Source organism: Narcine bancroftii, chromosome 12 (genome assembly GCF_036971445.1).
Source record: "Narcine bancroftii isolate sNarBan1 chromosome 12, sNarBan1.hap1, whole genome shotgun sequence".
Taxonomy (NCBI): Eukaryota; Metazoa; Chordata; class Chondrichthyes; order Torpediniformes; family Narcinidae; genus Narcine; species Narcine bancroftii.
Genome location: NC_091480.1, coordinates 48760587 through 48832675, shown reverse-complemented (window position 1 = coordinate 48832675; position 72089 = coordinate 48760587).

The following is a 72089-nucleotide window of genomic DNA, read 5'->3' as shown; positions in this document are numbered from 1 at the left end:
GATGCACTCTCAGACACTGCTGTAGATTACTCCCACTGACCCACTCACTGTCACTGCTGAAGGTCATTCCCACTGACACACTCACACTCACTGCGTAGGTCACTCCCACTGACCCAATCACTGTCACTGCTGTAGGTCATTCGTACCGACACAATCTCGGTCACTGCAGTATGTCACTCCCACTGACCCAATCACGGTCACTGCTGTAGGTCATTCCCACAGACCCAATCATCGTCAATGCTGTAGGTCATTCCCACTGACCCTATCTTGGTCACTGCTGTAGGTCACTCCCAGTGAACCACTCACTGTCACTGCTGTAGGTCATTCCCACTGAACCTCTCAATGTCACTGCTGTCAGCCACTCCCACTGACCCACTCACTCTCACTGCTCTAGGTGACTCTCACTGACCAAATCATAGTCACTGCTGTAGGTCACTCCCACTCACCCAATCATGGTCACTGCTGTAGGTCACTCCCACTCACCATATCACTGTCTCTGGTGTAGGTCACTCCCACCTACGCTCTCACTATCATTGCTGTAGGTCATTCCCACTGACACAATCACGGTCACTGCTGTATGTCAATCCCACTGACACACTCTCAGTCACTGCTGAAGATTACTCCCACTGACACAATCACAGTCACTGCTGTAGGTCATTCCCACAGACACAATCACGGTCACTGCTGTAGGTCACTCCAACTGACCCAATCAAAGTCACTGCTGTAGGTCATTCCCACTGACCCAGTCATCGTGAATGCTGTTGGTCATTCCCACTGTCCCAATCATGGTCACTGTTGCAGATGATTCCCACAGACCCACTCACTGTCACTGCGTAGGTCACTCCCACTGACCCTATCATAGTCACTGCTGTAGGTCATTCCCACTGACACAATCAGAGCCACTGCTGTAGGTCACTCCCGCTGACCCAATCACAGTCACTGCTGTAGGTCATTCCCACTGATCCACTCACTCTCACAGCTGTAGGGTACTGCAACTGACCCAATCACGGTCACTGCTGTAGGTCCTCCCACTGCCCCAATCACAGTCACTGCTGTATGTCATTCCCACTGACCCAATTAATGTCGCTGCTGTAGGTCATTCCCACTTACCCAATCACAGTCACTGCTGTAGGTCTTTCCCACTGACCATATCCTTGTCACTGCTGTAGGTCACTCCCACTGTCCCACTCACTGTCGAAGCTGTAGGTAATTCCCACTGAAAAACTCACTGTCACTGCTGTCAACCACTCCCACTGACCCACTCACTGTCACTGCTGATTGCCACTCCCACTCACCCAATCATTGTTACTGCTGTAGGTCACTCCCACTGACCCAATCATGGTCACTGCTGTAGGTCGCTCCCACTGACCGTCTCACTATCATTGCTCTCGGTCATTCCCACTTACCCAATCACGGTCACTCTTGTAGGTCAATCCCACTGACGCACTCTCAGTCACTGCTGTCGGTCACTCCCACTGACCCACTCACTGACACTGCTGTAGGTTACTCCCACTGACCCAATCACAATCACTGCTGAAGGTCATTCTCACTGTCCCAATCATGGTCACTGTTGCAGTTCATTCCAACAGAACCCATCACAGCCACCGCTGTAGGTCACTCCCGCTGACTCAATCTCATTCACTGCTGAAGGTCATTCCCACTGACCCACTCACTCTCACTGCGTAGGTCACTCCCACTGACCCAATCACAGTCACTGCGGTAGGTCATTCCCACTGACACAAACACGGTCACTGCTCTAGGTCACTCCCACTGACCCAATCGCTCTCACTGCTGTAGGTCATTGCCACTGACCCAATCATCGTCAATGCTGTTGGTCATTCCCACTGACCCAATCATGGTCACTGCTGTAGGTCACCCCCACTGAACCGCTCACTGTCACAGGTGTAGGTCATTCCTACTGAACCAATCAATGTAACTGCTGTCAGCCACTCCCACTGACCCACTCACTGTCACTGCTGTAGGTGACTCTCACTGACCAACTCATAGTCACTGCTTTAGGTCACTCCCACTCACCCAATCATTGTCACTGCTGTAGGTCACTCCCACTTACCATATCACTGTCTCTGCTGTAGGTCACCCCCACTGACGCTCTCACTATCATTGCTGTAGGTTATTCCCACTGACCCAATCACGGTCACTGGTGTAGGACAATCCCACTGACCCACTCACTGTCAACGCTGTAGGTTACTCCCACTGACCCAATCCCAATCACTGCTGTAGTTCACTCTCACTGCCCCAATCATGGTCACTGTTGCAGTTCATTCCCACAGACCCACTCACTGTCACTGCTGTAGATCACTTCCACTCACTCAATCACGGTCACTGCTTTAGGTCACTCCCACTGACCCACTCACTATCATTGCTGTAGGTCATTCCCACTGACCCAATCACGGTCACTGCTGTAGGTCAATCCCACTGATCCACTCTCAGTCACTGCTGTAGATTACTCCCACTGACCCACTCGCTTTCACTGCTGTCGGCCACTCCCACTGACCCACTCACTGACACAGCTGTAGGTTACTCCCACTGACCCAATGACAATCACTGCTGTAGGTCACTCTCACTGTCCCAATCATGGTCACTGTTGCAGTTCATTCCCGCAGACCCACTCTCTGTCACTGCTGTAGATCCCTTCCCCTCCCTCAATCACGGTCACTGCTTTAGGTCACTCCCACTGACCCAATCACAGCCAATGCTGTAGGTTACTGCAGCTGACCCAATCTCATTCACTGCTGAAGGTAATTCCCACTGACACACTCACTCTCACTGCGTAGGTCACTCCCACTGACCCAATCACAGTCACTGCTGTAGGTCATTTCCACTGACACAATCACGGTCACTGCTGTAGGTCACTCCAACTGACCTAATCACGGTCACTGCTGTAGGTCATTCCCACTGACCCAATCATCGTCAATGCTGTTGGACATTCCCACTGACCCAATCATGGTCACTGCTGTAGGTCACTCCCACTGACCCACTCACTGTCACTGCTGTAGGTGACTCTCACTGACCAACTCATAGTCACTGCTTTAGGTCACTCCCACTCACCCAATCATTGTCACTGCTGTAGGTCACTCCCACTTACCATATCACTGTCTCTGCTGTAGGTCACCCCCACTGACGCTCTCACTATCATTGCTGTAGGTTATTCCCACTGACCCAATCACGGTCACTGGTGTAGGACAATCCCACTGACCCACTCACTGTCAACGCTGTAGGTTACTCCCACTGACCCAATCCCAATCACTGCTGTAGTTCACTCTCACTGCCCCAATCATGGTCACTGTTGCAGTTCATTCCCACAGACCCACTCACTGTCACTGCTGTAGATCACTTCCACTCACTCAATCACGGTCACTGCTTTAGGTCACTCCCACTGACCCACTCACTATCATTGCTGTAGGTCATTCCCACTGACCCAATCACGGTCACTGCTGTAGGTCAATCCCACTGATCCACTCTCAGTCACTGCTGTAGATTACTCCCACTGACCCACTCGCTTTCACTGCTGTCGGCCACTCCCACTGACCCACTCACTGACACAGCTGTAGGTTACTCCCACTGACCCAATGACAATCACTGCTGTAGGTCACTCTCACTGTCCCAATCATGGTCACTGTTGCAGTTCATTCCCGCAGACCCACTCTCTGTCACTGCTGTAGATCCCTTCCCCTCCCTCAATCACGGTCACTGCTTTAGGTCACTCCCACTGACCCAATCACAGCCAATGCTGTAGGTTACTGCAGCTGACCCAATCTCATTCACTGCTGAAGGTAATTCCCACTGACACACTCACTCTCACTGCGTAGGTCACTCCCACTGACCCAATCACAGTCACTGCTGTAGGTCATTTCCACTGACACAATCACGGTCACTGCTGTAGGTCACTCCAACTGACCTAATCACGGTCACTGCTGTAGGTCATTCCCACTGACCCAATCATCGTCAATGCTGTTGGACATTCCCACTGACCCAATCATGGTCACTGCTGTAGGTCACTCCCACTGAACCACTCATTGTCAATGCTGTAGGTCATTCCCACTGAACCACTCAATGTCACTGCTGTCAGCCACTCCCACTGACCCACTTACTGTCACTGCTGTAGATCACTCCCCTGACTCAATCACGGTCACTGCTTTAGGTCACTCCCACTGACCCAATCACAGCCACTGCTGTAGGTCACTCCCGCTGACCCAATCACAGTCACTGATGTAGGTCACTCCCACTCACCCAATCATGGTCACTGCTGTAGGTCACTCCCACTTACCATATCACTGTCTCTGCTGTAGGTCACCCCCACTGACGCTCTCACTATCATTGCTGTAGGTTATTCCCACTGACCCAATCACGGTCACTGGTGTAGGACAATCCCACTGACCCACTCACTGTCAACGCTGTAGGTTACTCCCACTGACCCAATCCCAATCACTGCTGTAGTTCACTCTCACTGCCCCAATCATGGTCACTGTTGCAGTTCAAATCCCACTGACGCACTTTCAGACACTGCTGTAGTTTACTCCCACTGACCCACTCAAACTCACTGCGTAGGTCACTCCCACTGACCCAATCACTATCATTGCTGTAGGTCAATCCCACTGATCCACTCTCAGTCACTGCTGTAGATTACTCCCACTGACCCACTCGCTTTCACTGCTGTCGGCCACTCCCACTGACCCACTCACTGACACAGCTGTAGGTTACTCCCACTGATCCAATGACAATCACTGCTGTAGGTCACTCTCACTGTCCCAATAATGATCACTGTTGCAGTTCATTCCCGCAGACCCACTCTCTGTCACTGCTGTAGATCCCTTCCCCTCCCTCATTCACGGTCACTGCTTTAGGTCACTCCCACTGACCCAATCACAGCCAATGCTGTAGGTTACTGCAGCTGACCCAATCTCATTCACTGCTGAAGGTCATTCCCACTGACACACTCACTCTCACTGCGTAGGTCACTCCCACTGACCCAATCACAGTCACTGCTGTAGGTCATTTCCACTGACACAATCACGGTCACTGCTGTAGGTCAATCCAACTGACCTAATCACGGTCACTGCTGTAGGTCATTCCCACTGACCCAATCATCGTCAATGCTGTTGGACATTCCCACTGACCCAATCATGGTCACTGCTGTAGGTCACTCCCACTGAACCACTCATTGTCAATGCTGTAGGTCATTCCCACTGAACCACTCAATGTCACTGCTGTCATCCACTCCCACTGACCCACTTACTGTCACTGCTGTAGATCACTCCCCTGACTCAATCACGGTCACTGCTTTAGGTCACTCCCACTGACCTAATCACAGCCACTGCTGTAGGTCACTCCCGCTGACCCAATCACAGTCACTGATGTAGGTCACTCCCACTCACCCAATCATGGTCACTGCTGTAGGTCACTCCCACTTACCATATCACTGTCTCTGCTGTAGGTCACCCCCACTGACGCTCTCACTATCATTGCTGTAGGTTATTCCCACTGACCCAATCACGGTCACTGGTGTAGGACAATCCCACTGACGCACTCACTGTCACTGCTGTAGGTTACTCCCACTGACCTAATCCCAATCACTGCTGTAGTTCACTCTCACTGACCCAATCATGGTCACTGTTGCACTTCATTCCCACGGACCCACTCACTGTCACTGCTGTAGATCACTTCCACTCACTCAATCACTGTCACTGCTTTAGGTCACTCCAACTGACCCACTCACTACCATTGCTGTAGGTCATTCCCACTGACCCAATCACGGTCACTGCTGTAGGTCAATCCCACTGATCCACTCTCAGTCACTGCTGTAGATTACTCCCACTGACCCACTCGCTTTCACTGCTGTCGGCCACTCCCACTGACCCACTCACTGACACAGCTGTAGGTTACTCCCACTGACCCAATGACAATCACTGCTGTAGTTCACTCTCACTGCCCCAATCATGGTCACTGTTGCAGTTCATTCCCGCAGACCCACTCTCTGTCACTGCTGTAGATCCCTTCCCCTCCCTCAATCACGGTCACTGCTTTAGGTCACTCCCACTGACCCAATCACAGCCAATGCTGTAGGTTACTGCAGCTGACCCAATCTCATTCACTGCTGAAGGTCATTCCCACTGACACACTCACTCTCACTGCGTAGGTCACTCCCACTGACCCAATCACAGTCACTGCTGTAGGTCATTTCCACTGACACAATCACTGTCACTGCTGTAGGTCACTCCAACTGACCTAATCACGGTCACTGCTGTAGGTCATTCCCACTGACCCAATCATCGTCAATGCTGTTGGAAATTCCCACTGACCCAATCATGGTCACTGCTGTAGGTCACTCCCACTGAACCACTCATTATCAATGCTGTAGGTCATTCCCACTGAACCACTCAATGTCACTGCTGTCAGCCACTCCCACTGACCCACTTACTGTCACTGCTGTAGATCACTCCCCTGACTCAATCACGGTCACTGCTTTAGGTCACTCCCACTGACCCAATCACAGCCACTGCTGTAGGTCACTCCCGCTGACCCAATCACAGTCACTGATGTAGGTCACTCCCACCCACCCAATCATGGTTACTGATGTAGGTCACTTCCACTGACCCAATCACGGTCACTGCTGTAGGTCAATCCCACTGACACACTCTCAGACACTGATGTAGATTACTCCCACTGACCCAATCACAGCCACTGCTGTAGGTCACTCCCGCTGACCCAATCACAGTCACTGATGTAGGTCACTCCCACTCACCCAATCATGGTTCCTGATGTAGGTCACTTCCACTGACCCAATCATGGTCACTGCTGTAGGTCACTCCCACTTACCCACTCACTATCATTGCTGTAGGTCATTCCCACTGACCCAATCACGGTCACTGCTGTAGGTCAATTCCACTGACGCACTCTCAGTCACTGCTGTAGATTACTCCCACTGACCCACTCACTGTCACTGCTGAAGGTTATTCCCACTGACCCACTCACACTCACTGCGTAGGTCACTCCCACTGACCCAATCACTGTCACTGCTGTAGGTCATTCCTACTGACACAATCGCGGTCACTGCAGTATGTCACTCCCACTGACCCAATCACTGTCACTGCTGAAGGTCATTCCCACTGACCCACTCACACTCACTGCGTAGGTCACTCCCACTGACTCAATCACGGTCACTGCTTTAGGTCACTCCCACTGACCCAATCACAGCCACTGCTGTAGGTCACTCGCGCTGACCCAATCACAGTCACTGATGTAGGTCACTCCCACTCACCCAATCATGGTTACTGATGTAGGTCACTTCCACTGACCCAATCATGGTCACTGCTGTAGGTCACTCCCACTGACCCACTCACTATCATTGCTGTAGGTCATTCCCACTGACCCAATCACGGTCACTACTGTAGGTCAATCCCACTGACGCACTTTCAGACACTGCTGTAGTTTACTCCCACTGACCCACTCAAACTCACTGCGTAGGTCACTCCCACTGACCCAATCACTGTCACTGCTGTAGGTCATTCGTACCGACACAATCTCGTTCACTGCAGTATGTCAGTCACATTGACCCATTCACGGTCACTGCTGTAGGTCATTCCCACAGACCCAATCATCGTCAATGCTGTAGGTCATTCCCACTGACCCTATCTTGGTCACTGCTGTAGGTCACTCCCACTGAACCACTCACTGTCACTGCTGTAGGTCATTCCCTCTGAACCTCCCAATGTCACTGCTGTCAGCCACTCCCACTGACCCACTCACTGTCACTGCTCTAGGTGACTCTCACTGACCAAATCATAGTCACTGCGGTAGGTCATTCCCACTGACACAATCACGGTCACTGCTGTAGGTCACTCCCACTGACCCAATCGCTCTCACTGCTGTAGGTCATTCCCACTGACCCAATCATCGTCAATGCTGTTGGTCATTCCCACTGACCCAAACACAATCACTGCTGTAGTTCACTCTCACTGTCCCAATCATGGTCACTGTTGCAGTTCATTCCCACAGACCCACTCACTGTCACTGCTGTAGATCACTTCCACTCACTCAATCACGGTGACTGCGTTAGGTCACTCCCACTGACCCAATCACAGCCACTGCTGTAGGTCACTCCCGCTGACTCAATCTCATTCACTGCTGAAGGTCATTCCCACTGACCCACTCACTCTCACTGCGCAGGTCATTCCCACTGACACAAGCACGGTCACTGCTGTAGGTCAATCCCACTGACCCAATCGCGCTCACTGCTGTAGGTCATTCCCACTGACCCAATCATCGTCAATGCTGTAGGTCATTCCTACTGAACAACTCAATGTCACTGCTGTCAGCCACTCCCACTGACCCACTGCTGTATGTGACTCTCACTGACCAACTCATAGTCACTGCTGTAGGTCACTCCAACTCACCCAACCATGGTCACTGCTGTAGGTCATTCCCACTTACCATATCTCTGTCTCTGCTGCAGGTCACCCCCACTGACGCTCTCACTATCATTGCTGTAGGTCATTCCCACTGACCCAATCACGGTCACTGCTGTAGGTCATTCCCACAGACCCAATCACGGTCACTGCTGTAGGTCACTCCCACTTACCATATCTCTGTCTCTGCTGCAGGTCACCCCCACTGACGCTCTCACTATCATTGCTGTAGGTCATTCCCACTGACCCAATCACGGTCACTGCTGTAGGTCATTCCCACAGACCCAATCATCGTCAATGCTGCAGGTCACCCCCACTGACGCTCTCACTATCATTGCTGTAGGTCATTCCCACTGACCCAATCACGGTCACTGCTGTAGGTCATTCCCACTGACCCAATCACGGTCACTGCTGTAGGTCACTCCCACTTACCATATCTCTGTCTCTGCTGCAGGTCACCCCCACTGACGCTCTCACTATCATTGCTGTAGGTCATTCCCACTGACCCAATCACGGTCACTGCTGTAGGTCATTCCCACAGACCCAATCATCGTCAATGCTGCAGGTCACCCCCACTGACGCTCTCACTATCATTGCTGTAGGTCATTCCCACTGACCCAATCACGGTCACTGCTGTAGGTCATTCCCACTGACCCAATCACGGTCACTGCTGTTGGTCACTCCCACTTACCATATCTCTGTCTCTGCTGCAGGTCACCCCCACTGACGCTCTCACTATCATTGCTGTAGGTCATTCCCACTGACCCAATCACGGTCACTGCTGTAGGTCATTCCCACAGACCCAATCATCGTCAATGCTGTAGGTCATTCCCACTGACCCTATCTTGGTCACTGCTGTAGGTCACTCCCACTGACCCAATCACAATCACTGCTGTAGTTTACTCTCACTGTCCCAATAATGGTCACTGTTGCAGTTCATTCCGACAGACCCACTCTCTGTCACTGCTGTAGATCACTTCACCTCCCTCAATCACGGTCACTGCTTTAGGTCACTCCCACTGACCGAATCACAGCCACTGCTGTAGGTCATTCCCACAGACCCACTCACTGTCACTGCTGTAGATCACTTCACTCACTCAATCACGGTCACTGCTTTAGGTCACTCCCACTGACCCACTCACTATCATTGCTGTAGGTCAATCCCACTGATCCACTCTCAGTCACTGCTGAAGATTACTCCCACTGACCCACTCGCTTTCACTGCTGTCGGCCACTCCCACTGACCCACTCACTGACACAGCTGTAGGTTACTCCCACTGACCCAATGACAATCACTGCTGTAGGTCACTCTCACTGTCCCAATCATGGTCACTGTTGCAGTTCATTCCCGCAGACCCACTCTCTGTCACTGCTGTAGATCCCTTCCCCTCCCTCAATCACGGTCACTGCTTTAGGTCACTCCCACTTACCCAATCACAGCCAATGCTGTAGGTTACTGCAGCTGACCCAATCTCATTCACTGCTGAAGGTCATTCCCACTGACACACTCACTCTCACTGCGTAGGTCACTCCCACTGACCCAATCACAGTCACTGCTGTAGGTCATTTCCACTGACACAATCACGGTCACTGCTGTAGGTCAATCCAACTGACCTAATCACGGTCACTGCTGTAGGTCATTCCCACTGACCCAATCATCGTCAATGCTGTTGGACATTCCCACTGACCCAATCATGGTCACTGCTGTAGGTCACTCCCACTGAACCACTCATTGTCAATGCTGTAGGTCATTCCCACTGAACCACTCAATGTCACTGCTGTCAGCCACTCCCACTGACCCACTTACTGTCACTGCTGTAGATCACTCCCCTGACTCAATCACGGTCACTGCTTTAGGTCACTCCCACTGACCCAATCACAGCCACTGCTGTAGGTCACTCCCGCTGACCCAATCACAGTCACTGATGTAGGTCACTCCCACTCACCCAATCATGGTCACTGCTGTAGGTCACTCCCACTTACCATATCACTGTCTCTGCTGTAGGTCACCCCCACTGACGCTCTCACTATCATTGCTGTAGGTTATTCCCACTGACCCAATCTCGGTCACTGGTGTAGGACAATCCCACTGACGCACTCACTGTCACTGATGTAGGTTACTCCCACTGACCTAATCCCAATCACTGCTGTAGTTCACTCTCACTGCCCCAATCATGGTCACTGTTGCAGTTCATTCCCACAGACCCACTCACTGTCACTGCTGTAGATCACTTCCACTCACTCAATCACTGTCACTGCTTTAGGTCACTCCAACTGACACACTCACTATCATTGCTGTAGGTCATTCCCACTGACCCAATCACGGTCACTGCTGTAGGTCAATCCCACTGATCCACTCTCAGTCACTGCTGTAGATTACTCCCACTGACCCACTCGCTTTCACTGCTGTCGGCCACTCCCACTGACCCACTCACTGACACAGCTGTAGGTTACTCCCACTGACCCAATGACAATCACTGCTGTAGGTCACTCTCACTGTCCCAATCATGGTCACTGTTGCAGTTCATTCCCGCAGACCCACTCTCTGTCACTGCTGTAGATCCCTTCCCCTACCTCAATCACGGTCACTGCTTTAGGTCACTCCCACTGACCCAATCACAGCCAATGCTGTAGGTTACTGCAGCTGACCCAATCTCATTCACTGCTGAAGGTCATTCCCACTGACACACTCACTCTCACTGCGTAGGTCACTCCCACTGACCCAATCACAGTCACTGCTGTAGGTCATTTCCACTGACACAATCACTGTCACTGCTGTAGGTCACTCCAACTGACCTAATCACGGTCACTGCTGTAGGTCATTCCCACTGACCCAATCATCGTCAATGCTGATGGAAATTCCCACTGACCCAATCATGGTCACTGCTGTAGGTCACTCCCACTGAACCACTCATTGTCAATGCTGTAGGTCATTCCCACTGAACCACTCAATGTCACTGCTGTCAGCCACTCCCACTGACCCACTTACTGTCACTGCTGTAGATCACTCCCACTGACCCAATCACAGTCACTGCTGTAGGTCATTTCCACTGACACAATCACTGTCACTGCTGTAGGTCACTCCAACTGACCTAATCACGGTCACTGCTGTAGGTCATTCCCACTGACCCAATCATCGTCAATGCTGATGGAAATTCCCACTGACCCAATCATGGTCACTGCTGTAGGTCACTCCCACTGAACCACTCATTGTCAATGCTGTAGGTCATTCCCACTGAACCACTCAATGTCACTGCTGTCAGCCACTCCCCCTGACCCACTTACTGTCACTGCTGTAGATTACTCCCCTGACTCAATCACGGTCACTGCTTTAGGTCACTCCCACTGACCCAATCACAGCCACTGCTGTAGGTCACTCCCGCTGACCCAATCACAGTCACTGATGTAGGTCACTCCCACCCACCCAATCATGGTTACTGATGTAGGTCACTTCCACTGACCCAATCACGGTCACTGCTGTAGGTCAATCCCACTGACACACTCTCAGACACTGATGTAGATTACTCCCACTGACCCAATCACAGCCACTGCTGTAGGTCACTCCCGCTGACCCAATCACAGTCACTGATGTAGGTCACTCCCACTCACCCAATCATGGTTCCTGATGTAGGTCACTTCCACTGACCCAATCATGGTCACTGCTGTAGGTCACTCCCACTGACCCACTCACTATCATTGCTGTAGGTCATTCCCACTGACCCAATCACGGTCACTGCTGTAGGTCAATTCCACTGACGCACTCTCAGTCACTGCTGTAGATTACTCCCACTGACCCACTCACTGTCACTGCTGAAGGTTATTCCCACTGACCCACTCACACTCACTGCGTAGGTCACTCCCACTGACCCAATCACTGTCACTGCTGTAGGTCATTCCTACTGACACAATCGCGGTCACTGCAGTATGTCACTCCCACTGACCCAATCACTGTCACTGCTGAAGGTCATTCCCACTGACCCACTCACACTCACTGCGTAGGTCACTCCCACTGACTCAATCACGGTCACTGCTTTAGGTCACTCCCACTGACCCAATCACAGCCACTGCTGTAGGTCACTCGCGCTGACCCAATCACAGTCACTGATGTAGGTCACTCCCACTCACCCAATCATGGTTACTGATGTAGGTCACTTCCACTGACCCAATCATGGTCACTGCTGTAGGTCACTCCCACTGACCCACTCACTATCATTGCTGTAGGTCATTCCCACTGACCCAATCACGGTCACAACTGTAGGTCAATCCCACTGACGCACTTTCAGACACTGCTGTAGTTTACTCCCACTGACCCACTCAAACTCACTGCGTAGGTCACTCCCACTGACCCAATCACTGTCACTGCTGTAGGTCATTCGTACCGACACAATCTCGTTCACTGCAGTATGTCAGTCACATTGACCCAATCACGGTCACTGCTGTAGGTCATTCCCACAGACCCAATCATCGTCAATGCTGTAGGTCATTCCCACTGACCCTATCTTGGTCACTGCTGTAGGTCACTCCCACTGAACCACTCACTGTCACTGCTGTAGGTCATTCCCTCTGAACCTCCCAATGTTACTGCTGTCAGCCACTCCCACTGACCCACTCACTGTCACTGCTCTAGGTGACTCTCACTGACCAAATCATAGTCACTGCTGTAGGTCACTCCCACTCACCCAATCATGGTCACTGCTGTAGGTCACTTCCACTCACCATATCACTGTCTCTGCTGTAGGTCATTCCCACTGACGCTCTCACTATCATTGCTGTAGGTCATTCCCACTGACCCAATCACGGTCACTGCTGTATGTCAATCCCACTGACCCACTCTCAGTCACTGCTGAAGATTACTCCCACTGACACAATCACAGTCACTGCTGTAGCTCATTCCCACAGACACAATCACGGTCACTGCTGTAGTTCATTCCCACTGACCCAATCATCGTGAATGCTGTTGGTCATTCCCACTGTCCCAATCATGGTCACTGTTGCAGATGATTCCCACAGACCCACTCACTGTCACTGCGTAGGTCACTCCCACTGACACTATCATAGTCACTGCTGTAGGTCATTCCCACTGACACAATCAGAGCCACTGCTGTAGGTCACTCCCGCTGACCCAATCACAGTCACTGCTGTAGGTCATTCCCACTGATCCACTCACTCTCACAGCTGTAGGGTACTGCAACTGACCCAATCACGGTCACTGCTGTAGGTCCTCCCACTGCCCCAATCACAGTCACTGCTGTATGTCATTCCCACTGACCCAATTAATGTCGATGCTGTAGGTCATTCCCACTTACCCAATCACAGTCACTGCTGTAGGTCTTTCCCACTGACCATATCATGGTCACTGCTGTAGGTCACTCCCACTGTCCCACTCACTGTCGCTGCTGTAGGTAATTCCCACTGAAACAGTCACTGTCACTGCTGTCAACCACTCCCACTGACCCACTCACTGTCACTGCTGATTGCCACTCCCACTCACCCAATCATTGTTACTGCTGTAGGTCACTCCCACTGACCCAATCATGGTCACTGCTGTAGGTCGCTCCCACTTACCTAATCACGGTCTCTGCTGTAGGTCACTCCCACTGACCGTCTCACTATCATTGCTGTAGGTCATTCCCACTTACCCAATCACAGTCACTGCGGTAGGTCATTCCCACTGACACAATCACGGTCACTGCTGTAGGTCACTCCCACTGACCATATCGCTCTCACTGCTGTAGGTCATTCCCACTGACCCAATCATCGTCAATGCTGTTGGTCATTCCCACTGACCCAATCATGGTCACTGCTGTAGGTCACTCCCACTGAACCGCTCACTGTCACAGCTGTAGGTGATTCCTACTGAACCACTCAATGTCACTGCTGTCAGCCACTCCCACTGATCCACTCAATCTCACTGATGTAGGTGACTCTCACTGACCAACTCATAGTCACTGCTTTAGGTCACTCCCATTCACCCAATCATGGTCACTGCTGTAGGTCACTCCCACTTACCATATCACTGTCTCTGCTGTAGGTCACCCCAACTGACGCTCTCACTATCATTGCTGTAGGTCATTCCCACTGACACAATCACGGTCACTGCTGTCGATCATTCCCACTGACCCACTCACTGACACTGCTGTAGGTTACTCTCACTGACCCAAACACAATCACTGCTGTAGTTCACTCTCACTGTCCCAATCATGGTCACTGTTGCAGTTCATTCCCACAGACCCACTCACTGTCACTGCTGTAGATCACTTCCACTCACTCAATCACGGTGACTGCGTTAGGTCACTCCCACTGACCCAATCACAGCCACTGCTGTAGGTCACTCCCGCTGACTCAATCTCATTCACTGCTGAAGGTCATTCCCACTGACCCACTCACTCTCACTGCGCAGGTCATTCCCACTGACACAAGCACGGTCACTGCTGTAGGTCAATCCCACTGACCCAATCGCGCTCACTGCTGTAGGTCATTCCCACTGACCCAATCATCGTCAATGCTGTAGGTCATTCCTACTGAACCACTCAATGTCACTGCTGTCAGCCACTCCCACTGACCCACTCACTCTCACTGACCAACTCATAGTCACTGCTGTAGGTCACTCCAACTCACCCAACCATGGTCACTGCTGTAGGTCACTCCCACTTACCATATCTCTGTCTCTGCTGTAGGTCACCCCCACTGACGCTCTCACTATCATTGCTGTAGGTCATTCCCACTGACCCAATCACGGTCACTGCTGTAGGTCAATCCCACTGACCCACTCTCAGTCACTGCTGTAGATTACTCCCCCTGACCCACTCACTGACACTGCTGTAGGTTACTCCCACTGACCCAATCACAATCACTGCTGTAGTTTACTCTCACTGTCCCAATAATGGTCACTGTTGCAGTTCATTCCGACAGGCCCACTCTCTGTCACTGCTGTAGATCACTTCACCTCCCTCAATCACGGTCACTGCTTTAGGTCACTCCCACTGACCGAATCACAGCCACTGCTGTAGGTCATTCCCACTGACCCACTCACTGTCACTGCTGTAGTTCATTCCCACTGAAACACTCACTGTCACGGCTGTCAGACACTCCCACTGACCCACTCACTCTCTCTGCTGTAGGTCACTCCCACTCACCCAATCATGGTTACTCCTGTAGGTGACTTCCACTAACCCAATCATGGTCACTGCTGTAGGTAACTCCCACTGACCCACTCACTATCATTGCTGTAGGTCATTCCCACTGACCCAATCACGGTCACTGCTGTAGGTCAATCCCACTGACCCACTCTCTGTCACTGCTGTAGATTACTCCCACTGACCCACTCGCTGTCACTGCTGTCGGTCACCCCCACTGACCCACTCACTGACACAGCTGTAGGTTACTCGCACTGACCCAATGACAATCACTGCTGTAGGTCACTCTCACTGTCCCAATCATGGTCACTGTTGCAGTTCATTCCCACAGACCCACTCTCTGTCACTGCTGTAGATCCCTTCCCCTCCCTCAATCACGGTCACTGCTGTAGGTCACTCCCACTGACCCAATCAGAGCCACTGCTGTAGGTTAATCCAGCTTACCCAATCTCATTCACTGCTGAAGGTCATTCCCACAGACCCACTCACTCTCACTGCGTAGGTCACTCCCACTGACCCAATCACAGTCACTGCTGTAGGTCATTTCCACTGACACAATCACGGTCACTGCTGTAGGTCGCTCCAACTGACCCAATCACGGTCACTGCTGTAGGTCATTCCCACTGACCCAATCATCGTCAATGCTGTTGGACATTCCCACTGACTCAATCATGGTCACTGCTGTAGGTCACTCCCACTGAACCACTCATTGTCAATGCTGTAGGTCATTCCCACTGAACCAATCAGTGTCACTGCTGTCAGCCACTCCCACTGACCCACTCACTCTCACTGCTGTATATCACTCCCACTGACTCAATCACGGTCACTGCTTTAGGTCAATCCCACTGACCCAATCACAGCCACTGCTGTAGGTCACTCCCGCTGACCCAATCACAGTCACTGCTGTAGGTCACTCCCACTTTCCCACTTACTATCATTGCTGTAAGTCATTCCCACTGACCCAATCAAGGTCACTCCTGTAGGTCAATCCCACTGACGCACTCTCAGTCACTGCTGTAGATTACTCCCACTGACCCACTCACTGTCACTGCTGAAGGTCATTCCCACTGACCCACTCACACTCACTGCGTAGGTCACTCCCACTGACCCAATCACAGTCGCTGCTGTAGGTTATTCCTACTGACACAATCACGGTCACTGCTGTAGGTTAGTCCCAATGACGCTCTCACTATCATTGCTGTAGGTCATTCCCACTGACCCAATCTCGGTCACTTCTGTAGGTCAATCACAGAGACCCTCTCTCTGTCACTGCTGTAGATCACTTCCCCTCCCTCAATCACGGTAACTGCTTTAGGTCAATCCCACTGACCCAATCACAGCCACTGCTGTAGGTGACTATCACTGACCAACTCATAGTCACTGCTGTAGGTCACTCCCACTCACCCAATCATGGTCACTACTGTAGGTCACTCCCACTTACCATATTACTGTCTCTGCTGTAGGCCTCCCCCACTGACGCTCTCACTATCATTGCTGTAGGTCACTCCCACTGACCCAATCACGGTCACTGCTGTAGGTCAATCCAGCTGACCCACTCTCAGTCACTGCTGTAGATTACTCCCCCTGACCAACTCACTGTCGCTGCTGTCTGTCACTCCCACTGACCCACAGACAGTCACTGCTGAAGGTTACTCCCACTGACCCAAGCACAGTCACTGCTGTAGGTCGCTCAAACTGTCCCAATCATGGTCACTGTTGCAGATGATTCCCCCAGACCCACTCACTGGCATTGCGTAGGTCACTCCCACTGACCCTATCATAGACACTGCTGTAGGTCATTCCCACTGACCCAATCATGGTCACTGCTGTAGGTCACTCCCACTGACCCACTCACTATCATTGCTGTAGGTCATTCCCATTGACCCAATCACGGTCACTGCTGTAGGTTAATCCCACTGACGCACTCTCAGTCACTCACCCAATCATGGTTACTGATGTAGGTCACTCCCACTGACCCAATCATGGTCACTGCTGTAGGTGGCTCCCACTTACCTAATCACGTTCTCTGCTGTAGGTCACTCCCACTGACCGTCTCACTATCATTGCTGTAGGTCATTCCCACTGACCCACTCACTGTCACTGCTGTCGGTCACTCCCACTGACCCACTCACTGACACTGCTGTACGTTACTCCCACTGACCCAATCACAATCACTGCTGTAGTTCATTCCCACTGAAACACTCACTGTCACGGCTGTCAGACACTCCCACTGACCCACTCACTCTCTCTGCTGTAGGTCACTCCCACTCACCCAATCATGGTTACTCCTGTAGGTGACTTCCACTAACCCAATCATGGTCACTGCTGTAGGTCACTCCCACTGACCCACTCACTATCATTGCTGTAGGTCATTCCCACTGACCCAATCACGGTCACTGCTGTAGGTCAATCCCACTGACCCACTCTCTGTCACTGCTGTAGATTACTCCCACTGACCCACTCGCTGTCACTGCTGTCGGTCACCCCCACTGACCCACTCACTGACACAGCTGTAGGTTACTCGCACTGACCCAATGACAATCACTGCTGTAGGTCACTCTCACTGTCCCAATCATGGTCACTGTTGCAGTTCATTCCCACAGACCCACTCTCTGTCACTGCTGTAGATCACTTCCCCTCCCTCAATCATGGTCACTGCTTTAGGTCACTCCCACTGACCCAATCAGAACCACTGCTGTAGGTTAATCCAGCTTACCCAATCTCATTCACTGCAGAAGGTCATTCCCACTGACCCACTCACTCTCACTGCGTAGGTCACTCCCACTGACCCAATCACAGTCACTGCTGTAGGTCATTTCCACTGACACAATCACGGTCACTGCTGTAGGTCGCTCCAACTGACCCAATCACGGTCACTGCTGTAGGTCATTCCCACTGACCCAATCATCGTCAATGCTGTTGGACATTCCCACTGACTCAATCATGGTCACTGCTGTAGGTCACTCCCACTGAACCACTCATTGTCAATGCTGTAGGTCATTCCCACTGAACCAATCAGTGTCACTGCTGTCAGCCACTCCCACTGACCCACTCACTCACTGCTGTAGATCACTCCCACTGACTCAATCACGGTCACTGCTTTAGGTCAATCCCACTGACCCAATCACAGCCACTGCTGTAGGTCACTCCCGCTGACCCAATCACAGTCACTGCTGTAGGTCACTCCCACTTTCCCACTTACTATCATTGCTGTAAGTCATTCCCACTGACCCAATCAAGGTCACTGCTGTAGGTCAATCCCACTGACGCACTCTCAGTCACTGCTGTAGATTACTCCCACTGAGCCACTCACTGTCACTGCTGAAGGTCATTCCCACTGACCCACTCACACTCACTGCGTAGGTCACTCCCACTGACCCAATCACAGTCACTGCTGTAGGTTATTCCTACTGACACAATCACGGTCACTGCTGTATGTCACTCCCACTGACCCACTCACTGTCACTGCTGTCGATTTTTCCCACTGACCCACTCACTGACACTGCTGTAGGTTACTCCCAATGACGCTCTCACTATCATTGCTGTAGGTCATTCCCACTGACCCAATCACGGTCACTTCTGTAGGTCAATCACAGAGACCCACTCTCTGTCACTGCTGTAGATCACTTCCCCTCCCTCAATCACGGTAACTGCTTTAGGTCAATCCCACTGACCCAATCACAGCCACTGCTGTAGGTGACTATCACTGACCAACTCATAGTCACTGCTGTAGTTCACTCCCACTCACCCAATCATGGTCACTACTGTAGGTCACTCCCACTTACCATATTACTGTCTCTGCTGTAGGTCGCCCCCACTGACGCTCTCACTATCATTGCTGTAGGTCACTCCCACTGACCCAATCACGGTCACTGCTGTAGGTCAATCCAGCTGACCCACTCTCAGTCACTGCTGTAGATTACTCCCCCTGATCAACTCACTGTCGCTGCTGTCTGTCACTCCCACTGACCCACAGACAGTCACTGCTGAAGGTTACTCCCACTGATCCAAGCACAGTCACTGCTGTAGGTCGCTCTCACTGTCCCAATCATGGTCACTGCTGTAGGTCACTCCCACTGACCCACTCACTATCATTGCTGTAGGTCATTCCCATTGACCCAATCACGGTCACTGCTGTAGGTTAATCCCACTGACGCACTCTCAGTCACTCACCCAATCATGGTTACTGATGTAGGTCACTCCCACTGACCCAATCATGGTCACTGCTGTAGGTGGCTCCCACTTACCTAATCACGTTCTCTGCTGTAGGTCACTCCCACTGACCGTCTCACTATCATTGCTGTAGGTCATTCCCACTGACCCACTCACTGTCACTGCTGTCGGTCACTCCCACTGACCCACTCACTGACACTGCTGTACGTTACTCCCACTGACCCAATCACAATCACTGCTGTAGTTCACTCTCACTGTCCCAATCATGGTCACTGTTGCAGATGATTCCCACAGACCCACTCACTGTCACTGCGTAGGTCACTCCCACTGACCCTATCATAGTCACTGCTTGTAGGTCATTCCCACTGACACAATCAGAGCCACTGCTGTAGGTCACTCCCGCTGACCCAATCACAGTCACTGCTGTAGGTCATTCCCACTGATCCACTCACTCTAACAGCTGTAGGGTACTGCAACTGGCCCAATCACGGTCACTGCTTTAGGTCACTCCCACTCACCCAATCATGGTCACTGCTGGAGGTCACTCCCACTTACCATATCACTGTCTCTGCTGTAGGTCACCCCCACTGACGCTCTCACTATCATTGCTGTAGGTTATTCCCACTGACCCAATCACGGTCACTGGTGTAGGACAATCCCACTGACCCACTCACTGTCACTGCTGTAGGTTACTCCCACTGACCCAATCCCAATCTCTGCTGTAGTTCACTCTCACTGCCCCAATCATGGTCACTGTTGCAGTTCATTCCCACAGACCCACTCACTGTCACTGCTGTAGATCACTTCCACTCACTCAATCACGGTCACTGCTTTAGGTCACTCCCACTGACCCACTCACTATCATTGCTGTAGGTCATTCCCACTGACCCAATCACGGTCACTGCTGTAGGTCAATCCCACTGATCCACTCTCAGTCACTGCTTTAGATTACTCCCACTGACCTACTCGCTTTCACTGATGTCGGCCACTCCAACTGACCCACTCACTGACACAGCTGTAGGTTACTCCCACTGACCCAATGACAATCACTGCTGTAGGTCACTCTCACTGTCCCAATCATGGTCACTGTTGCAGTTCATTCCCGCAGACCCACTCTCTGTCACTGCTTTAGAATCCTTCCCCTCACTCAATCACGGTCACTGCTTTAGGTCACTCCCACTGACCCAATCACAGCCACTGCTGTAGGTTACTCCAGCTGACCCAATCTCATTCACTGCTGAAGGTCATTCCCACTGACACACTCACTCTCACTGCGTAGGTCACTCCCACTGGCCCAATCACAGTCACTGCTGTAGGTCATTCCCACTGACACAATCACGGTCACTGCTGTAGGTCACTCCAATTGACCTAATCACGGTCACTGCTGTAGGTCATTCCCACTGACCCAATCATCGTCAATGCTGTTGGACATTCCCACTGACCCAATCATGGTCACTGCTGTAGGTCACTCCCACTGAACCACTCATTGTCAATGCTGTAGGTCATTCCCACTGAACCACTCAATGTCACTGCTTTCAGCCACTCCCACTGACCCACTTACTGTCACTGCTGTAGTTCACTCCCCTGACTCAATCACGGTCACTCCTTTAGGTCACTCCCACTGACCCAATCACAGCCACTGCTGTAGGTCACTCCCGCTGACCCAATTAATGTCGCTGCTGTAGGTCATTCCCACTGACCCAATCACAGTCACTGCTGTAGGTCTTTCCCACTGACCATATCATGGTCACTGCTGTAGGTCAATCCCACTGTCCCACTCACTGTCGAAGCTGTAGGTAATTCCCACTGAAACACTCACTGTCACTGCTGTCAACCACTCCCACTGACCCACTCACTGTCACTGCTGATTGCCACTTCCACTCACCCAATCATTGTTACTGCTGTAGGTCACTCCCACTGACCCAATCATGGTCACTGCTGTAGGTCGCTCCCACTGACCGTCTCACTATCATTGCTCTCGGTCATTCCCACTTACCCAATCACGGTCACTGCTGTAGGTCAATCCCACTGACGAACTCTCAGTCACTGCTGTCGGTCACTCCCACTGACCCACTCACTGACACTGCTGTAGGTTACTCCCACTGACCCAATCACAATCACTGCTGAAGGTCATTCTCACTGTCCCAATCATGGTCACTGTTGCAGATCATTCCCACAGAACCCATCACAGCCACTGCTGTAGGTCACTCCCGCTGACTCAATCTCATTCACTGCTGAAGGTCATTCCCACTGACCCACTCACTCTCACTGCGTAGGTCACTCCCACTGACCCAATCACAGTCACTGCGGTAGGTCATTCCCACTGACACAATCACGGTCACTGCTCTAAGTCACTCCCACTGACCCAATCGCTCTCACTGCTGTTGGTCATTCCCACTGACCCAATCATCGTCAATGCTGTTGGTCATTCCCACTGACCCAATCATGGTCACTGCCGTAGGTCACCCCCACTGAACCGCTCACTGTCACAGGTGTAGGTCATTCCTACTGAACCAATCAATGTAACTGCTGTCAGCCACTCCCACTGACCCACTCACTGTCACTGCTGTAGGTGACTCTCACTGACCAACTCATAGTCACTGCTTTAGGTCACTCCCACTCACCCAATCATGGTCACTGCTGTAGGTCACTCCCACTTACCATATCACCGTCTCTGCTGTAGGTCACCCCCACTGACTCTCTCACTATCATTGCTGTAGGTTATTCCCACTGACCCAATCACGGTCACTGGTGTAGGACAATCCCACTGACCCACTCACTGTCACTGCTGTAGGTTACTCCCACTGACCCAATCCCAATCTCTGCTGTAGTTCACTCTCACTGCCCCAATCATGGTCACTGTTGCAGTTCATTCCCACAGACCCACTCACTGTCACTGCTGTAGATCACTTCCACTCACTCAATCACGGTCACTGCTTTAGGTCACTCCCACTGACCCACTCACTATCATTGCTGTAGGTCATTCCCACTGACCCAATCACGGTCACTGCTGTAGGTCAATCCCACTGATCCACTCTCAGTCACTGCTGTAGATTACTCCCACTGACCCACTCGCTTTCACTGCTGTCGGCCACTCCCACTGACCCACTCACTGACACAGCTGTAGGTTACTCCCACTGAGCCAATGACAATCACTGCTGTAGGTCACTCTCACTGTCCCAATCATGGTCACTGTTGCAGTTCAATCCCGCAGACCCACTCTCTGTCACTGCTGTAGATCACTTCCCCTCCCTCAATCACGGTCACTGCTTTAGGTCACTCCCGCTGACCCAATCACAGCCACTGCTGTAGGTTACTCCAGCTGACCCAATCTCATTCACTGCTGAAGGTCATTCCCACTGACACACTCACTCTCACTGCGTAGGTCACTCCCACTGACCCAATCACAGTCACTGCTGTAGGTCATTCCCACTGACACAATCAAGGTCACTGCTGTAGGTCACTCCAACTGACCTAATCACGGACACTGCTGTAGGTCATTCCCACTGACCAAATCATCGTCAATGCTGTTGGACATTCCCACTGACCCAATCATGGTCACTGCTGTAGGTCACTCCCACTGAACCACTCATTGTCAATGCTGTAGGTCATTCCCACTGAACCACTCAATGTCACTGCTGTCAGCCACTCCCACTGACCTACTTACTGTCACTGCTGTAGATCACTCCCCTGACTCAATCACGGTCACTGCTTTAGGTCACTCCCACTGACCCAATCACAGCCACTGCTGTAGATCACTCCCGCTGACCCAATCACAGTCACTGATGTAGGTCACTCCCACTCACCCAATCATGGTTACTGATGTAGGTCACTTCCACTGACCCAATCACGGTCACTGCTGTAGGTCAATCCCACAGACACACTCTCAGACACTGATGTAGATTACTCCCACTGACCCAATCGCGCTCACTGCTGTAGGTCATTCCCACTGACCCAATCATCGTCAATGCTGTAGGTCATTCCTACTGAACCACTCAATGTCACTGCTGTCAGCCACTCCCACTGACCCACTCACTGTCACTGCTGTATGTGACTCTCACTGACCAACTCATAGTCATTGCTGTAGGTCACTCCAACTCACCTAATCATGGTCACTGCTGTAGGTCACTCCCACTTACCATATCTGTGTCTCTGCTGTAGGTCACCCCCACTGACGCTCTCACTATCATTGCTGTAGGTCATTCCCACTGACCCAATCACGGTCACTGCTGTAGGTCAATCCCACTGACCCACTCTCAGTCACTGCTGTAGATTACTCCCCCTGACCCACTCACTGACACTGCTGTAGGTTACTCCCACTGACCCAATCACAATCACTGCTGTAGTTTACTCTCACTGTCCCAATAATGGTCACTGTTGCAGTTCATTCCGACAGGCCCACTCTCTGTCACTGCTGTAGATCACTTCACCTCCCTCAATCACGGTCACTGCTTTAGGTCACTCCCACTGACCGAATCACAGCCACTGCTGTAGGTCATTCCCACTGACCCACTCACTGTCACTGCTGTAGTTCATTCCCACTGAAACACTCACTGTCACGGCTGTCAGACACTCCCACTGACCCACTCACTCTCTCTGCTGTAGGTCACTCCCACTCACCCAATCATGGTTACTCCTGTAGGTCACTACCACTGAACCACTCACTATCATTGCTGTAGGTCATTCCCACTGACCCAATCACGGTCACTGCTGGAGGTCAATCCCACTGACCCACTCTCTGTCACTGCTGTAGATTACTCCCACTGACCCACTCGCTGTCACTGCTGTCGGTCACCCCCACTGACCCACTCACTGACACAGCTGTAGGTTACTCGCACTGACCCAATGACAATCACTGCTGTAGGTCACTCTCACTGTCCCAATCATGGTCACTGTTGCAGTTCATTCCCACAGACCCACTCTCTGTCACTGCTGTAGATCCCTTCCCCTCCCTCAATCACGGTCACTGCTTTAGGTCACTCCCACTGACCCAATCAGAGCCACTGCTGTAGGTTAATCCAGCTTACCCAATCTCATTCACTGCTGAAGGTCATTCCCACTGACCCACTCACTCTCACTGCGTAGGTCACTCCCACTGACCCAATGACAGTCACTGCTGTAGGTCATTTCCACTGACACAATCACGGTCACTGCTGTAGGTCGCTCCAACTGACCCAATCACGGTCACTGCTGTAGGTCATTCCCACTGACCCAATCATCGTCAATGCTTTTGGACATTCCCACTGACTCAATCATGGTCACTGCTGTAGTTCACTCCCACTGAACCACTCATTGTCAATGCTGTAGGTCATTCCCACTGAACCAACCAGTGTCACTGCTGTCAGCCACTCCCACTGACCCACTCACTCTCACTGCTGTAGATCACTCCCACTGACTCAATCACGGTCACTGCTTTAGGTCAATCCCACTGACCCAATCACAGCCACTGCTGTAGGTCACTCCCGCTGACCCAATCACAGTCACTGCTGTAGGTCACTCCCACTGTACCACTTACTATCATTGCTGTAAGTCATTCCCACTGACCCAATCAAGGTCACTGCTGTTGGTCAATCCCACTGACGCACTCTCAGTCACTGCTGTAGATTACTCCCACTGACCCACTCACTGTCATTGCTGAAGGTCATTCCCACTGACCCACTCACACTCACTGCGTAGGTCACTCCCACTGACCCAATCACAGTCGCTGCTGTAGGTTATTCCAACTGACACAATCACGGTCACTGCTGTATGTCACTCCCACTGACCCACTCACTGTCACTGCTGTCTATTTTTCCCACTGACCCACTCACTGACACTGCTGTAGGTTACTCCCAATGACGCTCTCACTATCATTGCTGTAGGTCATTCCCACTGACCCAATCTCGGTCACTTCTGTAGGTCAATCACAGAGACCCACTCTCTGTCACTGCTGTAGATGACTTCCCCTCCCTCAATCACGGTAACTGCTTTAGGTCAATCCCACTGACCCAATCACAGCCACTGCTGTAGGTGACTATCACTGACCAACTCATAGTCACTGCTGTAGGTCAGTCCCACTCACCCAATCATGGTCACTACTCTAGGTCACTCCCACTTACCATATTACTGTCTCTGCTGTAGGTCGCCCCCACTGACGCTCTCACTATCATTGCTGTAGGTCACTCCCACTGACTCAATCACGGTCACTGCTGTAGGTCAATCCAGCTGACCCACTCTCAGTCACTGCTGTAGATTACTACCCCTGACCAACTCACTGTCGCTGCTGTCTGTCACTCCCACTGACCCACAGACAGTCACTGCTGAAGGTTACTCCCACTGACCCAAGCACAGTCACTGCTGTAGGTCGCTCTCACTGTCCCAATCATGGTCACTGTTGCAGATGATTCCCCCAGACCCACTCACTGGCACTGCGTAGGTCACTCCCACTGACCCTATCATAGACACTGCTGTAGGTCATTCCCACTGACCCAATCATGGTCACTGCTGTAGGTCACTCCCACTGACCCACTCACTATAATTGCTGTAGGTCATTCCCATTGACCCAATCACGGTCACTGCTGTAGGTTAATCCCACTGACGCACTCTCAGTCACTCACCCAATCATGGTTACTGATGTAGGTCACTCCCACTGACCCAATCATGGTCACTGCTGTAGGTGGCTCCCACTTACCTAATCACGGTCTCTGCTGTAGGTCACTCCCACTGACCGTCTCACTATCATTGCTGTAGGTCATTCCCACTGACCCACTCACTGTCACTGCTGTCGGTCACTTTCACTGACCCACTCACTGACACTGCTGTACGTTACTCCCACTGACCCAATCACAATCACTGCTGTAGTTCACTCTCACTGTCCCAATCATGGTCACTGTTGCAGATGATTCCCACAGACCCACTCACTGTCACTGCGTAGGTCACTCCCACTGACCCTATCATAGTCACTGCTGTAGGTCACTCCCACTGACCCAATCACAATCACTGCTGAAGGTCATTCTCACTGTCCCAATCATGGTCACTGTTGCAGTTCATTCCCACAGAACCCATCACAGCCACTGCTGTAGGTCACTCCCGCTGACTCAATCTCATTCACTGCTGAAGGTCATTCCCACTGACCCACTCACTCTCACTGCGTAGGTCACTCCCACTGACCCAATCACAGTCACTGTGGTAGGTCATTCCCACTGACACAATCACGGTCACTGCTCTAGGTCACTCCCACTGACCCAATCGCTCTCACTGCTGTAGGTCATTCCAACTGACCCAATCATCGTCAATGCTGTTGGTCATTCCCACTGACCCAATCATGGTCACTGCTGTAGGTCACCCCCACTGAACCGCTCACTGTCACAGGTGTAGGTCATTCCTACTGAACCAATCAATGTAACTGCTGTCAGCCACTCCCACTGACCCACTCACTGTCACTGCTGTAGGTGACTCTCACTGACAAACTCATAGTCACTGCTTTAGGTCACTCCCACTCACCCAATCATGGTCACTGCTGTAGGTCACTCCCACTTACCATATCACTGTCTCTGCTGTAGGTCACCCCCACTGACGCTCTCACTATCATTGCTGTAGGTTATTCCCACTGACCCAATCACGGTCACTGGTGTAGGACAATCCCACTGACCCACTCACTGTCACTGCTGTAGGTTACTCCCACTGACCCAATCCCAATCTCTGCTGTAGTTCACTCTCACTGCCCCAATCATGGTCACTGTTGCAGTTCATTCCCACAGACCCACTCTCTGTCACTGCTGTAGATTCCTTCCCCTCCCTCAATCACGGTCACTGCTTTAGGTCACTCCCACTGACCCAATCACAGCCACAGCTGTAGGTTACTCCAGCTGACCCAATCTCATTCACTGCTGAAGGTCATTCCCACTGACACACTCACTCTCACTGCGTAGGTCACTCCCACTGACCCAATCACAGTCACTGCTGTAGGTCAATCCCACTGATCCACTCTCAGTCACTGCTGTAGATTACTCCCACTGACCCACTCGCTTTCACTGCTGTCGGTCACTTTCACTGACCCACTCACTGACACTGCTGTACGTTACTCCCACTGACCCAATCACAATCACTGCTGTAGTTCACTCTCACTGTCCCAATCATGGTCACTGTTGCAGATGATTCCCACAGACCCACTCACTGTCACTGCGTAGGTCACTCCCACTGACCCTATCATAGTCACTGCTGTAGGTCACTCCCGCTGACCCAATCACAGTCACTGCTGTAGGTCATTCCCACTGATCCACTCACTCTAACAGCTGTAGGGTACTGCAACTGGCCCAATCACGGTCACTGCTGTAGGTCACTCCCATTGCCCCAATCACTGTCACTGCTGTATGTCATTCCCACTGACCCAATTAATGTCGCTGCTGTAGGTCATTCCCACTGACCCAATCACAGTCACTGCTGTAGGTCTTTCCCACTGACCATATCATGGTCACTGCTGTAGGTCAATCCCACTGTCCCACTCACTGTCGAAGCTGTAGGTAATTCCCACTGAAACACTCACTGTCACTGCTGTCAACCACTCCCACTGACCCACTCACTGTCACTGCTGATTGCCACTCCCACTCACCCAATCATTGTTACTGCTGTAGGTCACTCCCACTGACCCAATCATGGTCACTGCTGTAGGTCGCTCCCACTGACGGTCTCACTATCATTGCTCTCGGTCATTCCCACTTACCCAATCACGGTCACTGCTGTAGGTCAATCCCACTGACGCACTCTCAGTCACTGCTGTCGGTCACTCCCACTGACCCACTCACTGACACTGCTGTAGGTTACTCCCCCTGACCCAATCACAATCACTGCTGAAGGTCATTCTCACTGTCCCAATCATGGTCACTGTTGCAGTTCATTCCCACAGAACCCATCACAGCCACTGCTGTAGGTCACACCCGCTGACTCAATCTCATTCACTGCTGAAGGTCATTCCCACTGACCCACTCACTCTCACTGCGTAGGTCACTCCCACTGACCCAATCACAGTCACTGCGGTAGGTCATTCCCACTGACACAATCACGGTCACTGCTCTAGGTCACTCCCACTGACCCAATCGCTCTCACTGCTGTAGGTCATTCCCACTGACCCAATCATCGTCAATGCTGTTGGTCATTCCCACTGACCCAATCATGGTCACTGCTGTAGGTCACCCCCACTGAACCGCTCACTGTCACAGGTGTAGGTCATTCCTACTGAACCAATCAATGTAACTGCTGTCAGCCACTCCCACTGACCCACTCACTGTCACTGCTGTAGGTGACTCTCACTGACAAACTCATAGTCACTGCTTTAGGTCACTCCCACTCACCCAATCATGGTCACTGCTGTAGGTCACTCCCACTTACCATATCACTGTCTCTGCTGTAGGTCACCCCCACTGACGCTCTCACTATCATTGCTGTAGGTTATTCCCACTGACCCAATCACGGTCACTGGTGTAGGACAATCCCACTGACCCACTCACTGTCACTGCTGTAGGTTACTCCCACTGACCCAATCCCAATCTCTGCTGTAGTTCACTCTCACTGCCCCAATCATGGTCACTGTTGCAGTTCATTCCCACAGACCCACTCACTGTCACTGCTGTAGATCACTTCCACTCACTCAATCACGGTCACTGCTTTAGGTCACTCCCACTGACCCACTCACTATCATTGCTGTAGGTCATTCCCACTGACCCAATCACGGTCACTGCTGTAGGTCAATCCCACTGATCCACTCTCAGTCACTGCTGTAGATTACTCCCACTGACCCACTCGCTTTCACTGCTGTCGGCCACTCACACTGACCCACTCACTGACACAGCTGTTGGTTACTCCCACTGACCCAATGACAATCACTGCTGTAGGTCACTCTCACTGTCCCAATCATGGTTACTGTTGCAGTTCATTCCCGCAGACCCACTCTCTGTCGCTGCTGTAGATCCCTTCTCCTCCCTCAATCACGGTCACTGCTTTAGGTCACTCCCACTGACCCAATCACAGCCACTGCTGTAGGTTAATCCAGCTGACCCAATCTCATTCACTGCTGAAGGTCATTCCCACTGACACACTCACTCTCACTGCGTAGGTCACTCCCACTGACCCAATCACAGTCACTGCTGTAGGTCATTCCCACTGACACAATCACGGTCACTGCTGTAGGTCACTCCAACTGACCTAATCACGGTCACTGCTGTAGGTCATTCTCACTGACTCAATCATCGTCAATGCTGTTGGACATTCCCACTGACCCAATCATGGTCACTGCTGTAGGTCACTCCCACTGAACCACTCATTGTCAATGCTGTAGGTCATTCCCACTGAACCACTCAATGTCACTGCTGTCAGCCACTCCCACTGACCCACTTACTGTCACTGCTGTAGATCACTCCCCTGACTCAATCACGGTCACTGCTTTAGGACACTCCCACTGACCCAATCACAGTCACTGCTTTAGGTCACTCCCGCTGACCCAATCACAGTCACTGATGTAGGTCACTCCCACTCACCCAATCATGGTTACTGATGTAGGTCACTTCCACTGACCCAATCACGGTCACTGCTGTAGGTCAATCCCACTGACACACTCTCAGACACTGATGTAGATTACTCCCACTGACCCAATCACAGCCACTGCTGTAGGTCACTCCCGCTGACCCAATCACAGTCACTGATGTAGGTCACTCCCACTCACCCAATCATGGTTCCTGATGTAGGTCACTTCCACTGACCCAATCATGGTCACTGCTGTAGGTCACTCCCACTGACCCACTCACTATCATTGCTGTAGGTCATTCCCACTGACCCAATCACGGTCACTGCTGTAGGTCAATTCCACTGACGCACTCTCAGTCACTGCTGTAGATTACTCCCACTGACCCACTCACTGTCACTGCTGAAGGTCATTCCCACTGACCCACTCAAACTCACTGCGTAGGTCAGTCCCACTGACCCAATCACTGTACCTGCTGTAGGTCATTCGTACTGACACAATCTCGGTCACTGCAGTATGTCACTCCCACTGACCCAATCACGGTCACTGCTGTAGGTCATTCCCACAGACCCAATCATCGTCAATGCTGTAGGTCATTCTCACTGACCCTATCTTGGTCACTGCTGTAGGTCACTCCCACTGAACCACTCACTGTCACTGCTGTAGGTCATTCCCTCTGAACTTCTCAATGTCACTGCTGTCAGCCACTCCCACTGACCCACTCACTGTCACTGCTCTAGGTGACTCTCACTGACCAAATCATAGTCACTGCTGTAGGTCACTCCCACTCACCCAATCATGGTCACTGCTGTAGGTCACTCCCACTCACCATATCACTGTCTCTGCTGTAGGTCACTCCCACTGACGCTCTCACTATCATTGCTGTAGGTCATTCCCACTGACCCACTCACTGACACTGCTGTAGGTCACTCCAACTGACCCAATCACGGTCACTGCTGTAGTTCATTCCCACTGACCCAATCATCGTGAATGCTGTTGGTCATTCCCACTGTCCCAATCATGGTCATTGTTGCAGATGATTCCCACAGACCCACTCACTGTCACTGCGTAGGTCACTCCCACTGACACTATCATAGTCACTGCTGTAGGTCATTCCCACTGACACAATCAGAGCCACTGCTGTAGGTCACTCCCGCTGACCCAATCACAGTCACTGCTGTCAACCACTCCCACTGACCCACTCACTGTCACTGCTGATTGCCACTCCCACTCACCCAATCATTGTTACTGCTGTAGGTCACTCCCACTGACCCAATCATGGTCACTGCTGTAGGTCGCTCCCACTGACCGTCTCACTATCATTGCTCTCGGTCATTCCCACTTACCCAATCACGGTCACTGCTGTAGGTCAATCCCACTGACGCACACTCAGTCACTGCTGTCGGTCACTCCCACTGACCCACTCACTGACACTGCTGTAGGTTAGTCCCACTGACCCAATCACAATCACTGCTGAAGGTCATCCTCACTGTCCCAATCATGGTCACTGTTGCAGTTCATTCCCACAGAACCCATCACAGCCACTGCTGTAGGTCACTCCCACTGACACAATCACGGTCACTGCTCTAGGTCACTCCCACTGACCCAATCGCTCTCACTGCTGTAGGTCATTCCCACTGACCCAATCATCGTCAATGCTGTAGGTCATTCCCACTGACCCAATCATGGTCACTGCTGTAGGTCACCCCCACTGAACCGCTCACTGTCACAGGTGTAGGTCATTCCTACTGAACCAATCAATGTAACTGCTCTCAGCCACTCCCACTGACCCACTCACTGTCACTGCTGTAGGTGACTCTCACTGACCAACTCATAGTCACTGCTTTAGGTCACTCCCACTCACCCAATCATGGTCACTGCTGTATGTCATTCCCACTGACCCAATTAATGTCGCTGCTGTAGGTCATTCCCACTGACCCAATCACAGTCACTGCTGTAGGTCTTTCCCACTGACCATATCATGGTCACTGCTGTAGGTCAATCCCACTGTCCCACTCACTGTCGAAGCTGTAGGTAATTCCCACTGAAACACTCACTGTCACTGCTGTCAACCACTCCCACTGACCCACTCACTGTCACTGCTGATTGCCACTCCCACTCACCCAATCATTGTTACTGCTGTAGGTCACTCCCACTGACCCAATCATGGTCACTGCTGTAGGTCGCTCCCACTGACGGTCTCACTATCATTGCTCTCGGTCATTCCCACTTACCCAATCACGGTCACTGCTGTAGGTCAATCCCACTGACGCACTCTCAGTCACTGCTGTCGGTCACTCCCACTGACCCACTCACTGACACTGCTGTAGGTTACTCCCACTGACCCAATCACAATCACTGCTGAAGGTCATTCTCACTGTCCCAATCATGGTCACTGTTGCAGTTCATTCCCACAGAACCCATCACAGCCACTGCTGTAGGTCACTCCCGCTGACTCAATCTCATTCACTGCTGAAGGTCATTCCCACTGACCCACTCACTCTCACTGCGTAGGTCACTCCCACTGACCCAATCACAGTCACTGCGGTAGGTCATTCCCACTGACACAATCACGGTCACTGCTCTAGGTCACTCCCACTGACCCAATCGCTCTCACTGCTGTAGGTCATTCCAACTGACCCAATCATCGTCAATGCTGTTGGTCATTCCCACTGACCCAATCATGGTCACTGCTGTAGGTCACCCCCACTGAACCGCTCACTGTCACAGGTGTAGGTCATTCCTACTGAACCAATCAATGTAACTGCTGTCAGCCACTCCCACTGACCCACTCACTGTCACTGCTGTAGGTGACTCTCACTGACAAACTCATAGTCACTGCTTTAGGTCACTCCCACTCACCCAATCATGGTCACTGCTGTAGGTCACTCCCACTTACCATATCACTGTCTCTGCTGTAGGTCACCCCCACTGACGCTCTCACTATCATTGCTGTAGGTTATTCCCACTGACCCAATCACGGTCACTGGTGTAGGACAATCCCACTGACCCACTCACTGTCACTGCTGTAGGTTACTCCCACTGACCCAATCCCAATCTCTGCTGTAGTTCACTCTCACTGCCCCAATCATGGTCACTGTTGCAGTTCATTCCCACAGACCCACTCACTGTCACTGCTGTAGATCACTTCCACTCACTCAATCACGGTCACTGCTTTAGGTCACTCCCACTGACCCACTCACTATCATTGCTGTAGGTCATTCCCACTGACCCAATCACGGTCACTGCTGTAGGTCAATCCCACTGATCCACTCTCAGTCACTGCTGTAGATTACTCCCACTGACCCACTCGCTTTCACTGCTGTCGGCCACTCCCACTGACCCACTCACTGACACAGCTGTTGGTTACTCCCACTGACCCAATGACAATCACTGCTGTAGGTCACTCTCACTGTCCCAATCATGGTTACTGTTGCAGTTCATTCCCGCAGACCCACTCTCTGTCACTGCTGTAGATCCCTTCCTCTCACTCAATCACGGTCACTGCTTTAGGTCACTCCCACTGACCCAATCACAGCCACTGCTGTAGGTTAATCCAGCTGACCCAATCTCATTCACTGCTGAAGGTCATTCCCACTGACACACTCACTCTCACTGCGTAGGTCACTCCCACTGACCCAATCACAGTCACTGCTGTAGGTCATTCCCACTGACACAATCACGGTCACTGCTGTAGGTCACTCCAACTGACCTAATCACGGTCACTGCTGTAGGTCATTCTCACTGACTCAATCATCGTCAATGCTGTTGGACATTCCCACTGACCCAATCATGGTCACTGCTGTAGGTCACTCCCACTGAACCACTCATTGTCAATGCTGTAGGTCATTCCCACTGAACCACTCAATGTCACTGCTGTCAGCCACTCCCACTGACCCACTTACTGTCACTGCTGTAGATCACTCCCCTGACTCAATCACGGTCACTGCTTTAGGACACTCCCACTGACCCAATCACAGTCACTGCTTTAGGTCACTCCCGCTGACCCAATCACAGTCACTGATGTAGGTCACTCCCACTCACCCAATCATGGTTACTGATGTAGGTCACTTCCACTGACCCAATCACGGTCACTGCTGTAGGTCAATCCCACTGACACACTCTCAGACACTGATGTAGATTACTCCCACTGACCCAATCACAGCCACTGCTGTAGGTCACTCCCGCTGACCCAATCACAGTCACTGATGTAGGTCACTCCCACTCACCCAATCATGGTTCCTGATGTAGGTCACTTCCACTGACCCAATCATGGTCACTGCTGTAGGTCACTCCCACTGACCCACTCACTATCATTGCTGTAGGTCATTCCCACTGACCCAATCACGGTCACTGCTGTAGGTCAATTCCACTGACGCACTCTCAGTCACTGCTGTAGATTACTCCCACTGACCCACTCACTGTCACTGCTGAAGGTCATTCCCACTGACCCACTCAAACTCACTGCGTAGGTCAGTCCCACTGACCCAATCACTGTACCTGCTGTAGGTCATTCGTACCGACACAATCTCGGTCACTGCAGTATGTCACTCCCACTGACCCAATCACGGTCACTGCTGTAGGTCATTCCCACAGACCCAATCATCGTCAATGCTGTAGGTCATTCTCACTGACCCTATCTTGGTCACTGCTGTAGGTCACTCCCACTGAACCACTCACTGTCACTGCTGTAGGTCATTCCCTCTGAACTTCTCAATGTCACTGCTGTCAGCCACTCCCACTGACCCACTCACTGTCACTGCTCTAGGTGACTCTCACTGACCAAATCATAGTCACTGCTGTAGGTCACTCCCACTCACCCAATCATGGTCACTGCTGTAGGTCACTCCCACTCACCATATCACTGTCTCTGCTGTAGGTCACTCCCACTGACGCTCTCACTATCATTGCTGTAGGTCATTCCCACTGACCCACTCACTGACACTGCTGTAGGTCACTCCAACTGACCCAATCACGGTCACTGCTGTAGTTCATTCCCACTGACCCAATCATCGTGAATGCTGTTGGTCATTCCCACTGTCCCAATCATGGTCATTGTTGCAGATGATTCCCACAGACCCACTCACTGTCACTGCGTAGGTCACTCCCACTGACACTATCATAGTCACTGCTGTAGGTCATTCCCACTGACACAATCAGAGCCACTGCTGTAGGTCACTCCCGCTGACCCAATCACAGTCACTGCTGTCAACCACTCCCACTGACCCACTCACTGTCACTGCTGATTGCCACTCCCACTCACCCAATCATTGTTACTGCTGTAGGTCACTCCCACTGACCCAATCATGGTCACTGCTGTAGGTCGCTCCCACTGACCGTCTCACTATCATTGCTCTCGGTCATTCCCACTTACCCAATCACGGTCACTGCTGTAGGTCAATCCCACTGACGCACTCTCAGTCACTGCTGTCGGTCACTCCCACTGACCCACTCACTGACACTGCTGTAGGTTACTCCCACTGACCCAATCACAATCACTGCTGAAGGTCATTCTCACTGTCCCAATCATGGTCACTGTTGCAGATCATTCCCACAGAACCCATCACAGCCACTGCTGTAGGTCACTCCCGCTGACTCAATCTCATTCACTGCTGAAGGTCATTCCCACTGACCCACTCACTCTCACTGCGTAGGTCACTCCCACTGACCCAATCACAGTCACTGCGGTAGGTCATTCCCACTGACACAATCACGGTCACTGCTCTAAGTCACTCCCACTGACCCAATCGCTCTCACTGCTGTTGGTCATTCCCACTGACCCAATCATCGTCAATGCTGTTGGTCATTCCCACTGACCCAATCATGGTCACTGCCGTAGGTCACCCCCACTGAACCGCTCACTGTCACAGGTGTAGGTCATTCCTACTGAACCAATCAATGTAACTGCTGTCAGCCACTCCCACTGACCCACTCACTGTCACTGCTGTAGGTGACTCTCACTGACCAACTCATAGTCACTGCTTTAGGTCACTCCCACTCACCCAATCATGGTCACTGCTGTAGGTCACTCCCACTTACCATATCACCGTCTCTGCTGTAGGTCACCCCCACTGACTCTCTCACTATCATTGCTGTAGGTTATTCCTACTGACCCAATCACGGTCACTGGTGTAGGACAATCCCACTGACCCACTCACTGTCACTGCTGTAGGTTACTCCCACTGACCCAATCCCAATCTCTGCTGTAGTTCACTCTCACTGCCCCAATCATGGTCACTGTTGCAGTTCATTCCCACAGACCCACTCACTGTCACTGCTGTAGATCACTTCCACTCACTCAATCACGGTCACTGCTTTAGGTCACTCCCACTGACCCACTCACTATCATTGCTGTAGGTCATTCCCACTGACCCAATCACGGTCACTGCTTTAGGTCACTCCCACTGACCGAATCACAGCCACTGCTGTAGGTCATTCCCACTGACCCACTCACTGTCACTGCTGTAGTTCATTCCCACTGAAACACTCACTGTCACGGCTGTCAGACACTCCCACTGACCCACTCACTCTCTCTGCTGTAGGTCACTCCCACTCACCCAATCATGGTTACTCCTGTAGGTGACTTCCACTAACCCAATCATGGTCACTGCTGTAGGTCACTACCACTGAACCACTCACTATCATTGCTGTAGGTCATTCCCACTGACACAATCACGGTCACTGCTGGAGGTCAATCCCACTGACCCACTCTCTGTCACTGCTGTAGATTACTCCCACTGACCCACTCGCTGTCACTGCTGTCGGTCACCCCCACTGACCCACTCACTGACACAGCTGTAGGTTACTCGCACTGACCCAATGACAATCACTGCTGTAGGTCACTCTCACTGTCCCAATCATGGTCACTGTTGCAGTTCATTCCCACAGACCCACTCTCTGTCACTGCTGTAGATCCCTTCCCCTCCCTCAATCACGGTCACTGCTTTAGGTCACTCCCACTGACCCAATCAGAGCCACTGCTGTAGGTTAATCCAGCTTACCCAATCTCATTCACTGCTGAAGGTCATTCCCACTGACCCACTCACTCTCACTGCGTAGGTCACTCCCACTGACCCAATGACAGTCACTGCTGTAGGTCATTTCCACTGACACAATCACGGTCACTGCTGTAGGTCGCTCCAACTGACCCAATCACGGTCACTGCTGTAGGTCATTCCCACTGACCCAATCATCGTCAATGCTTTTGGACATTCCCACTGACTCAATCATGGTCACTGCTGTAGTTCACTCCCACTGAACCACTCATTGTCAATGCTGTAGGTCATTCCCACTGAACCAATCAGTGTCACTGCTGTCAGCCACTCCCACTGACCCACTCACTCTCACTGCTGTAGATCACTCCCACTGACTCAATCACGGTCACTGCTTTAGGTCAATCCCACTGACCCAATCACAGCCACTGCTGTAGGTCACTCCCGCTGACCCAATCACAGTCACTGCTGTAGGTCACTCCCACTGTACCACTTACTATCATTGCTGTAAGTCATTCCCACTGACCCAATCAAGGTCACTGCTGTTGGTCAATCCCACTGACGCACTCTCAGTCACTGCTGTAGATTACTCCCACTGACCCACTCACTGTCATTGCTGAAGGTCATTCCCACTGACCCACTCACACTCACTGCGTAGGTCACTCCCACTGACCCAATCACAGTCGCTGCTGTAGGTTATTCCAACTGACACAATCACGGTCACTGCTGTATGTCACTCCCACTGACCCACTCACTGTCACTGCTGTCTATTTTTCCCACTGACCCACTCACTGACACTGCTGTAGGTTACTCCCAATGACGCTCTCACTATCATTGCTGTAGGTCATTCCCACTGACCCAATCTCGGTCACTTCTGTAGGTCAATCACAGAGACCCACTCTCTGTCACTGCTGTAGATGACTTCCCCTCCCTCAATCACGGTAACTGCTTTAGGTCAATCCCACTGACCCAATCACAGCCACTGCTGTAGGTGACTATCACTGACCAACTCATAGTCACTGCTGTAGGTCAGTCCCACTCACCCAATCATGGTCACTACTCTAGGTCACTCCCACTTACCATATTACTGTCTCTGCTGTAGGTCGCCCCCACTGACGCTCTCACTATCATTGCTGTAGGTCACTCCCACTGACTCAATCACGGTCACTGCTGTAGGTCAATCCAGCTGACCCACTCTCAGTCACTGCTGTAGATTACTACCCCTTACCAACTCACTGTCGCTGCTGTCTGTCACTCCCACTGACCCACAGACAGTCACTGCTGAAGGTTACTCCCACTGACCCAAGCACAGTCACTGCTGTAGGTCGCTCTCACTGTCCCAATCATGGTCACTGTTGCAGATGATTCCCCCAGACCCACTCACTGGCACTGCGTAGGTCACTCCCACTGACCCTATCATAGACACTGCTGTAGGTCATTCCCACTGACCCAATCATGGTCACAGCTGTAGGTCACTCCCACTGACCCACTCACTATCATTGCTGTAGGTCATTCCCATTGACCCAATCACGGTCACTGCTGTAGGTTAATCCCACTGACGCACTCTCAGTCACTCACCCAATCATGGTTACTGATGTAGGTCACTCCCACTGACCCAATCATGGTCACTGCTGTAGGTGGCTCCCACTTACCTAATCACGGTCTCTGCTGTAGGTCACTCCCACTGACCGTCTCACTATCATTGCTGTAGGTCATTCCCACTGACCCACTCACTGTCACTGCTGTCGGTCACTTTCACTGACCCACTCACTGACACTGCTGTACGTTACTCCCACTGACCCAATCACAATCACTGCTGTAGTTCACTCTCACTGTCCCAATCATGGTCACTGTTGCAGATGATTCCCACAGACCCACTCACTGTCACTGCGTAGGTCACTCCCACTGACCCCATCATAGTCACTGCTGTAGGTCACTCCCACTGACCCAATCACAATCACTGCTGAAGGTCATTCTCACTGTCCCAATCATGGTCACTGTTGCAGTTCATTCCCACAGAACCCATCACAGCCACTGCTGTAGGTCACTCCCGCTGACTCAATCTCATTCACTGCTGAAGGTCATTCCCACTGACCCACTCACTCTCACTGCGTAGGTCACTCCCACTGACCCAATCACAGTCACTGTGGTAGGTCATTCCCACTGACACAATCACGGTCACTGCTCTAGGTCACTCCCACTGACCCAATCGCTCTCACTGCTGTAGGTCATTCCAACTGACCCAATCATCGTCAATGCTGTTGGTCATTCCCACTGACCCAATCATGGTCACTGCTGTAGGTCACCCCCACTGAACCGCTCACTGTCACAGGTGTAGGTCATTCCTACTGAACCAATCAATGTAACTGCTGTCAGCCACTCCCACTGACCCACTCACTGTCACTGCTGTAGGTGACTCTCACTGACAAACTCATAGTCACTGCTTTAGGTCACTCCCACTCACCCAATCATGGTCACTGCTGTAGGTCACTCCCACTTACCATATCACTGTCTCTGCTGTAGGTCACCCCCACTGACGCTCTCACTATCATTGCTGTAGGTTATTCCCACTGACCCAATCACGGTCACTGGTGTAGGACAATCCCACTGACCCACTCACTGTCACTGCTGTAGGTTACTCCCACTGACCCAATCCCAATCTCTGCTGTAGTTCACTCTCACTGCCCCAATCATGGTCACTGTTGCAGTTCATTCCCACAGACCCACTCTCTGTCACTGCTGTAGATTCCTTCCCCTCCCTCAATCACGGTCACTGCTTTAGGTCACTCCCACTGACCCAATCACAGCCACAGCTGTAGGTTACTCCAGCTGACCCAATCTCATTCACTGCTGAAGGTCATTCCCACTGACACACTCACTCTCACTGCGTAGGTCACTCCCACTGACCCAATCACAGTCACTGCTGTAGGTCAATCCCACTGATCCACTCTCAGTCACTGCTGTAGATTACTCCCACTGACCCACTCGCTTTCACTGCTGTCGGTCACTTTCACTGACCCACTCACTGACACTGCTGTACGTTACTCCCACTGACCCAATCACAATCACTGCTGTAGTTCACTCTCACTGTCCCAATCATGGTCACTGTTGCAGATGATTCCCACAGACCCACTCACTGTCACTGCGTAGGTCACTCCCACTGACCCTATCATAGTCACTGCTGTAGGTCACTCCCGCTGACCCAATCACAGTCACTGCTGTAGGTCATTCCCACTGATCCACTCACTCTAACAGCTGTAGGGTACTGCAACTGGCCCAATCACGGTCACTGCTGTAGGTCACTCCCATTGCCCCAATCACAGTCACTGCTGTATGTCATTCCCACTGACCCAATTAATGTCGCTGCTGTAGGCCATTCCCACTGACCCAATCACAGTCACTGCTGTAGGTCTTTCCCACTGACCATATCATGGTCACTGCTGTAGGTCAATCCCACTGTCCCACTCACTGTCGAAGCTGTAGGTAATTCCCACTGAAACACTCACTGTCACTGCTGTCAACCACTCCCACTGACCCACTCACTGTCACTGCTGATTGCCACTCCCACTCACCCAATCATTGTTACTGCTGTAGGTCACTCCCACTGACCCAATCATGGTCACTGCTGTAGGTCGCTCCCACTGACGGTCTCACTATCATTGCTCTCGGTCATTCCCACTTACCCAATCACGGTCACTGCTGTAGGTCAATCCCACTGACGCACTCTCAGTCACTGCTGTCGGTCACTCCCACTGACCCACTCACTGACACTGCTGTAGGTTACTCCCCCTGACCCAATCACAATCACTGCTGAAGGTCATTCTCACTGTCCCAATCATGGTCACTGTTGCAGTTCATTCCCACAGAACCCATCACAGCCACTGCTGTAGGTCACTCCCGCTGACTCAATCTCATTCACTGCTGAAGGTCATTCCCACTGACCCACTCACTCTCACTGCGTAGGTCACTCCCACTGACCCAATCACAGTCACTGCGGTAGGTCATTCCCACTGACACAATCACGGTCACTGCTCTAGGTCACTCCCACTGACCCAATCGCTCTCACTGCTGTAGGTCATTCCAACTGACCCAATCATCGTCAATGCTGTTGGTCATTCCCACTGACCCAATCATGGTCACTGCTGTAGGTCACCCCCACTGAACCGCTCACTGTCACAGGTGTAGGTCATTCCTACTGAACCAATCAATGTAACTGCTGTCAGCCACTCCCACTGACCCACTCACTGTCACTGCTGTAGGTGACTCTCACTGACAAACTCATAGTCACTGCTTTAGGTCACTCCCACTCACCCAATCATGGTCACTGCTGTAGGTCACTCCCACTTACCATATCACTGTCTCTGCTGTAGGTCACCCCCACTGACGCTCTCACTATCATTGCTGTAGGTTATTCCCACTGACCCAATCACGGTCACTGGTGTAGGACAATCCCACTGACCCACTCACTGTCACTGCTGTAGGTTACTCCCACTGACCCAATCCCAATCTCTGCTGTAGTTCACTCTCACTGCCCCAATCATGGTCACTGTTGCAGTTCATTCCCACAGACCCACTCACTGTCACTGCTGTAGATCACTTCCACTCACTCAATCACGGTCACTGCTTTAGGTCACTCCCACTGACCCACTCACTATCATTGCTGTAGGTCATTCCCACTGACCCAATCACGGTCACTGCTGTAGGTCAATCCCACTGATCCACTCTCAGTCACTGCTGTAGATTACTCCCACTGACCCACTCGCTTTCACTGCTGTCGGCCACTCCCACTGACCCACTCACTGACACAGCTGTTGGTTACTCCCACTGACCCAATGACAATCACTGCTGTAGGTCACTCTCACTGTCCCAATCATGGTTACTGTTGCAGTTCATTCCCGCAGACCCACTCTCTGTCACTGCTGTAGATCCCTTCCCCTCCCTCAATCACGGTCACTGCTTTAGGTCACTCCCACTGACCCAATCACAGCCACTGCTGTAGGTTAATCCAGCTGACCCAATCTCATTCACTGCTGAAGGTCATTCCCACTGACACACTCACTCTCACTGCGTAGGTCACTCCCACTGACCCAATCACAGTCACTGCTGTAGGTCATTCCCACTGACACAATCACGGTCACTGCTGTAGGTCACTCCAACTGACCTAATCACGGTCACTGCTGTAGGTCATTCTCACTGACTCAATCATCGTCAATGCTGTTGGACATTCCCACTGACCCAATCATGGTCACTGCTGTAGGTCACTCCCACTGAACCACTCATTGTCAATGCTGTAGGTCATTCCCACTGAACCACTCAATGTCACTGCTGTCAGCCACTCCCACTGACCCACTTACTGTCACTGCTGTAGATCACTCCCCTGACTCAATCACGGTCACTGCTTTAGGACACTCCCACTGACCCAATCACAGTCACTGCTTTAGGTCACTCCCGCTGACCCAATCACAGTCACTGATGTAGGTCACTCCCACTCACCCAATCATGGTTACTGATGTAGGTCACTTCCACTGACCCAATCACGGTCACTGCTGTAGGTCAATCCCACTGACACACTCTCAGACACTGATCTAGATTACTCCCACTGACCCAATCACAGCCACTGCTGTAGGTCACTCCCGCTGACCCAATCACAGTCACTGATGTAGGTCACTCCCACTCACCCAATCATGGTTCCTGATGTAGGTCACTTCCACTGACCCAATCATGGTCACTGCTGTAGGTCACTCCCACTGACCCACTCACTATCATTGCTGTAGGTCATTCCCACTGACCCAATCACGGTCACTGCTGTAGGTCAATTCCACTGACGCACTCTCAGTCACTGCTGTAGATTACTCCCACTGACCCACTCACTGTCACTGCTGAAGGTCATTCCCACTGACCCACTCAAACTCACTGCGTAGGTCAGTCCCACTGACCCAATCACTGTACCTGCTGTAGGTCATTCGTACCGACACAATCTCGGTCACTGCAGTATGTCACTCCCACTGACCCAATCACGGTCACTGCTGTAGGTCATTCCCACAGACCCAATCATCGTCAATGCTGTAGGTCATTCTCACTGACCCTATCTTGGTCACTGCTGTAGGTCACTCCCACTGAACCACTCACTGTCACTGCTGTAGGTCATTCCCTCTGAACTTCTCAATGTCACTGCTGTCAGCCACTCCCACTGACCCACTCACTGTCACTGCTCTAGGTGACTCTCACTGACCAAATCATAGTCACTGCTGTAGGTCACTCCCACTCACCCAATCATGGTCACTGCTGTAGGTCACTCCCACTCACCATATCACTGTCTCTGCTGTAGGTCACTCCCACTGACGCTCTCACTATCATTGCTGTAGGTCATTCCCACTGACCCACTCACTGACACTGCTGTAGGTCACTCCAACTGACCCAATCACGGTCACTGCTGTAGTTCATTCCCACTGACCCAATCATCGTGAATGCTGTTGGTCATTCCCACTGTCCCAATCATGGTCATTGTTGCAGATGATTCCCACAGACCCACTCACTGTCACTGCGTAGGTCACTCCCACTGACACTATCATAGTCACTGCTGTAGGTCATTCCCACTGACACAATCAGAGCCACTGCTGTAGGTCACTCCCGCTGACCCAATCACAGTCACTGCTGTCAACCACTCCCACTGACCCACTCACTGTCACTGCTGATTGCCACTCCCACTCACCCAATCATTGTTACTGCTGTAGGTCACTCCCACTGACCCAATCATGGTCACTGCTGTAGGTCGCTCCCACTGACCGTCTCACTATCATTGCTCTCGGTCATTCCCACTTACCCAATCACGGTCACTGCTGTAGGTCAATCCCACTGACGCACTCTCAGTCACTGCTGTCGGTCACTCCCACTGACCCACTCACTGACACTGCTGTAGGTTAGTCCCACTGACCCAATCACAATCACTGCTGAAGGTCATTCTCACTGTCCCAATCATGGTCACTGTTGCAGTTCATTCCCACGGAACCCATCACAGCCACTGCTGTAGGTCACTCCCGCTGACTCAATCTCATTCACTGCTGAAGGTCATTCCCACTGACCCACTCACTCTCACTGCGTAGGTCACTCCCACTAACCCAATCACAGTCACTGCGGTAGGTCATTCCCACTGACACAATCACGGTCACTGCTCTAGGTCACTCCCACTGACCCAATCGCTCTCACTGCTGTAGGTCATTCCCACTGACCCAATCATCGTCAATGCTGTAGGTCATTCCCACTGACCCAATCATGGTCACTGCTGTAGGTCACCCCCACTGAACCGCTCACTGTCACAGGTGTAGGTCATTCCTACTGAACCAATCAATGTAACTGCTCTCAGCCACTCCCACTGACCCACTCACTGTCACTGCTGTAGGTGACTCTCACTGACCAACTCATAGTCACTGCTTTAGGTCACTCCCACTCACCCAATCATGGTCACTGCTGTATGTCATTCCCACTGACCCAATTAATGTCGCTGCTGTAGGTCATTCCCACTGACCCAATCACAGTCACTGCTGTAGGTCTTTCCCACTGACCATATCATGGTCACTGCTGTAGGTCAATCCCACTGTCCCACTCACTGTCGAAGCTGTAGGTAATTCCCACTGAAACACTCACTGTCACTGCTGTCAACCACTCCCACTGACCCACTCACTGTCACTGCTGATTGCCACTCCCACTCACCCAATCATTGTTACTGCTGTAGGTAACTCCCACTGACCCAATCATGGTCACTGCTGTAGGTCGCTCCCACTGACGGTCTCACTATCATTGCTCTCGGTCATTCCCACTTACCCAATCACGGTCACTGCTGTAGGTCAATCCCACTGACGCACTCTCAGTCACTGCTGTCGGTCACTCCCACTGACCCACTCACTGACACTGCTGTAGGTTACTCCCACTGACCCAATCACAATCACTGCTGAAGGTCATTCTCACTGTCCCAATCATGGTCACTGTTGCAGTTCATTCCCACAGAACCCATCACAGCCACTGCTGTAGGTCACTCCCGCTGACTCAATCTCATTCACTGCTGAAGGTCATTCCCACTGACCCACTCACTCTCACTGCGTAGGTCACTCCCACTGACCCAATCACAGTCACTGCGGTAGGTCATTCCCACTGACACAATCACGGTCACTGCTCTAGGTCACTCCCACTGACCCAATCGCTCTCACTGCTGTAGGTCATTCCAACTGACCCAATCATCGTCAATGCTGTTGGTCATTCCCACTGACCCAATCATGGTCACTGCTGTAGGTCACCCCCACTGAACCGCTCACTGTCACAGGTGTAGGTCATTCCTACTGAACCAATCAATGTAACTGCTGTCAGCCACTCCCACTGACCCACTCACTGTCACTGCTGTAGGTGACTCTCACTGACAAACTCATAGTCACTGCTTTAGGTCACTCCCACTCACCCAATCATGGTCACTGCTGTAGGTCACTCCCACTTACCATATCACTGTCTCTGCTGTAGGTCACCCCCACTGACGCTCTCACTATCATTGCTGTAGGTTATTCCCACTGACCCAATCACGGTCACTGGTGTAGGACAATCCCACTGACCCACTCACTGTCACTGCTGTAGGTTACTCCCACTGACCCAATCCCAATCTCTGCTGTAGTTCACTCTCACTGCCCCAATCATGGTCACTGTTGCAGTTCATTCCCACAGACCCACTCACTGTCACTGCTGTAGATCACTTCCACTCACTCAATCACGGTCACTGCTTTAGGTCACTCCCACTGACCCACTCACTATCATTGCTGTAGGTCATTCCCACTGACCCAATCACGGTCACTGCTGTAGGTCAATCCCACTGATCCACTCTCAGTCACTGCTGTAGATTACTCCCACTGACCCACTCGCTTTCACTGCTGTCGGCCACTCCCACTGACCCACTCACTGACACAGCTGTTGGTTACTCCCACTGACCCAATGACAATCACTGCTGTAGGTCACTCTCACTGTCCCAATCATGGTTACTGTTGCAGTTCATTCCCGCAGACCCACTCTCTGTCACTGCTGTAGATCCCTTCCTCTCCCTCAATCACGGTCACTGCTTTAGGTCACTCCCACTGACCCAATCACAGCCACTGCTGTAGGTTAATCCAGCTGACCCAATCTCATTCACTGCTGAAGGTCATTCCCACTGACACACTCACTCTCACTGCGTAGGTCACTCCCACTGACCCAATCACAGTCACTGCTGTAGGTCATTCCCACTGACACAATCACGGTCACTGCTGTAGGTCACTCCAACTGACCTAATCACGGTCACTGCTGTAGGTCATTCTCACTGACTCAATCATCGTCAATGCTGTTGGACATTCCCACTGACCCAATCATGGTCACTGCTGTAGGTCACTCCCACTGAACCACTCATTGTCAATGCTGTAGGTCATTCCCACTGAACCACTCAATGTCACTGCTGTCAGCCACTCCCACTGACCCACTTACTGTCACTGCTGTAGATCACTCCCCTGACTCAATCACGGTCACTGCTTTAGGACACTCCCACTGACCCAATCACAGTCACTGCTTTAGGTCACTCCCGCTGACCCAATCACAGTCACTGATGTAGGTCACTTCCACTCACCCAATCATGGTTACTGATGTAGGTCACTTCCACTGACCCAATCACGGTCACTGCTGTAGGTCAATCCCACTGACACACTCTCAGACACTGATGTAGATTACTCCCACTGACCCAATCACAGCCACTGCTGTAGGTCACTCCCGCTGACCCAATCACAGTCACTGATGTAGGTCACTCCCACTCACCCAATCATGGTTCCTGATGTAGGTCACTTCCACTGACCCAATCATGGTCACTGCTGTAGGTCACTCCCACTGACCCACTCACTATCATTGCTGTAGGTCATTCCCACTGACCCAATCACGGTCACTGCTGTAGGTCAATTCCACTGACGCACTCTCAGTCACTGCTGTAGATTACTCCCACTGACCCACTCACTGTCACTGCTGAAGGTCATTCCCACTGACCCACTCAAACTCACTGCGTAGGTCAGTCCCACTGACCCAATCACTGTACCTGCTGTAGGTCATTCGTACCGACACAATCTCGGTCACTGCAGTATGTCACTCCCACTGACCCAATCACGGTCACTGCTGTAGGTCATTCCCACAGACCCAATCATCGTCAATGCTGTAGGTCATTCTCACTGACCCTATCTTGGTCACTGCTGTAGGTCACTCCCACTGAACCACTCACTGTCACTGCTGTAGGTCATTCCCTCTGAACTTCTCAATGTCACTGCTGTCAGCCACTCCCACTGACCCACTCACTGTCACTGCTCTAGGTGACTCTCACTGACCAAATCATAGTCACTGCTGTAGGTCACTCCCACTCACCCAATCATGGTCACTGCTGTAGGTCACTCCCACTCACCATATCACTGTCTCTGCTGTAGGTCACTCCCACTGACGCTCTCACTATCATTGCTGTAGGTCATTCCCACTGACCCACTCACTGACACTGCTGTAGGTCACTCCAACTGACCCAATCACGGTCACTGCTGTAGTTCATTCCCACTGACCCAATCATCGTGAATGCTGTTGGTCATTCCCACTGTCCCAATCATGGTCATTGTTGCAGATGATTCCCACAGACCCACTCACTGTCACTGCGTAGGTCACTCCCACTGACACTATCATAGTCACTGCTGTAGGTCATTCCCACTGACACAATCAGAGCCACTGCTGTAGGTCACTCCCGCTGACCCAATCACAGTCACTGCTGTCAACCACTCCCACTGACCCACTCACTGTCACTGCTGATTGCCACTCCCACTCACCCAATCATTGTTACTGCTGTAGGTCACTCCCACTGACCCAATCATGGTCACTGCTGTAGGTCGCTCCCACTGACCGTCTCACTATCATTGCTCTCGGTCATTCCCACTTACCCAATCACGGTCACTGCTGTAGGTCAATCCCACTGACGCACTCTCAGTCACTGCTGTCGGTCACTCCCACTGACCCACTCACTGACACTGCTGTAGGTTAGTCCCACTGACCCAATCACAATCACTGCTGAAGGTCATTCTCACTGTCCCAATCATGGTCACTGTTGCAGTTCATTCCCACAGAACCCATCACAGCCACTGCTGTAGGTCACTCCCGCTGACTCAATCTCATTCACTGCTGAAGGTCATTCCCACTGACCCACTCACTCTCACTGCGTAGGTCACTCCCACTAACCCAATCACAGTCACTGCGGTAGGTCATTCCCACTGACACAATCACGGTCACTGCTCTAGGTCACTCCCACTGACCCAATCGCTCTCACTGCTGTAGGTCATTCCCACTGACCCAATCATCGTCAATGCTGTAGGTCATTCCCACTGACCCAATCATGGTCACTGCTGTAGGTCACCCCCACTGAACCGCTCACTGTCACAGGTGTAGGTCATTCCTACTGAACCAATCAATGTAACTGCTCTCAGCCACTCCCACTGACCCACTCACTGTCACTGCTGTAGGTGACTCTCACTGACCAACTCATAGTCACTGCTTTAGGTCACTCCCACTCACCCAATCATGGTCACTGCTGTAGGTCACTCCCACTTACCATATCACTGTCTCTGCTGTAGGTCACCCCCACTGACGCTCTCACTATCATTGCTGTAGGTTATTCCCATTGACCCAATCACGGTCACTGGTGTAGGACAATCCCACTGACCCACTCACTGTCACTGCTGTAGGTTACTCCCACTGACCCAATCCCAATCTCTGCTGTAGTTCACTCTCACTGCCCCAATCATGGTCACTGTTGCAGTTCATTCCCACAGGCCCACTCACTGTCACTGCTGTAGATCACTTCCACTCACTCAATCACGGTCACTGCTTTTGGTCACTCCCACTGACCCACTCACTATCATTGCTGTAGGTCATTCCCACTGACCCAATCACGGTCACTGCTGTAGGTCAATCCCACTGATCCACTCTCAGTCACTGCTGTAGATTACTCCCACTGACCCACTCGCTTTCACTGCTGTCGGCCACTCCCACTGACCCACTCACTGACACAGCTGTAGGTTACTCCCACTGACCCAATGACAATCACTGCTGTAGGTCACTCTCACTGTCCCAATCATGGTCACTGTTGCAGTTCATTCCCGCAGACCCACTCTCTGTCACTGCTGTAGATCCCTTCCCCTCCCTCAATCACGGTCACTGCTTTAGGTCACTCCCACTGACCCAATCATGGTCACTGCTGTAGGTCACTCCCACTGACCCACTCACTATCATTGCTGTAGGTCATTCCCACTGACCCAATCACGGTCACTGCTGTAGGTCAATCCCACTGATCCACTCTCAGTCACTGCTTTAGATTACTCCCACTGACCTACTCGCTTTCACTGATGTCGGCCACTCCCACTGACCCACTCACTGACACAGCTGTAGGTTACTCCCACTGACCCAATGACAATCACTGCTGTAGGTCACTCTCACTTTCCCAATCATGGTCACTGTTGCAGTTCATTCCCGCAGACCCACTCTCTGTCACTGCTGTAGAATCCTTCCCCTCACTCAATCACGGTCACTGCTTTAGGTCACTCGCACTGACCCAATCACAGCCACTGCTGTAGGTTACTCCAGCTGACCCAATCTCATTCACTGCTGAAGGTCATTCCCACTGACACACTCACTCTCACTGCGTAGGTCACTCCCACTGGCCCAATCACAGTCACTGCTGTAGGTCATTCCCACTGACACAATCACGGTCACTGCTGTAGGTCACTCCAATTGACCTAATCACGGTCACTGCTGTAGGTCATTCCCACTGACCCAATCATCGTCAATGCTGTTGGACATTCCCACTGACCCAATCATGGTCACTGCTGTAGGTCACTCCCACTGAACCACTCATTGTCAATGCTGTAGGTCATTCCCACTGAACCACTTAATGTCACTGCTGTCAGCCACTCCCACTGACCCACTTACTGTCACTGCTGTAGTTCACTCCCCTGACTCAATCACGGTCACTGCTTTAGGTCACTCCCACTGACCCAATCACAGCCACTGATGTAGGTCACTCCCGCTGACCCAATTAATGTCGCTGCTGTAGGTCATTCCCACTGACCCAATCACAGTCACTGCTGTAGGTCTTTCCCACTGACCATATCATGGTCACTGCTGTAGGTCAATCCCACTGTCCCACTCACTGTCGAAGCTGTAGGTAATTCCCACTGAAACACTCACTGTCACTGCTGTCAACCACTCCCACTGACCCACTCACTGTCACTGCTGATTGCCACTCCCACTCACCCAATCATTGTTACTGCTGTAGGTCACTCCCACTGACCCAATCATGGTCACTGCTGTAGGTCGCTCCCACTGACCGTCTCACTATCATTGCTCTCGGTCATTCCCACTTACCCAATCACGGTCACTGCTGTAGGTCAATCCCACTGACGCACTCTCAGTCACTGCTGTCGGTCACTCCCACTGACCCACTCACTGACACTGCTGTAGGTTACTCCCACTGACCAAATCACAATCACTGCTGAAGGTCATTCTCACTGTCCCAATCATGGTCACTGTTGCAGATCATTCCCACAGAACCCATCACAGCCACTGCTGTAGGTCACTCCCGCTGACTCAATCTCATTCACTGCTGAAGGTCATTCCCACTGACCCACTCACTCTGACTGCGTAGGTCACTCCCACTGACCCAATCACAGTCACTGCGGTAGGTCATTCCCACTGACACAATCACGGTCACTGCTCTAAGTCACTCCCACTGACCCAATCGCTCTCACTGCTGTTGGTCATTCCCACTGACCCAATCATCGTCAATGCTGTTGGTCATTCCCACTGACCCAATCATGGTCACTGCCGTAGGTCACCCCCACTGAACCGCTCACTGTCACAGGTGTAGGTCATTCCTACTGAACCAATCAATGTAACTGCTGTCAGCCACTCCCACTGACCCACTCACTGTCACTGCTGTAGGTGACTCTCACTGACCAACTCATAGTCACTGCTTTAGGTCACTCCCACTCACCCAATCATGGTCACTGCTGTAGGTCACTCCCACTTACCATATCACTGTCTCTGCTGTAGGTCACCCCCACTGACTCTCTCACTATCATTGCTGTAGGTTATTCCCACTGACCCAATCACGGTCACTGGTGTAGGACAATCCCACTGACCCACTCACTGTCACTGCTGTAGGTTACTCCCACTGACCCAATCCCAATCTCTGCTGTAGTTCACTCTCACTGCCCCAATCATGGTCACTGTTGCAGTTCATTCCCACAGACCCACTCACTGTCACTGCTGTAGATCACTTCCACTCACTCAATCACGGTCACTGCTTTAGGTCACTCCCACTGACCCACTCACTATCATTGCTGTAGGTCATTCCCACTGACCCAATCACGGTCACTGCTGTAGGTCAATCCCACTGATCCACTCTCAGTCACTGCTGTAGATTACTCCCACTGACCCACTCGCTTTCACTGCTGTCGGCCACTCCCACTGACCCACTCACTGACACAGCTGTAGGTTACTCCCACTGAGCCAATGACAATCACTGCTGTAGGTCACTCTCACTGTCCCAATCATGGTCACTGTTGCAGTTCAATCCCGCAGACCCACTCTCTGTCACTGCTGTAGATCCCTTCCCCTCCCTCAATCACGGTCACTGCTTTAGGTCACTCCCGCTGACCCAATCACAGCCACTGCTGTAGGTTACTCCAGCTGACCCAATCTCATTCACTGCTGAAGGTCATTCCCACTGACACACTCACTCTCACTGCGTAGGTCACTCCCACTGACCCAATCACAGTCACTGCTGTAGGTCATTCCCACTGACACAATCACGGTCACTGCTGTAGGTCACTCCAACTGACCTAATCACGGACACTGCTGTAGGTCATTCCCACTGACCCAATCATCGTCAATGCTGTTGGACATTCCCACTGACCCAATCATGGTCACTGCTGTAGGTCACTCCCACTGAACCACTCATTGTCAATGCTTTAGGTCATTCCCACTGAACCACTCAATGTCACTGCTGTCAGCCACTCCCACTGACCTACTTACTGTCACTGCTGTAGATCACTCCCCTGACTCAATCACGGTCACTGCTTTAGGTCACTCCCACTGACCCAATCACAGCCACTGCTGTAGATCACTCCCGCTGACCCAATCACAGTCACTGATGTAGGTCACTCCCACTCACCCAATCATGGTTACTGATGTAGGTCACTTCCACTGACCCAATCACGGTCACTGCTGTAGGTCAATCCCACTGACACACTCTCAGACACTGATGTAGATTACTCCCACTGACCCAATCGCGCTCACTGCTGTAGGTCATTCCCACTGACCCAATCATCGTCAATGCTGTAGGTCATTCCTACTGAACCACTCAATGTCACTGCTGTCAGCCACTCCCACTGACCCACTCACTGTCACTGCTGTATGTGACTCTCACTGACCAACTCATAGTCATTGCTGTAGGTCACTCCAACTCACCTAATCATGGTCACTGCTGTAGGTCACTCCCACTTACCATATCTGTGTCTCTGCTGTAGGTCACCCCCACTGACGCTCTCACTATCATTGCTGTAGGTCATTCCCACTGACCCAATCACGGTCACTGCTGTAGGTCAATCCCACTGACCCACTCTCAGTCACTGCTGTAGATTACTCCCCCTGACCCACTCACTGACACTGCTGTAGGTTACTCCCACTGACCCAATCACAATCACTGCTGTAGTTTACTCTCACTGTCCCAATAATGGTCACTGTTGCAGTTCATTCCGACAGGCCCACTCTCTGTCACTGCTGTAGATCACTTCACCTCCCTCAATCACGGTCACTGCTTTAGGTCACTCCCACTGACCGAATCACAGCCACTGCTGTAGGTCATTCCCACTGACCCACTCACTGTCACTGCTGTAGTTCATTCCCACTGAAACACTCACCGTCACGGCTGTCAGACACTCCCACTGACCCACTCACTCTCTCTGCTGTAGGTCACTCCCACTCACCCAATCACAGCCACTGCTGTAGGTCACTCCCGCTGACCCAATCACAGTCACTGCTGTAGGTCACTCCCACTGTACCACTTACTATCATTGCTGTAAGTCATTCCCACTGACCCAATCAAGGTCACTGCTGTTGGTCAATCCCACTGACGCACTCTCAGTCACTGCTGTAGATTACTCCCACTGACCCACTCACTGTCATTGCTGAAGGTCATTCCCACTGACCCACTCACACTCACTGCGTAGGTCACTCCCACTGACCCAATCACAGTCGCTGCTGTAGGTTATTCCAACTGACACAATCACGGTCACTGCTGTATGTCACTCCCACTGACCCACTCACTGTCACTGCTGTCTATTTTTCCCACTGACCCACTCACTGACACTGCTGTAGGTTACTCCCAATGACGCTCTCACTATCATTGCTGTAGGTCATTCCCACTGACCCAATCTCGGTCACTTCTGTAGGTCAATCACAGAGACCCACTCTCTGTCACTGCTGTAGATGACTTCCCCTCCCTCAATCACGGTAACTGCTTTAGGTCAATCCCACTGACCCAATCACAGCCACTGCTGTAGGTGACTATCACTGACCAACTCATAGTCACTGCTGTAGGTCAGTCCCACTCACCCAATCATGGTCACTACTGTAGGTCACTCCCACTTACCATATTACTGTCTCTGCTGTAGGTCGCCCCCACTGACGCTCTCACTATCATTGCTGTAGGTCACTCCCACTGACTCAATCACGGTCACTGCTGTAGGTCAATCCAGCTGACCCACTCTCAGTCACTGCTGTAGATTACTACCCCTGACCAACTCACTGTCGCTGCTGTCTGTCACTCCCACTGACCCACAGACAGTCACTGCTGAAGGTTACTCCCACTGACCCAAGCACAGTCACTGCTGTAGGTCGCTCTCACTGTCCCAATCATGGTCACTGTTGCAGATGATTCCCCCAGACCCACTCACTGGCACTGCGTAGGTCACTCCCACTGACCCTATCATAGACACTGCTGTAGGTCATTCCCACTGACCCAATCATGGTCACTGCTGTAGGTCACTTCCACTGACCCACTCACTATCATTGCTGTAGGTCATTCCCATTGACCCAATCACGGTCACTGCTGTAGGTTAATCCCACTGACGCACTCTCAGTCACTCACCCAATCATGGTTACTGATGTAGGTCACTCCCACTGACCCAATCATGGTCACTGCTGTAGGTGGCTCCCACTTACCTAATCACGGTCTCTGCTGTAGGTCACTCCCACTGACCGTCTCACTATCATTGCTGTAGGTCATTCCCACTGACCCACTCACTGTCACTGCTGTCGGTCACTTTCACTGACCCACTCACTGACACTGCTGTACGTTACTCCCACTGACCCAATCACAATCACTGCTGTAGTTCACTCTCACTGTCCCAATCATGGTCACTGTTGCAGATGATTCCCACAGACCCACTCACTGTCACTGCGTAGGTCACTCCCACTGACCCTATCATAGTCACTGCTGTAGGTCACTCCCACTGACCCAATCACAATCACTGCTGAAGGTCATTCTCACTGTCCCAATCATGGTCACTGTTGCAGTTCATTCCCACAGAACCCATCACAGCCACTGCTGTAGGTCACTCCCGCTGACTCAATCTCATTCACTGCTGAAGGTCATTCCCAATGACCCACTCACTCTCACTGCGTAGGTCACTCCCACTGACCCAATCACAGTCACTGTGGTAGGTCATTCCCACTGACACAATCACGGTCACTGCTCTAGGTCACTCCCACTGACCCAATCGCTCTCACTGCTGTAGGTCATTCCAACTGACCCAATCATCGTCAATGCTGTTGGTCATTCCCACTGACCCAATCATGGTCACTGCTGTAGGTCACCCCCACTGAACCGCTCACTGTCACAGGTGTAGGTCATTCCTACTGAACCAATCAATGTAACTGCTGTCAGCCACTCCCACTGACCCACTCACTGTCACTGCTGTAGGTGACTCTCACTGACAAACTCATAGTCACTGCTTTAGGTCACTCCCACTCACCCAATCATGGTCACTGCTGTAGGTCACTCCCACTTACCATATCACTGTCTCTGCTGTAGGTCACCCCCACTGACGCTCTCACTATCATTGCTGTAGGTTATTCCCACTGACCCAATCACGGTCACTGGTGTAGGACAATCCCACTGACCCACTCACTGTCACTGCTGTAGGTTACTCCCACTGACCCAATCCCAATCTCTGCTGTAGTTCACTCTCACTGCCCCAATCATGGTCACTGTTGCAGTTCATTCCCACAGACCCACTCACTGTCACTGCTGTAGATCACTTCCACTCACTCAATCACGGTCACTGCTTTAGGTCACTCCCACTGACCCACTCACTATCATTGCTGTAGGTCATTCCCACTGACCCAATCACGGTCACTGCTGTAGGTCAATCCCACTGATCCACTCTCAGTCACTGCTGTAGATTACTCCCACTGACCCACTCGCTTTCACTGCTGTCGGCCACTCCCACTGACCCACTCACTGACACAGCTGTTGGTTACTCCCACTGACCCAATGACAATCACTGCTGTAGGTCACTCTCACTGTCCCAATCATGGTTACTGTTGCAGTTCATTCCCGCAGACCCACTCTCTGTCACTGCTGTAGATTCCTTCCCCTCCCTCAATCACGGTCACTGCTTTAGGTCACTCCCACTGACCCAATCACAGCCACAGCTGTAGGTTACTCCAGCTGACCCAATCTCATTCACTGCTGAAGGTCATTCCCACTGACACACTCACTCTCACTGCGTAGGTCACTCCCACTGACCCAATCACAGTCACTGCTGTAGGTCAATCCCACTGATCCACTCTCAGTCACTGCTGTAGATTACTCCCACTGACCCACTCGCTTTCACTGCTGTCGGTCACTTTCACTGACCCACTCACTGACACTGCTGTACGTTACTCCCACTGACCCAATCACAATCACTGCTGTAGTTCACTCTCACTGTCCCATTCATGGTCACTGTTGCAGATGATTCCCACAGACCCACTCACTGTCACTGCGTAGGTCACTCCCACTGACCCTATCATAGTCACTGTTGTAGGTCACTCCCGCTGACCCAATCACAGTCACTGCTGTAGGTCATTCCCACTGATCCACTCACTCTAACAGCTGTAGGGTACTGCAACTGGCCCAATCACGGTCACTGCTGTAGGTCACTCCCATTGCCCCAATCACAGTCACTGCTGTATGTCATTCCCACTGACCCAATTAATGTCGCTGCTGTAGGTCATTCCCACTGACCCAATCACAGTCACTGCTGTAGGTCTTTCCCACTGACCATATCATGGTCACTGCTGTAGGTCAATCCCACTGTCCCACTCACTGTCGAAGCTGTAGGTAATTCCCACTGAAACACTCACTGTCACTGCTGTCAACCACTCCCACTGACCCACTCACTGTCACTGCTGATTGCCACTCCCACTCACCCAATCATTGTTACTGCTGTAGGTCACTCCCACTGACCCAATCATGGTCACTGCTGTAGGTCGCTCCCACTGACGGTCTCACTATCATTGCTCTCGGTCATTCCCACTTACCCAATCACGGTCACTGCTGTAGGTCAATCCCACTGACGCACTCTCAGTCACTGCTGTCGGTCACTCCCACTGACCCACTCACTGACACTGCTGTAGGTTACTCCCACTGACCCAATCACAATCACTGCTGAAGGTCATTCTCACTGTCCCAATCATGGTCACTGTTGCAGTTCATTCCCACAGAACCCATCACAGCCACTGCTGTAGGTCACTCCCGCTGACTCAATCTCATTCACTGCTGAAGGTCATTCCCACTGACCCACTCACTCTCACTGCGTAGGTCACTCCCACTGACCCAATCACAGTCACTGCGGTAGGTCATTCCCACTGACACAATCACGGTCACTGCTCTAGGTCACTCCCACTGACCCAATCGCTCTCACTGCTGTAGGTCATTCCAACTGACCCAATCATCGTCAATGCTGTTGGTCATTCCCACTGACCCAATCATGGTCACTGCTGTAGGTCACCCCCACTGAACCGCTCACTGTCACAGGTGTAGGTCATTCCTACTGAACCAATCAATGTAACTGCTGTCAGCCACTCCCACTGACCCACTCACTGTCACTGCTGTAGGTGACTCTCACTGACAAACTCATAGTCACTGCTTTAGGTCACTCCCACTCACCCAATCATGGTCACTGCTGTAGGTCACTCCCACTTACCATATCACTGTCTCTGCTGTAGGTCACCCCCACTGACGCTCTCACTATCATTGCTGTAGGTTATTCCCACTGACCCAATCACGGTCACTGGTGTAGGACAATCCCACTGACCCACTCACTGTCACTGCTGTAGGTTACTCCCACTGACCCAATCCCAATCTCTGCTGTAGTTCACTCTCACTGCCCCAATCATGGTCACTGTTGCAGTTCATTCCCACAGACCCACTCACTGTCACTGCTGTAGATCACTTCCACTCACTCAATCACGGTCACTGCTTTAGGTCACTCCCACTGACCCACTCACTATCATTGCTGTAGGTCATTCCCACTGACCCAATCACGGTCACTGCTGTAGGTCAATCCCACTGATCCACTCTCAGTCACTGCTGTAGATTACTCCCACTGACCCACTCGCTTTCACTGCTGTCGGCCACTCCCACTGACCCACTCACTGACACAGCTGTTGGTTACTCCCACTGACCCAATGACAATCACTGCTGTAGGTCACTCTCACTGTCCCAATCATGGTTACTGTTGCAGTTCATTCCCGCAGACCCACTCTCTGTCACTGCTGTAGATCCCTTCCCCTCCCTCAATCACGGTCACTGCTTTAGGTCACTCCCACTGACCCAATCACAGCCACTGCTGTAGGTTAATCCAGCTGACCCAATCTCATTCACTGCTGAAGGTCATTCCCACTGACACACTCACTCTCACTGCGTAGGTCACTCCCACTGACCCAATCACAGTCACTGCTGTAGGTCATTCCCACTGACACAATCACGGTCACTGCTGTAGGTCACTCCAACTGACCTAATCACGGTCACTGCTGTAGGTCATTCTCACTGACTCAATCATCGTCAATGCTGTTGGACATTCCCACTGACCCAATCATGGTCACTGCTGTAGGTCACTCCCACTGAACCACTCATTGTCAATGCTGTAGGTCATTCCCACTGAACCACTCAATGTCACTGCTGTCAGCCACTCCCACTGACCCACTTACTGTCACTGCTGTAGATCACTCCCCTGACTCAATCACGGTCACTGCTTTAGGACACTCCCACTGACCCAATCACAGTCACTGCTTTAGGTCACTCCCGCTGACCCAATCACAGTCACTGATGTAGGTCACTCCCACTCACCCAATCATGGTTACTGATGTAGGTCACTTCCACTGACCCAATCACGGTCACTGCTGTAGGTCAATCCCACTGACACACTCTCAGACACTGATGTAGATTACTCCCACTGACCCAATCACAGCCACTGCTGTAGGTCACTCCCGCTGACCCAATCACAGTCACTGATGTAGGTCACTCCCACTCACCCAATCATGGTTCCTGATGTAGGTCACTTCCACTGACCCAATCATGGTCACTGCTGTAGGTCACTCCCACTGACCCACTCACTATCATTGCTGTAGGTCATTCCCACTGACCCAATCACGGTCACTGCTGTAGGTCAATTCCACTGACGCACTCTCAGTCACTGCTGTAGATTACTCCCACTGACCCACTCACTGTCACTGCTGAAGGTCATTCCCACTGACCCACTCAAACTCACTGCGTAGGTCAGTCCCACTGACCCAATCACTGTACTTGCTGTAGGTCATTCGTACCGACACAATCTCGGTCACTGCAGTATGTCACTCCCACTGACCCAATCACGGTCACTGCTGTAGGTCATTCCCACAGACCCAATCATCGTCAATGCTGTAGGTCATTCTCACTGACCCTATCTTGGTCACTGCTGTAGGTCACTCCCACTGAACCACTCACTGTCACTGCTGTAGGTCATTCCCTCTGAACTTCTCAATGTCACTGCTGTCAGCCACTCCCACTGACCCACTCACTGTCACTGCTCTAGGTGACTCTCACTGACCAAATCATAGTCACTGCTGTAGGTCACTCCCACTCACCCAATCATGGTCACTGCTGTAGGTCACTCCCACTCACCATATCACTGTCTCTGCTGTAGGTCACTCCCACTGACGCTCTCACTATCATTGCTGTAGGTCATTCCCACTGACCCACTCACTGACACTGCTGTAGGTCACTCCAACTGACCCAATCACGGTCACTGCTGTAGTTCATTCCCACTGACCCAATCATCGTGAATGCTGTTGGTCATTCCCACTGTCCCAATCATGGTCATTGTTGCAGATGATTCCCACAGACCCACTCACTGTCACTGCGTAGGTCACTCCCACTGACACTATCATAGTCACTGCTGTAGGTCATTCCCACTGACACAATCAGAGCCACTGCTGTAGGTCACTCCCGCTGACCCAATCACAGTCACTGCTGTCAACCACTCCCACTGACCCACTCACTGTCACTGCTGATTGCCACTCCCACTCACCCAATCATTGTTACTGCTGTAGGTCACTCCCACTGACCCAATCATGGTCACTGCTGTAGGTCGCTCCCACTGACCGTCTCACTATCATTGCTCTCGGTCATTCCCACTTACCCAATCACGGTCACTGCCGTAGGTCAATCCCACTGACGCACTCTCAGTCACTGCTGTCGGTCACTCCCACTGACCCACTCACTGACACTGCTGTAGGTTAGTCCCACTGACCCAATCACAATCACTGCTGAAGGTCATTCTCACTGTCCCAATCATGGTCACTGTTGCAGTTCATTCCCACAGAACCCATCACAGCCACTGCTGTAGGTCACTCCCGCTGACTCAATCTCATTCACTGCTGAAGGTCATTCCCACTGACCCACTCACTCTCACTGCGTAGGTCACTCCCACTAACCCAATCACAATCACTGCGGTAGGTCATTCCCACTGACACAATCACGGTCACTGCTCTAGGTCACTCCCACTGACCCAATCGCTCTCACTGCTGTAGGTCATTCCCACTGACCCAATCATCGTCAATGCTGTAGGTCATTCCCACTGACCCAATCATGGTCACTGCTGTAGGTCACCCCCACTGAACCGCTCACTGTCACAGGTGTAGGTCATTCCTACTGAACCAATCAATGTAACTGCTGTCAGCCACTCCCACTGACCCACTCACTGTCACTGCTGTAGGTGACTCTCACTGACCAACTCATAGTCACTGCTTTAGGTCACTCCCACTCACCCAATCATGGTCACTGCTGTAGGTCACTCCCACTTACCATATCACTGTCTCTGCTGTAGGTCACCCCCACTGACGCTCTCACTATCATTGCTGTAGGTTATTCCCACTGACCCAATCACGGTCACTGGTGTAGGACAATCCCACTGACCCACTCACTGTCACTGCTGTAGGTTACTCCCACTGACCCAATCCCAATCTCTGCTGTAGTTCACTCTCACTGCCCCAATCATGGTCACTGTTGCAGTTCATTCCCACAGACCCACTCACTGTCACTGCTGTAGATCACTTCCACTCACTCAATCACGGTCACTGCTTTTGTTCACTCCCACTGACCCACTCACTATCATTGCTGTAGGTCATTCCCACTGACCCAATCACGGTCACTGCTGTAGGTCAATCCCACTGATCCACTCTCAGTCACTGCTGTAGATTACTCCCACTGACCCACTCGCTTTCACTGCTGTCGGCCACTCCCACTGACCCACTCTCTGACACAGCTGTAGGTTACTCCCACTGACCCAATGACAATCACTGCTGTAGGTCACTCTCACTGTCCCAATCATGGTCACTGTTGCAGTTCATTCCCGCAGACCCACTCTCTGTCACTGCTGTAGATCCCTTCCCCTCCCTCAATCACGGTCACTGCTTTAGGTCACTCCCACTGACCCAATCACAGCCACTGCTGTAGGTTACTCCAGCTGACCCAATCTCATTCACTGCTGAAGGTCATTCCCAATGACCCACTCACTCTCACTGCGTAGGTCACTCCCACTGACCCAATCACAGTCACTGTGGTAGGTCATTCCCACTGACACAATCACGGTCACTGCTCTAGGTCACTCCCACTGACCCAATCGCTCTCACTGCTGTAGGTCATTCCAACTGACCCAATCATCGTCAATGCTGTTGGTCATTCCCACTGACCCAATCATGGTCACTGCTGTAGGTCACCCCCACTGAACCGCTCACTGTCACAGGTGTAGGTCATTCCTACTGAACCAATCAATGTAACTGCTGTCAGCCACTCCCACTGACCCACTCACTGTCACTGCTGTAGGTGACTCTCACTGACAAACTCATAGTCACTGCTTTAGGTCACTCCCACTCACCCAATCATGGTCACTGCTGTAGGTCACTCCCACTTACCATATCACTGTCTCTGCTGTAGGTCACCCCCACTGACGCTCTCACTATCATTGCTGTAGGTTATTCCCACTGACCCAATCACGGTCACTGGTGTAGGACAATCCCACTGACCCACTCACTGTCACTGCTGTAGGTTACTCCCACTGACCCAATCCCAATCTCTGCTGTAGTTCACTCTCACTGCCCCAATCATGGTCACTGTTGCAGTTCATTCCCACAGACCCACTCACTGTCACTGCTGTAGATCACTTCCACTCACTCAATCACGGTCACTGCTTTAGGTCACTCCCACTGACCCACTCACTATCATTGCTGTAGGTCATTCCCACTGACCCAATCACGGTCACTGCTGTAGGTCAATCCCACTGATCCACTCTCAGTCACTGCTGTAGATTACTCCCACTGACCCACTCGCTTTCACTGCTGTCGGCCACTCCCACTGACCCACTCACTGACACAGCTGTTGGTTACTCCCACTGACCCAATGACAATCACTGCTGTAGGTCACTCTCACTGTCCCAATCATGGTTACTGTTGCAGTTCATTCCCGCAGACCCACTCTCTGTCACTGCTGTAGATTCCTTCCCCTCCCTCAATCACGGTCACTGCTTTAGGTCACTCCCACTGACCCAATCACAGCCACAGCTGTAGGTTACTCCAGCTGACCCAATCTCATTCACTGCTGAAGGTCATTCCCACTGACACACTCACTCTCACTGCGTAGGTCACTCCCACTGACCCAATCACAGTCACTGCTGTAGGTCAATCCCACTGATCCACTCTCAGTCACTGCTGTAGATTACTCCCACTGACCCACTCGCTTTCACTGCTGTCGGTCACTTTCACTGACCCACTCACTGACACTGCTGTACGTTACTCCCACTGACCCAATCACAATCACTGCTGTAGTTCACTCTCACTGTCCCATTCATGGTCACTGTTGCAGATGATTCCCACAGACCCACTCACTGTCACTGCGTAGGTCACTCCCACTGACCCTATCATAGTCACTGTTGTAGGTCACTCCCGCTGACCCAATCACAGTCACTGCTGTAGGTCATTCCCACTGATCCACTCACTCTAACAGCTGTAGGGTACTGCAACTGGCCCAATCACGGTCACTGCTGTAGGTCACTCCCATTGCCCCAATCACAGTCACTGCTGTATGTCATTCCCACTGACCCAATTAATGTCGCTGCTGTAGGTCATTCCCACTGACCCAATCACAGTCACTGCTGTAGGTCTTTCCCACTGACCATATCATGGTCACTGCTGTAGGTCAATCCCACTGTCCCACTCACTGTCGAAGCTGTAGGTAATTCCCACTGAAACACTCACTGTCACTGCTGTCAACCACTCCCACTGACCCACTCACTGTCACTGCTGATTGCCACTCCCACTCACCCAATCATTGTTACTGCTGTAGGTCACTCCCACTGACCCAATCATGGTCACTGCTGTAGGTCGCTCCCACTGACGGTCTCACTATCATTGCTCTCGGTCATTCCCACTTACCCAATCACGGTCACTGCTGTAGGTCAATCCCACTGACGCACTCTCAGTCACTGCTGTCGGTCACTCCCACTGACCCACTCACTGACACTGCTGTAGGTTACTCCCACTGACCCAATCACAATCACTGCTGAAGGTCATTCTCACTGTCCCAATCATGGTCACTGTTGCAGTTCATTCCCACAGAACCCATCACAGCCACTGCTGTAGGTCACTCCCGCTGACTCAATCTCATTCACTGCTGAAGGTCATTCCCACTGACCCACTCACTCTCACTGCGTAGGTCACTCCCACTGACCCAATCACAGTCACTGCGGTAGGTCATTCCCACTGACACAATCACGGTCACTGCTCTAGGTCACTCCCACTGACCCAATCGCTCTCACTGCTGTAGGTCATTCCCACTGACACAATCACGGTCACTGCTCTAGGTCACTCCCACTGACCCAATCGCTCTCACTGCTGTAGGTCATTCCAACTGACCCAATCATCGTCAATGCTGTTGGTCATTCCCACTGACCCAATCATGGTCACTGCTGTAGGTCACCCCCACTGAACCGCTCACTGTCACAGGTGTAGGTCATTCCTACTGAACCAATCAATGTAACTGCTGTCAGCCACTCCCACTGACCCACTCACTGTCACTGCTGTAGGTGACTCTCACTGACAAACTCATAGTCACTGCTTTAGGTCACTCCCACTCACCCAATCATGGTCACTGCTGTAGGTCACTCCCACTTACCATATCACTGTCTCTGCTGTAGGTCACCCCCACTGACGCTCTCACTATCATTGCTGTAGGTTATTCCCACTGACCCAATCACGGTCACTGGTGTAGGACAATCCCACTGACCCACTCACTGTCACTGCTGTAGGTTACTCCCACTGACCCAATCCCAATCTCTGCTGTAGTTCACTCTCACTGCCCCAATCATGGTCACTGTTGCAGTTCATTCCCACAGACCCACTCACTGTCACTGCTGTAGATCACTTCCACTCACTCAATCACGGTCACTGCTTTAGGTCACTCCCACTGACCCACTCACTATCATTGCTGTAGGTCATTCCCACTGACCCAATCACGGTCACTGCTGTAGGTCAATCCCACTGATCCACTCTCAGTCACTGCTGTAGATTACTCCCACTGACCCACTCGCTTTCACTGCTGTCGGCCACTCCCACTGACCCACTCACTGACACAGCTGTTGGTTACTCCCACTGACCCAATGACAATCACTGCTGTAGGTCACTCTCACTGTCCCAATCATGGTTACTGTTGCAGTTCATTCCCGCAGACCCACTCTCTGTCACTGCTGTAGATCCCTTCCCCTCCCTCAATCACGGTCACTGCTTTAGGTCACTCCCACTGACCCAATCACAGCCACTGCTGTAGGTTAATCCAGCTGACCCAATCTCATTCACTGCTGAAGGTCATTCCCACTGACACACTCACTCTCACTGCGTAGGTCACTCCCACTGACCCAATCACAGTCACTGCTGTAGGTCATTCCCACTGACACAATCACGGTCACTGCTGTAGGTCACTCCAACTGACCTAATCACGGTCACTGCTGTAGGTCATTCTCACTGACTCAATCATCGTCAATGCTGTTGGACATTCCCACTGACCCAATCATGGTCACTGCTGTAGGTCACTCCCACTGAACCACTCATTGTCAATGCTGTAGGTCATTCCCACTGAACCACTCAATGTCACTGCTGTCAGCAACTCCCACTGACCCACTTACTGTCACTGCTGTAGATCACTCCCCTGACTCAATCACGGTCACTGCTTTAGGACACTCCCACTGACCCAATCACAGTCACTGCTTTAGGTCACTCCCGCTGACCCAATCACAGTCACTGATGTAGGTCACTCCCACTCACCCAATCATGGTTACTGATGTAGGTCACTTCCACTGACCCAATCACGGTCACTGCTGTAGGTCAATCCCACTGACACACTCTCAGACACTGATGTAGATTACTCCCACTGACCCAATCACAGCCACTGCTGTAGGTCACTCCCGCTGACCCAATCACAGTCACTGATGTAGGTCACTCCCACTCACCCAATCATGGTTCCTGATGTAGGTCACTTCCACTGACCCAATCATGGTCACTGCTGTAGGTCACTCCCACTGACCCACTCACTATCATTGCTGTAGGTCATTCCCACTGACCCAATCACGGTCACTGCTGTAGGTCAATTCCACTGACGCACTCTCAGTCACTGCTGTAGATTACTCCCACTGACCCACTCACTGTCACTGCTGAAGGTCATTCCCACTGACCCACTCAAACTCACTGCGTAGGTCAGTCCCACTGACCCAATCACTGTACCTGCTGTAGGTCATTCGTACCGACACAATCTCGGTCACTGCAGTATGTCACTCCCACTGACCCAATCACGGTCACTGCTGTAGGTCATTCCCACAGACCCAATCATCGTCAATGCTGTAGGTCATTCTCACTGACCCTATCTTGGTCACTGCTGTAGGTCACTCCCACTGAACCACTCACTGTCACTGCTGTAGGTCATTCCCTCTGAACTTCTCAATGTCACTGCTGTCAGCCACTCCCACTGACCCACTCACTGTCACTGCTCTAGGTGACTCTCACTGACCAAATCATAGTCACTGCTGTAGGTCACTCCCACTCACCCAATCATGGTCACTGCTGTAGGTCACTCCCACTCACCATATCACTGTCTCTGCTGTAGGTCACTCCCACTGACGCTCTCACTATCATTGCTGTAGGTCATTCCCACTGACCCACTCACTGACACTGCTGTAGGTCACTCCAACTGACCCAATCACGGTCACTGCTGTAGTTCATTCCCACTGACCCAATCATCGTGAATGCTGTTGGTCATTCCCACTGTCCCAATCATGGTCATTGTTGCAGATGATTCCCACAGACCCACTCACTGTCACTGCGTAGGTCACTCCCACTGACACTATCATAGTCACTGCTGTAGGTCATTCCCACTGACACAATCAGAGCCACTGCTGTAGGTCACTCCCGCTGACCCAATCACAGTCACTGCTGTCAACCACTCCCACTGACCCACTCACTGTCACTGCTGATTGCCACTCCCACTCACCCAATCATTGTTACTGCTGTAGGTCACTCCCACTGACCCAATCATGGTCACTGCTGTAGGTCGCTCCCACTGACCGTCTCACTATCATTGCTCTCGGTCATTCCCACTTACCCAATCACGGTCACTGCCGTAGGTCAATCCCACTGACGCACTCTCAGTCACTGCTGTCGGTCACTCCCACTGACCCACTCACTGACACTGCTGTAGGTTAGTCCCACTGACCCAATCACAATCACTGCTGAAGGTCATTCTCACTGTCCCAATCATGGTCACTGTTGCAGTTCATTCCCACAGAACCCATCACAGCCACTGCTGTAGGTCACTCCCGCTGACTCAATCTCATTCACTGCTGAAGGTCATTCCCACTGACCCACTCACTCTCACTGCGTAGGTCACTCCCACTAACCCAATCACAGTCACTGCGGTAGGTCATTCCCACTGACACAATCACGGTCACTGCTCAAGGTCACTCCCACTGACCCAATCGCTCTCACTGCTGTAGGTCATTCCCACTGACCCAATCATCGTCAATGCTGTAGGTCATTCCCACTGACCCAATCATGGTCACTGCTGTAGGTCACCCCCACTGAACCGCTCACTGTCACAGGTGTAGGTCATTCCTACTGAACCAATCAATGTAACTGCTGTCAGCCACTCCCACTGACCCACTCACTGTCACTGCTGTAGGTGACTCTCACTGACCAACTCATAGTCACTGCTTTAGGTCACTCCCACTCACCCAATCATGGTCACTGCTGTAGGTCACTCCCACTTACCATATCACTGTCTCTGCTGTAGGTCACCCCCACTGACGCTCTCACTATCATTGCTGTAGGTTATTCCCACTGACCCAATCACGGTCACTGGTGTAGGACAATCCCACTGACCCACTCACTGTCACTGCTGTAGGTTACTCCCACTGACCCAATCCCAATCTCTGCTGTAGTTCACTCTCACTGCCCCAATCATGGTCACTGTTGCAGTTCATTCCCACAGACCCACTCACTGTCACTGCTGTAGATCACTTCCACTCACTCAATCAAGGTCACTGCTTTTGGTCACTCCCACTGACCCACTCACTATCATTGCTGTAGGTCATTCCCACTGACCCAATCACGGTCACTGCTGTAGGTCAATCCCACTGATCCACTCTCAGTCACTGCTGTAGATTACTCCCACTGACCCACTCGCTTTCACTGCTGTCGGCCACTCCCACTGACCCACTCACTGACACAGCTGTAGGTTACTCCCACTGACCCAATGACAATCACTGCTGTAGGTCACTCTCACTGTCCCAATCATGGTCACTGTTGCAGTTCATTCCCGCAGACCCACTCTCTGTCACTGCTGTAGATCCCTTCCCCTCCCTCAATCACGGTCACTGCTTTAGGTCACTCCCACTGACCCAATCACAGCCACTGCTGTAGGTTACTCCAGCTGACCCAATCTCATTCACTGCTGAAGGTCATTCCCAATGACCCACTCACTCTCACTGCGTAGGTCACTCCCACTGACCCAATCACAGTCACTGTGGTAGGTCATTCCCACTGACACAATCACGGTCACTGCTCTAGGTCACTCCCACTGACCCAATCGCTCTCACTGCTGTAGGTCATTCCAACTGACCCAATCATCGTCAATGCTGTTGGTCATTCCCACTGACCCAATCATGGTCACTGCTGTAGGTCACCCCCACTGAACCGCTCACTGTCACAGGTGTAGGTCATTCCTACTGAACCAATCAATGTAACTGCTGTCAGCCACTCCCACTGACCCACTCACTGTCACTGCTGTAGGTGACTCTCACTGACAAACTCATAGTCACTGCTTTAGGTCACTCCCACTCACCCAATCATGGTCACTGCTGTAGGTCACTCCCACTTACCATATCACTGTCTCTGCTGTAGGTCACCCCCACTGACGCTCTCACTATCATTGCTGTAGGTTATTCCCACTGACCCAATCACGGTCACTGGTGTAGGACAATCCCACTGACCCACTCACTGTCACTGCTGTAGGTTACTCCCACTGACCCAATCCCAATCTCTGCTGTAGTTCACTCTCACTGCCCCAATCATGGTCACTGTTGCAGTTCATTCCCACAGACCCACTCACTGTCACTGCTGTAGATCACTTCCACTCACTCAATCACGGTCACTGCTTTAGGTCACTCCCACTGACCCACTCACTATCATTGCTGTAGGTTATTCCCACTGACCCAATCACGGTCACTGCTGTAGGTCAATCCCACTGATCCACTCTCAGTCACTGCTGTAGATTACTCCCACTGACCCACTCGCTTTCACTGCTGTCGGCCACTCCCACTGACCCACTCACTGACACAGCTGTTGGTTACTCCCACTGACCCAATGACAATCACTGCTGTAGGTCACTCTCACTGTCCCAATCATGGTTACTGTTGCAGTTCATTCCCGCAGACCCACTCTCTGTCACTGCTGTAGATTCCTTCCCCTCCCTCAATCACGGTCACTGCTTTAGGTCACTCCCACTGACCCAATCACAGCCACAGCTGTAGGTTACTCCAGCTGACCCAATCTCATTCACTGCTGAAGGTCATTCCCACTGACACACTCACTCTCACTGCGTAGGTCACTCCCACTGACCCAATCACAGTCACTGCTGTAGGTCAATCCCACTGATCCACTCTCAGTCACTGCTGTAGATTACTCCCACTGACCCACTCGCTTTCACTGCTGTCGGTCACTTTCACTGACCCACTCACTGACACTGCTGTACGTTACTCCCACTGACCCAATCACAATCACTGCTGTAGTTCACTCTCACTGTCCCATTCATGGTCACTGTTGCAGATGATTCCCACAGACCCACTCACTGTCACTGCGTAGGTCACTCCCACTGACCCTATCATAGTCACTGCTGTAGGTCACTCCCGCTGACCCAATCACAGTCACTGCTGTAGGTCATTCCCACTGATCCACTCACTCTAACAGCTGTAGGGTACTGCAACTGGCCCAATCACGGTCACTGCTGTAGGTCACTCCCATTGCCCCAATCACAGTCACTGCTGTATGTCATTCCCACTGACCCAATTAATGTCGCTGCTGTAGGTCATTCCCACTGACCCAATCACAGTCACTGCTGTAGGTCTTTCCCACTGACCATATCATGGTCACTGCTGTAGGTCAATCCCACTGTCCCACTCACTGTCGAAGCTGTAGGTAATTCCCACTGAAACACTCACTGTCACTGCTGTCAACCACTCCCACTGACCCACTCACTGTCACTGCTGATTGCCACTCCCACTCACCCAATCATTGTTACTGCTGTAGGTCACTCCCACTGACCCAATCATGGTCACTGCTGTAGGTCGCTCCCACTGACGGTCTCACTATCATTGCTCTCGGTCATTCCCACTTACCCAATCACGGTCACTGCTGTAGGTCAATCCCACTGACGCACTCTCAGTCACTGCTGTCGGTCACTCCCACTGACCCACTCACTGACACTGCTGTAGGTTACTCCCACTGACCCAATCACAATCACTGCTGAAGGTCATTCTCACTGTCCCAATCATGGTCACTGTTGTAGTTCATTCCCACAGAACCCATCACAGCCACTGCTGTAGGTCACTCCCGCTGACTCAATCTCATTCACTGCTGAAGGTCATTCCCACTGACCCACTCACTCTCACTGCGTAGGTCACTCCCACTGACCCAATCACAGTCACTGCGGTAGGTCATTCCCACTGACACAATCACGGTCACTGCTCTAGGTCACTCCCACTGACCCAATCGCTCTCACTGCTGTAGGTCATTCCAACTGACCCAATCATCGTCAATGCTGTTGGTCATTCCCACTGACCCAATCATGGTCACTGCTGTAGGTCACCCCCACTGAACCGCTCACTGTCACAGGTGTAGGTCATTCCTACTGAACCAATCAATGTAACTGCTGTCAGCCACTCCCACTGACCCACTCACTGTCACTGCTGTAGGTGACTCTCACTGACAAACTCATAGTCACTGCTTTAGGTCACTCCCACTCACCCAATCATGGTCACTGCTGTAGGTCACTCCCACTTACCATATCACTGTCTCTGCTGTAGGTCACCCCCACTGACGCTCTCACTATCATTGCTGTAGGTTATTCCCACTGACCCAATCACGGTCACTGGTGTAGGACAATCCCACTGACCCACTCACTGTCACTGCTGTAGGTTACTCCCACTGACCCAATCCCAATCTCTGCTGTAGTTCACTCTCACTGCCCCAATCATGGTCACTGTTGCAGTTCATTCCCACAGACCCACTCACTGTCACTGCTGTAGATCACTTCCACTCACTCAATCACGGTCACTGCTTTAGGTCACTCCCACTGACCCACTCACTATCATTGCTGTAGGTCATTCCCACTGACCCAATCACGGTCACTGCTGTAGGTCAATCCCACTGATCCACTCTCAGTCACTGCTGTAGATTACTCCCACTGACCCACTCGCTTTCACTGCTGTCGGCCACTCCCACTGACCCACTCACTGACACAGCTGTTGGTTACTCCCACTGACCCAATGACAATCACTGCTGTAGGTCACTCTCACTGTCCCAATCATGGTTACTGTTGCAGTTCATTCCCGCAGACCCACTCTCTGTCACTGCTGTAGATCCCTTCCCCTCCCTCAATCACGGTCACTGCTTTAGGTCACTCCCACTGACCCAATCACAGCCACTGCTGTAGGTTAATCCAGCTGACCCAATCTCATTCACTGCTGAAGGTCATTCCCACTGACACACTCACTCTCACTGCGTAGGTCACTCCCACTGACCCAATCACAGTCACTGCTGTAGGTCATTCCCACTGACACAATCACGGTCACTGCTGTAGGTCACTCCAACTGACCTAATCACGGTCACTGCTGTAGGTCATTCTCACTGACTCAATCATCGTCAATGCTGTTGGACATTCCCACTGACCCAATCATGGTCACTGCTGTAGGTCACTCCCACTGAACCACTCATTGTCAATGCTGTAGGTCATTCCCACTGAACCACTCAATGTCACTGCTGTCAGCCACTCCCACTGACCCACTTACTGTCACTGCTGTAGATCACTCCCCTGACTCAATCACGGTCACTGCTTTAGGACACTCCCACTGACCCAATCACAGTCACTGCTTTAGGTCACTCCCGCTGACCCAATCTCAGTCACTGATGTAGGTCACTCCCACTCACCCAATCATGGTTACTGATGTAGGTCACTTCCACTGACCCAATCACGGTCACTGCTGTAGGTCAATCCCACTGACACACTCTCAGACACTGATGTAGATTACTCCCACTGACCCAATCACAGCCACTGCTGTAGGTCACTCCCGCTGACCCAATCACAGTCACTGATGTAGGTCACTCCCACTCACCCAATCATGGTTCCTGATGTAGGTCACTTCCACTGACCCAATCATGGTCACTGCTGTAGGTCACTCCCACTGACCCACTCACTATCATTGCTGTAGGTCATTCCCACTGACCCAATCACGGTCACTGCTGTAGGTCAATTCCACTGACGCACTCTCAGTCACTGCTGTAGATTACTCCCACTGACCCACTCACTGTCACTGCTGAAGGTCATTCCCACTGACCCACTCAAACTCACTGCGTAGGTCAGTCCCACTGACCCAATCACTGTACCTGCTGT